Source organism: Rattus norvegicus, chromosome 5 (assembly GCF_021556685.1).
Source record: "Rattus norvegicus strain SHRSP/BbbUtx chromosome 5, alternate assembly SHRSP_T2T, whole genome shotgun sequence".
Classification (NCBI taxonomy): domain Eukaryota; kingdom Metazoa; phylum Chordata; class Mammalia; order Rodentia; family Muridae; genus Rattus; species Rattus norvegicus.
Genome location: NC_141538.1, coordinates 7559224 through 7631312, shown reverse-complemented (window position 1 = coordinate 7631312; position 72089 = coordinate 7559224). Strand labels below are relative to the sequence as shown.

Below are 72089 nucleotides of genomic sequence, written 5' to 3'. Positions count from 1 at the left end.
TTGGACAGTGAAAAATTAAGGTAGATACAGAGTTTCTGAGAGAGGAGAGAGATAGGAGGAGATAGAGATGAACCAAGATGGAGAAAGAGAAGGACAACCCAGATCTGTGTGGCCTTAAATGGCCACAGGTAGCTATGGACATTTTATAAAAGATGGATTATTATAGGACAATTTGTTTTATCTAGATGGGCTGTTTATATCAATATCAATTGGCTCTGAGTTTACTGTGTGGACATTTTGTGGAGTGAGAATTTACTGATATAAATCTAATTGATAAATTACAAGCATCAAGAGTTTCAATTTTGTTGCGTTACTGGGAACTGTGACTGTAACTACAGGGAACAGATGCTGGGAATGTGAGCAGAGAGCCAGGAGATAGGGCGGACTGCATGGGGCTATCCGTGGAGGTAGAGAGACCTCCTAGAACAGAGAATAACAGGAGGTAGTGTGGCATGTGCCTGGTGCCCCACACCATATTTTTATTAATTACTACTACATAAAGACATGTTTTCTATTATGGAACAGGGCCATTTTGACTTAGCTGCCTCTGATGACCAACTAAACTCTTGGAGAACTGTCATATCTGAAAATTGGTGTTGGCTTTTACTACTGGCTGATTGGTCACTCAATAGGTAGGCAGCTCAGTAAGTTTTGGGAGATCCATGTGTGACCTTCATGGCAGGACTTATCTGGGCCCATTAAACATACAGTGGGTGAAGGACAATGTATCCTTTTGATTGCTGAGCGTCTCCTCAGAACTAATCCTCCTGTGGATGTCTGCATGCTTCATATTCATTCTGGAAGTATAACTTCTCTCCATTCAACCTTGTCACCGAGTTTCTGATTTTATTCTTGACTTTCCCTTACGAGCCTCCATGCTGTTAGCTCCTGCCCATGATCACCATAGATCTACAGTCCATTTTCCCTTTCTTAGGAAGTGAGTGATCAGATGTATGTCTCAAAGTTCTGCCTTGAGATTTACATTAATATAACATTAATTCCCTGGGAAGCCTAAGACACACACACACACACACACACACACACACACACTACAGACCCATTTGTTGCCAGCCCCAGGCATTTTTCTTCTGTCTTACCTGATAACAGGGAATTCATAAGAAATCATCGATGAATTGAGGAAGACATGACAATACATGAGTGGGTGTGTCAGGGTGCACCTAGAGATTGTATTATTTACTGGAAAAAACATTTTTAGTTGTGGAGTGGCTCAGCTGTAACATGTACTTTTAATTCAAGAGTTTTCTGCTTGTATATTGTAAACAGGATTAAACAAAGTCAACAATAGGTCAAGAGGCTGAGCAAGCAACCAGTTGATAGCAAGTGAACATGGGTTTATTCCGAACAAAACAGACAGAGTAAGAGGGAGTCAAGTGGACAGATAAAGAGATGTGTAGGAAGTGTAGAAGAGAGGAACATTCAGTTAGAAGGAGATTTTTTGAGGTGGTGTGTGTGAGAAGATTCTTTCTGGGACATCAGCTGAGAAGAAAGGTCAGGTGGGTACTTTCTCTGCCTCTCTGAGCTAACAGACTTTCACCCTAGCATCTGGCTCACCAGTCTTCATTGATAAAATTGAATGATTGAGATTTTGTTAAAAAAAAAACAAGTCCTAAGGACCTTCAAGCCTCCCCTCTGTGCCTTCTGAACATGCTTGGTTCACCCGCGTTGGGCCATTTTTCACATAGAGTGCACAATCAATTTTATGATTTTTGATGTATCCTGTGGAAATAATAGCAAGTTAATATTATTCATTAAAACCTCTATGGAATGACCATTACTTATTCCCAAGACCCAACTGATGACAGACATTTAAGGACAAGTCATCTAATGGCTCACATTTAGTTTACCAGGGTTATGGAACAAGTCAAGAGCTACATTTCAACTGGTAGAAGATATGATTTGTTGGAGGCTTCTTTGTAGCATGGACTGGATGATCTCATCTGTGAATTCCTTTCTAGAACAGAAGGGAACTGGTACAGACTTTGGAAGATTAACAGTCAGACGGACAAGTTATGGACCAGCAAAATCAAAGAGATGCAATATAGAATCATGTGACTGGGAGTTTTTAGTGTTAGTGGATTGTGAGGTGGCTACTGATGGCCTTGAACTCAGGAAGGTTCTAATTTCTTCTTGGGAGAGAAGTTGTCTTATATCTCTAAGAAAATATATTTGTGTGTCTTCTGGTTTCTGCATAGTTCTTTGCCTTAAAATTCTAATTTCAAAGTGTATATGAAATTCTAAGTGAAAACATAATTAGTTACATATTGTATCATTTCTAATAGTAGGGTCATGATTTTTTTCCTATTACTCCACCAATTTACCATCTCTGAGAAAAATGTCTTTTTTCAGACCAATTACCTTCTCTGTACATTTAATTTATTCATTCTCTCATTCTCTGCTCTTTTGTGAGTGTGTGGAGACACTAAAGTGAGACTTGGTTTCTCTTTGGCTATTTGATTTTCATCTATGAATTTTGAACCTATTTGGATTCTTTGCCAAATAAGTTTCTAAGAAACATTTACCTCCTCAGTTCTTTGAGTAAAATATTAATACAGAAATCTTCCATCTGTTCACCTTTTATTTTCCTTCATACATATGAAAGTATTTTGCCTAAGTTACAAAATGTATAATAGATGTACAAAATAGATAATGAGCCTGGTGTTTCTCTAAGTACATGGTGTCTTTAAAATGTGTGAGATTCAGTTGCTAAAATATTTACAGTCTAGTCAACATACACAAACTTGAAGAATGGTTGGATGATATCAACAAAGGGAAAGTAAGATTGTCTTATACATTGAAGTACCATCCATTGTGAGCCCTTGCTTCCATGTTTAGAAATGAGAAGTTTTGTTGTTTGACAACAGCAGGGCATGCTACCAACCCAAAGTGCCATCTGGGCCTGCATCCCAGAGAGAAGGAAAGGCAGAACAAATGGCAGATCAAAAGTTTGGATGAGGATGTGTGCCTTTGATTTCAAAGACTGCTCCATGCCTGGATCTCTTTGTAGACAGTGGAACATGATGGTAATAGGCCTTAGTGACACTCAGAGGAAGACTGGGTTACCAGAGGAGAAGGCAAAAGAGATTAAATTTGAGAGGAAACTGACCACTTTACAGCGGAACTGGAATTCCTGTAGAAGCCCTGAGAAAATGCAGGTGATATTCAACCATGAAGTGGGAGCGAGTTAGAGCCCCTCAGGAGCTGAGGCTTGTTATATTGTCCTCATTAGAAAACAGAAGGGGTGAGTTACTGTGCTGTTCATCTTATTCTCTCAGTCTAGAGAACTGCATGTCTGCCAACTACAAAGGTAGCTAGCTTCCCTAAGGCTGTCCAAACTTCATTTTTATCCCCAATAATACAGTGAAGAGAGTATTCTACATTAGAAACATGATGTTAGTCTAAGAATAAGAGAAATTTCTGTTAGGAACAGGAGTCAGAGGTTCTGTTTTCAAAACCAAATGGAGTGATGATGGGTAGCATGCATCATGTTCTTCAGGCAGCATCTTGAAATATTGAGTAAGCTTGAATTACCAATTTTAAAATAGATGCTGGATAAGGAGTTAGCAAGCTCTATTAGCATCTGATGAAGAATACAGCCTTGTAACCAACAGTTCACTTAAAGGCTAGGGAAGAAAACAAAAGAAAACTAACCCGTCCTAATATCCTTGTCAAGGGAAAACCAGGATTCATCATTGTCTTCTACTGACTACAGTGATTATTTTTGTTTCACTGAAGAGAAAAGCATTTTTTTTTTGTCGCCACATTCATACCCTGTGTGCATGGGTATGGGACTCTGCAACCAAATCAAACAGTTTTAATTTTAGGTGCTTACAAGTCTGCTCATAAGGTTTAGAGATATAAAAAAATTAAATAACAATGTAAGTCATTAGAACTTTAGATGAGATGTCCATATTCTGAATACATTTTACATTCTTTTTGCTTTTGTGTGTGTGTGTGTGTGTGTGTATGTGTGTGTGTGTGTGTGTGTGTGTGTGTGTGTGTGAAGAATGGGTCTTGTTTTGAAGCCCATGGTAGCTTGAATACTTGGACCTTTGACCTCTGTTTCCAGAGAATTGGCCTCTTAGAGTGTACTACTATTTCCAGCTCAGAATCTTCTAAGAAAAGTCTTTTTGGAAAACTTTAGGTATCTTGAAGTATTTTAGGAGTAAGATGATAGAAATTCTTCCTTTTAAAAATTACTATTATTGTTTTGTTTTAAGTGTGTGGGGTGTGCATGTGCATGAGGGTGTGTGTGTGTGTGTGTGTGTGTGTGTGTGTGTGTGTCTGTTTTGTTGTATTGTTACAACTGCATGCTTGTCCTTCCTATAGCTCCCCATCACATTGTACTCATTGGTAAGGGGCTATCTGGCACTTAGTTTCCAGCTTGTCTTTGTAGAGATCCACAGGAAAGATCTTTGGAGTGAAGGCAAAACCCCTTTGAATCAAGATTCTGAGTTATTACAAAATGTTAGCTCAACTTATTTTTGTCCTGTAGAAACTCATAAAGGGTACAGGTGACTTTATTTTCTTATCTGTGTGCATGAAGATTCCTCTGCCTACTGTGTTTTGCCGGATGTAAGGGGTTCATGTCTAGTCTTTTCCATGGCTGGCGGTCTTGACCTTCATTATGTGATCGTTTGGCTTGTGTTTTCAGCTTCCTGATAATTCAAGGAATTTCCATCTTTGCAAACTTCCTGTGCTTTTCTCATTGTTAGACATGTGGTGTTCTCTGAGCCCTTCTCTTGTGAGGAGAACAGAAACTGCTTTATTTCACTACTAATGAGAAGACTGGGTTTTCTGGGTCCTTTTCCCATGGCCATTGGTGTTTGGACCCATGGCTGTAAGTCAACATCTGACACTGATTTACTTCTATATGTTTCACTGAAGTTTATTGTAGTTAAGTCAGTTGTAATTCTTTCCCTCTGTTCCAGCATTTCTTGTGATCCCAGCCTCCTCTGTTTCCCTAGCTGTTGTCATGGATTTCAACACACTGTGGAATTGACATCATGTTTTATTGTTGGCTTTGAGTCAGGACTTAGTGAGAGTTAATAGTAAGAACTTCCATTTCTTCTCCACTGTTTTGGTTATATAATTTTTCTTTAATTATATTTTTTTGTTTTCATTTAGTTTGGCCAAGCATGGTTTTATTAAAAAGTCAGAATAGAAAACTCCTTAAACTTTTGTGTATCTAAAATATCTTTATTTCTTGAGTATATTAAAATACTTGTGGGATTTTAAAATCATGGCCATGACTGCTTTATTGTATTTTAGAATCTATAACTGCCCATAAGAGTACTAATGAGACTGGATTTTTATTTGTTTTCACCCCCAGCTACTGAACTTCATCTTGGTGTTTCAACGATTTTCTCTGTTTTCATCATATTGGACATTTGTTGAGCCCATTGCTTTTTGTTTTTCTTCTGGATATTTCTTCTTCTTCCTCCTCCTTCTCTTCTTCCTCTTCCTTTCTGTGAATATGTCTCTCTTTTTGTAACCCTTATTAGGCAGACATTGAATCTTTAAAATATTTTCTGTGTTTTCCACTGTTGAGCAGTATCTCAGGACAATCGTTCAGGGTATTATCCAAATCAGTAAGTATCCCTCAGTCATCTTTCCTGCTAATCAGCACACTCAGTGCAATTTGATTTCAAAGACTGAAGTTCTGTTTCCAAGAGTACCAGTTGTTCTTATTAATTTGGATTAATTAAAATTATCCATTATATTTTGTTACTACTTAGAGTGTAGCTATATCCATCAAGCATGCTTTAAAATATCACTAGTTCTGTTATATTTGATTCCTCAAATGACTGCTATGGCACGAATGGGAACTGTCCTCCCCAGCATATGTGTTTGAACACTCGGTTCCCAAACAGTGTATTCTTCGGGAAGTGTGTGGTGCCTTTCGGGCTTGTGCATAGAGTAGGGAGCAGGGAAAGGGCCTTGTGCTTTTATAGCCTGGCCTTACGTTCTGTCTTCTCTCTTCTTCCTGATTCATACTGTGAGAATACCACCTTCTTAGCAGTTCATTTCTCTTCACATTTTTGCTGCAGTTGGCTATGCACTCATCTGAAACCTGAGCTTCTGTACTAGTCTCTGTTCCATCTTATTACCTGTTCTGTTTCTAGTCTTCCAGGCCCTGTTGTGGCCTGTTGCCCCTCTGGAGATAGAGGCTTCCTTTTCAACTGGATGCCAGTAAATATTGTCTCAAGTTCTGAATTCAAGACACACAATGGATGTGCATTTTTCTAACTTGGGGCACAAAATTCTACTGGACCTGTTGTCATACCAGAAGGAGGGAGGGACAAAGTTCTTCCATGCCTGTCTCTACCTTGATCTTTTGGCTAATCTAGGTCCTCTCTTCTTCTTTATCTTTTTTTCCTCTCATCCTGGAGCTGAAGACTTATTCTCTGTATCAGTCCTCTCTTACATCTGAATTGAGTATTATTTCTTTTTTCAAAATAATATCACTTTCCTTTAAGTTTTCCACATGTGTGCAATATCTGGTTATAGAATGCATCCATTTCTAATGCTATTTCAAAAAAATTCTTATTTTTGGGGACTGGAGATGAAGGATTTTAGTTCGAAGACTTGATCTCATCTCTGAATGAGTCACTATGAAGCATATTCATGTAGCTTAAAGGAAAGACCTCAATTCACCTGGCACGTTACATTTGTTCTAATCATTGATGCAAGTGAAAACTTGTACTATGAGCAGATGCTACTCTATAGCAACACTTAGTCTACTGCTGCTGGGTCATGCTTTATTGTGACCTTTAAGGCCTGTAGTACACAACTTATAAAACTGGGGGGTGGGGGATGGAAACCCAAAGAGGTGACTTAGTTTAGTCTAAGAGATAACAAGAGACAGCCAGGGTTCACCTCACTTTCTGTCTTACCATGATAGCAGCTGCCTTTCATTAAAGACACAAGGCAATGTCCTCACTGAGGTATATCAGCAAAAATATATTCAGCACTCCCAGCAAATCATAAAATCAGTAACTACAGATTAAGAATGATAAGTTAACAACAAATCAATGAGCTGACTACATTTTTCAATTTCATTTTGTTGCCTTGTCAATAAGATTTATTCTAGGAGCAATTTGTGAAGTGTTAGTGTATTTCTTTCAGTTGGTTGTATGCATAAATTACATGTACACATTGGTAAACATTCTACAGTGTTGGCAAGTTGCAGATTTTATTTTGAATTGATTTTTCTTGTAGCTTTCAGCTGAGGTTTATTTTTATATAAGCAGTAATTATCAAAACTGAGTTCCACTGAAGGTGAATGTTGCTGCCGGGTAGAGAGATCACATACATTATGTGGCATGCTTTGATTGTTAGTGTTATTTATGAAAATATTCCCAAGTAACTATGATAATGTGGGATTCAAGGTCAATAAATACCTAGAGTGGAAATGGTCTAAACTGTTGCAAAATTCATATTTTTTTAAAAAAATTATACCATAATGAGCAGTTGGGAAACTGAAAGAAAAATGTAGAAATAAAAGTATTTGGAATTTTACCCTTGATCTTAGCCAAAAGGCCAAGAAGTGACATATTTGGAATTTTAGTTGAGATATTTTATTTATTTTTTATTGGATATTTTTATTTACATTTTAAATGTTATTCTCTTTCCCAGTTTCCTGTACATAGGCTCCCAACTCATCCCCCTCCCCCTTCTTCTATAAAGGTCTTCTCGATCCCGAAACACCCCCCTTAACCAATGTCCCCACCCTGACATTCCCCTACACTACTGGGTCCAGCCTTGGCAGGACCAAGGGCTTCACCTCCCATTGGTGCTTAACAAGGCCATCCTCTGCTACATATGCAGCTGAAGCCATGGGTCTATCCATGTGTATTCGTTGGATGGTGGTTTAGTTCCTGGGAGTTCTGGTTGGTTGGTATTGTTGTTCTTGTGGGGCTGCAAACCCCTTCAGCTCCTTCAATCCTTTCTCTGACGCCTCCAACAGGGGCCCTATTCTCAATTCAATGCTTTGCTGATAGCATTCACCTCTGTATTTGTCATGCTCTGGCTGAGCCTCTTAGGAGACAGCTATATCAGGTTTCTGTCAGGCTGCACTTCTTGGCTTCATCAATATTGTCTAGTTTTGGTAGCTGTATATACATAGGCTGGATCCCCATGTAGGCAAGGCTCTGAATGGCTGTTCCTTTAGTCTCTGCACTTTGATCATCCTTCTTCTTGAGCTTCATATGGTCTGTGGATTGTATCTTGGGTAATCTAAGCTTTTGGGCTCATATACACTTATCAGTGAGTGCATACCATGTGTGTTTTTCTGTGATTGGATTACCTCACTCAAGATGATATTTTCCAGCTCGATCCATTTGCTTATGAATTTCATAAAGTCATTGTTTTTGATAGCCGAGTAATATTCCATTGTGTAGATGTACCACATTTTCTGTAACCATTCCTCTATTGAAGGGAATTTGGGTTCTTTCTAGCTTCTGGCTATTATAAATAAGGCTGCTATGAACATAGAGGAGCATGTGTCTTTGCTGTAAGTTGGAGCATCATTTGGGTATATGCCCATGAGTAGTATATCTGGATCCTCAGGTACTGCAATGTCCAATTTTCTGAGGAACCGCCAGACTGTAATTTCTGGAGTGGTTGTACTAGTTTGCAATCTCAACAACAATGGAGAAGTGTTCCTCTTTCTCTGTATCCTCACCAGCATTTGTTATCACCTGAGTTTTTGATCTTAGCAATTTTGACTGGTGCAAGGGAGAATCTCAGGGTTGTTTTGATTTGTATTTCCCTGATGACTAAGGATGTTGAACATTTCCTTAGGTACTTCACAGCCATTCAATATTCCTCAGCTGAGAATTCTTTGTTTAGCTCCTTACTCCATTTTTTAAATAGGACTATTTGGCTCTCTGGAGTTTAACTTCTTGAGTTCCTTGTATATATTAGATGTTAGCCCTCTATGAGATGTAGGATTGGTAAAGATCTTTTCCCAATCTGTTGGTGGCTATTTTGTCTTAATTACAGTGTCCTTTGCCTTACAGAAGCTTTACAGTTCTATGAGGTCCTTTTCGAATCTTGATCTTAGAGTATAAGCCATTAGTGTTTTGTTCGGGAAATTTTCCCCAGTGCCCATGTGTTCGAGATTCTTCCCCACTGTTTATTCCATTAGTTTGAGTGTCTCTGGTTTTATGTGGAGGTCCTTGATCCACTTGGACTTAAACTTTGTACAGGATGATAAGAATGGGTCAATTTGCATTCTTCTACATGCTGACCTCCAGTTGAACCAGCACCATTTGCTGAAAATGCCATCTTTTTTCCACTCAATGGTTTTAGCTCCTTTGTCAAAGGTCAAGTTGGTTCATTTCTGGGTCTTCAATTCTATTCCAATGATCTGTCTGTCTTGGTACCAATACCATACAGTTTTGTCACTATTGCTTTTTAATACTGCTTGAGGTCAGGGATGGTGATTCCCCGAGAAGTTCTTTTATGGTTAAGTATAGTTTTCACTATCCTGGGTTTTTTCTTATTGCAAATGAATTTGCAAAATGACTTTTGTAACTCTATGAAGAATTGAGTTGGAATTTTGAAGGGGATTGCATTGAATTTGTAGATTGCTTTCGGCAAAATGGCCATTTTTACTATATTAATCCTGGCAATCCATGAGCATGAGAGGTCTTTCTATCTTCTGAGATCTTCAATTTCTTTCTTCGGAGAATCGAAGTTCCTGTCATACAGATCTTTCATTTGCTTGTTAGAGTCACAGAGAGGTATTTCATGTTATTTGTGATTATTGGGAAAGGTGTCATTTCCCTAATTTCTTTCTCATCCTATTTATGCTTTGAGTAGAGGAAGGCTACTGATTTCTTTGAGTTAAGTTTATATCCAGTCACTTTGCTGAAGTTGTTTATCAGGCTTTAGTAAAGTTCTGGTAGAACTTTTGGGGTCATTTAAGTATACTATCATATCATCTGCAAATAGTGATATTTTGACTTCTTCCTTTCCAATTTGTATCTTTTTTTATCTTTATTAACTTGAGTATTTGATTATTTCTTATTTACATTTCAATTGTTATTCCCCTTCCCAGTTTCCAGGCCAACATCCTCCTAGCCCCTACCCCTCCCCTTGTATATGGGTGTTCCCCTCCCCATCCTCCCCCCACTACTGCCCTCCCCCCAACAATCACATTTCCTGGGGTTCAGTCTTGGCAGGACCAAGGACTTTCCCTTTCAGTGGTGTTCTTACTAGGCTATTCATTGCTATGTATGCAGTTGGAGTCCAGGGTCAGTCCATGTATAGCCTTTGGGTAGTGGCTTAGTCCCTGGAAGCTCTGGGTGGTTGGCATTGTTGTTCATATGGGGTCTCAAGCCCCTTTCAGTCCTTTCTAAGATTTCTTAAACGGGGGTCCCGTTCTCAGTTCAGTGGTTTAATTATGGCATTCACCTATGTATTTGCTGTATTCTGGCTGTGTCTCTCAGGAGAGATCTACATCTGGTTCCTGTCAGCCTGCACTTCTTTGCTTCATCCATCTTATCTAGTTTGGTGGCTGTATATGTATGGGCCACATGTGGGACAGGCTCTCAATGTGTGTTCCTTCTGCCTCTGTTCTAAACTTTGCCTCCCTAGTCCCTGTCAAGGGTATTCTTGTTCTCCTTTTAAAGAAGGAGTGGGGCATTCGCATTTTGGAGCCTGTTATGTCAGAGTGGTGCCTGTTCTGTCCAAGTGGTGCCTGTTTTGTCTGAGTGGTGCCTGTGACGTCTGCTGTTGAGCACTCGTCTTTCACTAACTAACTAACTAGCTACTGTATAGCTACTGTAAATAAGAGCTTTAGCACTTTCTCAGGCCACACTTCTCAGACTCTCTTCGTTTTGCTTTATTTTTGGATAGAATCCTATGATATAGCTGAACTTGAATTTTCCCTCTCTTTCTTGGTTCATTTTCTTATTGTCCCTACCCCGTTTTATTAAAAATACATTCTTTCCTTATTCAGTATATCTTGATTAAAAGTTTCTCCTTCATTTACTCCTCCAACTTACTCTTTTGCTCCCATCTGGACCCACTCCATTTCTGTCTCTCATTAGAAAAGAACAGATAACAAAACATAACAATATAAAGTTAAAACAAAAACCATCCCATTGAAGTTTGACAAGGCAAACCAACAGAAGGAAAAGAAGCTCAAGAGAAGTTACAAGAGTCAGAGATCTACTTGTTCATATATTCAGGAGTCCCATAAAAACGCTAAACTGAAAGCTATAATATATACTCAGAGGCTGTGTGCTTGCTGTTTTAGTCTCTGTGAGTTCATATAAGCTTTGTTCAGTTGATTTAGAGGGCCTTGATCTCCTGGCGTTCTACATCACTCCAGCTCTTCTACTTTCTATCTCTTCTCCCATGGAGTTTCCTGAGCTCCGGGGGTAGAGCTTTGAGGGAGACCTCCCATTGAGAGGTGTGTGTTCCAAGGTCTCACTCTTTGTATAATGTTTTGGTGTGAGTCTCTGTATTTGTTCCTGCCTGCTGCAGGAGGAAGCTTCTCTGATGATGCTGAATAAGGCAGTGGTCAATGAGTATAGCAGACTATCATTAGGAGTCATTTTATTGTTACTTTTGGGGGAGTAGTATTTGATTTTTACCCTAGTCTCTGGTTTTTGATCACCTAAGGTATTGTGAATGGGTTCTATTTTATGGAGTGGACTTCAAGTCAAGTCAGACAGTGGTTGGTTACTTCCAAAAGCTTTGTGCCACATTAGTCCTAGTATATTTTTTCAGTAGGAAGATTCTAGATCAAAGGTTTTGTGGTTATATTGGTATTTATGTTTCTCTTTTGGTAGCCTGCAAAGTATCTTCTTTTACCAAAGACTCTAGAGCATGGGGGTGAAGGTTTCATGTAGATACCAGCTTACCAGCTCCATGTTCAATGGATTGTGTAGGTATTGTCATTAGCAATGAGGCCTTACTGTCATTTTTTTGGAGAGCAAAATATTGTTTTGGATATAGCATGAGTTCTTTGAGGAATTGCAATGGGACCTCTTTGGTCAACTCAATTGGATGCAACCTAATCTCTGTACTGGGAACTTTGGTGACAAGAGATAGTTAAACGAGACTCTGTCTCCTTTATTTTTGGAGACTTCATTAGGATTGCCTTCATACATTTTAGAAAGTTTCTGCTGCATTAGGTTTACATACCACCTTCAATTCTAGCTGTCTTCCCTTGCATTTCCTCCATCAACTCCATCTCTTCTCCTCCTCCCTGCCTGATCCATTCCTGTCACCCCTATCCCAGGCCACCCATAATCTCTATTTTATTATTCCCTCCCAGTGGGATCCATGTGTCCCCCCTAGTCACTTATTCTATATGTAACCTCTCTGGGTCTATGGATTGTAGCTTGATTTTCATTTATTTAATGGCTAATATCCACATGTAAACGAATATATATCATATTTATCTTTCTGGGTCTGGGTTATCTCACTTAGGATTTTTTTTGTTCCATTCATTACCCTGAAAGTTTCATGATGTCACTTTTTTAAAAGTTGAGTAATACTCCATTGTGTAACTATACATTTTTTATCCATTCTTCTGTTGAGGGGCATCTATGTTGTGTCCAGTTTCTAGCTATTATAGAGTGGTATAGCTGAATCTTGAGGTAGATCAAGTCCCAACTTTCTGAGGAACTAGAATATTGATTTTCATAGTGGCTGTACAAGTTTTCACTCTGCTTTAGTCAATGTTCTATTGATGTGAAGAGACAACATGATCACAAACACATAAACTCTTATAAATAAAAGCATTTAATTGGGGATGGCTTATAGTTTCAGAGGTCCAGTCCATTATCAACACGGTAGAAATCATGGTGGCATGCAGGCAAATATGGTGCTGGAGAGGTAGCTAAGAGTTATGCCTCTGGATTGGCAGGGTCGAGAAAGAAGAGAAAGCCACTGAGTCTAACTGCAGCTTCCAAAAGCTTCAAAGTCCATCTTTGGTAACATACTTTTTTCAACAAGGATATACTTACTCCAAAAAGGCCACACTCCTAACTTACCTCAAATAGTTCCACTTCCTGATGACCAAGCATTCAAATATATGAGGCTATGGAGGCTATTCCTATTTATACCACCACACTCCACTCCTTGGCACCCACAGGCTTGTATCCATATCATAATGCAAAAATACATTCAGTCCAACTTCAAAGGTTTCTTTAGTCTATTACAGTCTGAATACTATTTAAAATTCCAATTATCAAAGTTTCTTCTGAGACTGAAGATAATCTCTTAACTGTAACTCCTTGTCTTAGAGTTTTGTTTTGTGAAGAGACACTATGACCAAGGCAACTCTTATAAAGAAAAACATTAAATTGAGGCTAGCTTACAGTTTCAGAAGTTTAGTCCATTAACTTCATGGCAGGAAACATGGTGATATGCAGGCAGACATGGTGCTAGAAAAGGAGGTTAGAGTTCTACACCTTGATCCACAGGCAGCAGAAGGAAGCTGTATACCACCGTGGGCATAGCTTGAGCATAGGAGACCTCAAAGCCTATTCACACAGTGACACACTTTCCCTAAAAAGGCCACACCTACTTCAACAAGGCCATACCTCCTAATAGTGTCACTTACTATCAGCCGAGCATTTAAACACATGAGTCTGTGGGGGCCATATTTATTCAAACCACCACATCCCGATAAAATCAAAATAAAAAATAAATCAGATCACATACTTCTAGCATACAGTGGCACAGAATATACATGACCAGTCCAAATGGAAAAATGGTTGCATAGTGAGGAACATTTGATCATTGCAAGACTTAAAATCAGCTGGGCAAATTCCAATCTCTGTATCTCCATGACTTAAATTCAAAGCATTCTTCAGATCTTCAATTCCTTTCAACTTCATTGACTACAACACAATTCTCTCTCTTAGCCTGGCTCCACTCCCAGTTAGCAACTTTTCTTGGTAGGTATCCCATGTCTCTGATATCCTTAATATTTTGGGGTCTTCAAGGCATTCCACACTTTACCTTCACAACTTCACACATTGTCCTCTCTGGGCTCCATACAGGGATACCCCTGGTTACAGTTGGTCCCAGCAGCTTTCTTTAGTTCCTGAGGGAGATTCCATAAAGCCTTTCTTGTATTCTTGATGCTAAAGGCAGAAACATGTGTCTGAAACTACCAAAGTTCCTCTGCTTGCTAGAGCTTGAACTTGACTCCCCTTTTAAATTATATCTGCATCAGATATTTGTTTTTGATGATTTCCTTCATTGCTTAGGCTTCTTTTCACTTCCTTTCATGAGCTAGAAGCTTAGCTGCATAGAATCTTGCCCTGAGATCACCACTGTCTTTATTTTATTTAGGATCGAGCTTTTATTTAATCTCTATCTACTTGAACACAGGGTTTAGCTTTATTAAATACACTTCCTAGTGTTCCCTTCCTTCTCAGACAGTGCATTTTGTGTTTTTCCTTGCTTAATTTGCTCCTTTTTATTTTTATTTTTTTTTTACATTTTATTTCTTTTTTTATTAACTTGAGTATTTCTTATATACATTTCGAGTGTTATTCCCTTTCCCGGTATCCGGGCAAACATCCCCCTCCCCCCTCCCCTTCCTTATGGGTGTTCCTCTCCCAACCCTCCCCCCATTGCCGCCCTCCCCCCACCAGTCTAGTTCACTGGGGGTTCACTCTTAGCAGGACCCAGGGCTTCCCCTTCCACTGGTGCTCTTACTAGGATATTCATTGCTACCTATGAGGTCAGAGTCCAGGGTCAGTCCATGTATAGTCTTTATGTAGTGGCTTAGTCCCTGGAAGCTCTGGTTGCTTGGCATTGTTGTACATATGGGGTCTCGAGCCCCTTCAAGCTCTTCCAGTTCTTTCTCTGATTCCTTCAACGGGGGTCCTATTCTCAGTTCAGTGGTTTGCTGCTGGCATTCGCCTCTGTATTTGCTGTATTCTGGCTGTGTCTCTCAGGAGCGATCTACATCCGGCTCCTGTCAGTCTGCACTTCTTTGCTTCATCCATCTTGTCTAATTGGGTGGCTGTATATGTATGGGCCACATGTGGGGCAGGCTCTGAATGGGTGTTCCTTCAGTCTCTGTTTTAATCTTTGCCTCTCTCTTCCCTGCCAAGGGTATTCTTGTTCCCCTTTTAAAGAAAGAGTGAAGCATTCACATTTTGATCATCCGTCTTGAGTTTCATTTGTTCTAGGCATCTAGGGTAATTCAAGCATTTGGACTAATAGCCACTTATCAATGAGTGCATACCATGTATGTCTTTCTGTGATTGGGTTAGCTCACTCAGGATGATATTTTCCAGTTCCAACCATTTGCCTACGAATTTCATAAAGTCGTTGTTTTTGATAGCTGAGTAATATTCCATTGTGTAGATGTACCACATTTTCTGTATCCATTCCTCTGTTGAAGGGCACCTGGGTTCTTTCCAGCTTCTGGCTATTATAAATAAGGCTGCAATGAACATAGTTTGCTCCTTTTTATTACAGATCTTCATAAGTCTGGTCACTAATGACTGCATGGCACAGTCAATACTAGGCTGTTTTGAAATCTCCACCAATGCTATTAATTTAAAACTCATCAGTTTGCCTCAGGCAGACATTAAAGACAAGGGTGATCTGTACCAACATATCAGAATAATGATCTCTTACCACTTATCTATATTCTTTTCTAAAACCTCTTGATTGGGCCATCAGTATCTTCATTGCTCTCAGCACTGCTGTCTTCCTTGCTTCTACTAATAAGTTGTGATGATTTGGATATACTTGGCCCAAGGAGTGACATTTATTCGGAGATGTGGCCTTGTTGGAGTAGGTGTGTCACTGTGGGTGTGGGCTTTAAGACTCTCAGCCTAGCTGCCTGGAAGCCAGGTCTTCTCTTAGTCACCTTCAGATGAAGATGTAAAACTTCCAGTTTCTAAAAACCTCAGAATCCACCCCAGTAACATACCTTTTTCAACAAGACCATGCCTATTTCTACAAGGCCACATATCCTAAAGCCTCTCAAGCCATTTCCTAATGACCAGTCATTTAATGGGGACCATTCCCATGAGCATGGGAGGTCTTCCCATCTTCTGATATCTTCTTCCATTTCTTTCTTCAGAGACTTCCAATTTTCACGTTACAAGTTTTCACTTGCTTAGAGTTACTCCAAGATAATTTATATTATTTGAGGCTATGGTGAAAGCCATTCCTTGATTTTTTTTCTTAGACAAATTGTTATTTGTATATAAGAGGGCTACTAATTTTTCTAAGTTAATTCGCTATCCAGCTATGCCAGAAGCCTCCCAGCCTGAAGAAGGTAGTGGGGGGAGTGCACAGAGCAGGACTCTGGGGATGGCTTTAAAGTCTGAGGGTCTCAGGACTTTCTAGCTCTTTAACGGTACTGAATTGCAGATGATAACTTCTAAAAAGTCCTAAAAAGTTTCTTGCTCTTGTGAGGGCTGCTAGCTTGGGCAATTGACACCTGTAGCCTAACTGCAGGGAACTAAATAATGTGGCCTTTGTTTTATCTCAGCAGGAACTGCTGCTAGGTTCTAACTTTCAGCCTGCTAGTTGGACATTGCAGGAAGAAAAAGAGACACTTAGAAAAGTGATTATAATGTATGTTACTAAGTTGTAATAAGTTTTCTATGAAAGCTATCTAAGGGGGAAAGTGGAAAGATCCTAAGGGGGGCAGGGAGGAGATGGTTCTTCTAAGGGAAGAAAAGGTTCTTTCTCTTTGTCCTCTGTACATCTTTCAGAATACATGGTCACATGTTACAAAGCTCATCATAAATTCACATGAAAAATCAAATCATAAATTGAAATAGAAGTTTACAACAGAGAATGTTTACATGCATATCCATTAGGAGTAATTATCTGGCTCAATAAACATTCATCACCTGTCTCAGCTCCACAAGTTCACTGAAGGTTTAAAACCATAACTAAATTTAGTGAGGTTTTGTATAGATAAACCCAGTCAACATTTTATCCTCTGTCCTAGCACCTATAATAAATCATTAGTCCCATTTTTTATGACCTTTGGTTAATTGTTTTACAAGCTCTTGGAATGTGCTCTGAGTAGGAGAAAGTCTGGTTACTATCTCAGAGCAATTAACTGGTAACACTTGGGAGACTGGCAAAGTTCTCATTGCAGTTTTGACTATCAGGAAGATTTAATAGCAGTCCCACTATAAAAGAGCTTAATAATCACTGATGTAATTTTAGGAATTCTTATAGGATCACTATTAAGACTTAAGAAGTCATCGACTTGTCTATATAGCATCACTTCGAGACAGTACATCTTCATAGATCTGCAGAGATCTGCTCCAAAGGGGTGTGCTATTACTTTATGATTGTTACATATGTTTAATAATAACAGGAAAGGTATTTTAATAGCAGGAATCTTTCCTAAAATGAATCCCTTACAGTTTTGCTTAATAGGGCCGAACCAGTTTCATATTATATAATAATCCAAGGCAGGCCATCTTAGGATGGTCACCTGCTAGTTATTAGGTTGTCCCATTGTGGCTCCTGACACAGCTACTTTGCTGAAATCGTTTATCAGCTGTAGGAGGTCGCTGGTGAAAATTTTAGAGTTGCCTAAATATGCTATTAGATCATCTGCAAATAATACTTTGACTTCTTCTTTTCCTATTTATATCCACTTGATCTCCTTCATTGATCTAGGTAGGTCTTCATGTTCTACATTGAATTGGTATGGAGAAAGTGGATAACCTTGTCTTGTTCCTTATTTCAGTGAAATTGCTTTGAGTTTCTCTCTATTAAAGTTGATGTTGCTATGGGCTTGCTGTAAATTGCCTTTATTATGCTTTGGTATGTTCCATATATTTCATGAAGGAGTGTTGGATTTTCTCAAAGTCCTTTTCTGCATGAAATAATCATGTGTTTTTCCCCCCTCTCAGTTTGTTTATATGTTGTATTATATCTCATATATTGAACCATCTCTGCATCTCTAGGATGAAGCCTACTTGTTAGATATTACAATGGCTATATTAGCTTGCTTCTTAGGTCCATTCATTTCATATATTTTTTCTAACCCTATACCCTGAGGGTAATGTCTTTAATGTTGAGGTTTGTTTCTTGCAGAAGGGTGAATCTTGCTTTCATATCCATTCTGTGAGTCTGTGGTTAGTCTGTGTCTTTTTTGTGGGGAGAGGGATTGTGGCCATTGCTATTGAAAGATGTGAATGATCAATGATTGTTGATTCCTGTTATTTCATTATTGTCGTTATTGCTGTTGGCAGTGGTAGTGGTGGTGGTGGTGTGTGTGTGTTTCCTTGCATCTTGATTTCCAGCTCCTTCTATAGATTAGGAACAGTTTCTTTAATCATTTTGTTCAAGACATTTTCTGTGTTTTTGACCTTGATTTCTTTTCATTTCTCTATTCCTGTTATTTTTTGATTTTAACTTTTCATAGTGTACCAGATATTTTGGATATTTTGTCTCAAAAGTTTTTTATATTTAACATTTTCTTTGACTGATGTGTCTATTTCTGTTACCCTATCTTCAACACCTGAGATTCTCTTCCATTTCTTGTATTCCGTTGGTGAAGCTTGCCTCTGAAGTTGCCGTTCAAATTTCTGAATTTTTCTTTTTTGAATTCCCTCAGTTAGGGTTTTCTTTATCAATTCTATTTTCTTTTTCAGGTCTTAAACAGTTTTATTCATTTCCTTCCACTGTCTGTGTTTTTCATAATTTGATTAAGAGATTTATTCATTTCTTCTTCAGTGGCCTCTATCATCTTCACAAGGCTGTTTTAAGGACTTTTTCTTATGCTTCAGCTATTTTGGAATATTTGGGACCTGCTGTGATAGTGTCATTGGATTCTTGTGAAGACATATTGCACTGGCTGTTACTGATTGTGTATTTACATTTGGGTCTAGGTATCTGGGATTGGGATGATTATAGCTCTAGGTGCTTATTTTAGGTTTTGTCTTTGTAGGGTAGGTGTTTTGTTCCTAGCTTCCATTTCCTGTATTTCCCTGGCCTGCTCAGCTGGTGTGTTCTCAGGGAATACCTGCTGGTGCTGGAGGCTGGGATAGTGGGAAGGTTAGCAGAGAAAGTCTTTGTTATCCTTTTTCTCTACAGAGCTGGGGATGAGATGGGAACATGTAGGAGTGTGGGAGTGTGGGAGTGGGTGGTTGGAACTGGAAGAGCAGAAACTCTACAGTTAGCCCATCTGTTTCCCTGGCATGAATGGCCTTTGCGTTAGCAGAGGGTGCCTCCTGAAATTGGGGATGAGGTTGGAGGTTAGGAGGGGAAGATTGTGGAGTCCACAGGAAATGGACATGGGTGGCGGTGAAGGTTGCAGCAGGTGTACTGTTGCGGAGCTTGGGGCGAGGCTGAGGGATTGGGTGTAGGGGAACAGGAAGATATAAAGAACTACAGTCAAACTACCTAGTTTCCTGGCAGGAATCTTGGTTCATTTTCTTATTTATTTATTTATTTATTTATTTATTTATTTATTTATTTCACAATTGGTGATATATTTTTTAAACAATATATTCTTTTTTTTGTGTAGTGCAAAGAATATTTATGTATATAAACCAAGCTACTGGACAAAAAAGAAATGTAATCATCACAAACAGATTTTTTTTTGTCAATTCTACTTCATTTCCAATCCCTCTCTTAGGTCATTCAGGCCCAGCAGTCTTCTTGAGTAAAAGGCCATTTCTTCAACTTAGTTTTCTTCTCCTTCTTTGATAATACGAATGCACCAACCACTGAGCAGTAAAAGGCCACATAATAGCAAAAGCTAATGCACCAAAGGACATCTCAAAGGGCCATCAAGATGGTCTCTGTGGACCTCACCGCCTGGTCAGGTGGGCACTCCTGAGGCTGCAGAGCGGAAGAGACCACCAACACTGCCCACCCCTGCCCACATCCCTGGCCCAAGAGGTACCTGTATAAGGCCTCTGGGCTCCTGTGGGGGAGGGCCCAGGAGCGGCAGGACCCCTGCCTGAGACACCGCAGGAACCTGAAGGAAACAGACTGGATAAACAGTTCTCTGCACCCAAATCCCGTGGGAGGGAGAGCTAAACCTTCAGAGAGGCAGACAAGTCTGGGAAACCAGAAGAGACTGCTCTCTGCACACACATCTCAGATGCCAGAAGAAAACACCAAAGACCATCTGGAACCCTGGTGCACTGAAGCTCCTGGAAGGGGTGGCACAGGTCTTCCTGGTTGCTGCCACCACAGAGAGCCCGTGGGCAGCACCCCACGAGCAAACTTGAGCCTCGGGACCACAGGTAGGACCAACTTGTATGCTGCAAGTGACCTGCCTGGTGAACTCAAGACACAGGCCCACAGGAACAGCTGAAGACCTGTACAGAGGAAAAACTACATGCACGAAAGCAGAATACTCTGTCCCCATAACTGGCTGAAAGAAAACAGTAAAACAGGTCTACAGCACTCCTGACATACAGGCTTATAGGGACAGTCTAGCCACTGTCAGAAATAGCAGAACAAAGTAACACTAGAGATAATCTGATGGCGAGAGGCAAGCACAGGAACCCAAGCAACAGAAACCAAGACTACATGGCATCATCGGAGCACAATTCTCCCACCAAAACAAACATGGAATGTCCAAACACACCAGAAAAGCAAGATCTAGTTTCAAAATCATATTTCATCATGATGCTGGAGGACTTCAAGAAAGACGTGAAGAACTCCCTTAGAGAAACACAGGAAAATATTAATAAACAAGTAGAAGCCTACAGAGAGGAATCGCAAAAATGCCTGAAAGAATTCCAGGAAAACATAAATAAACAAGTAGAAGCCCACAGAGAGGAGACACAAAAATCCCTGAAGGAATATCAGGAAATCATAAATAAACAAGTAGAAGCCCATAGAGAGGTGTCACAAAAATCCCTGAAAGAATTCCAGGAAAACACAATCAAACAGTTGAAGGAATTAAAAATGGAAATAGAAGCAATCAAGAAAGAACACATGGAAACAACCCTGGATATAGAAAACCAAAAGAAGAGACAAGGAGCTGTAGATACAAGCTTCACCAACAGAATACAAGAGATGGAAGAGAGAATATCAGGAGCAGAAGATTCCATAGAAATCATTGACTCAACTGTCAAAGATAATGTAAAGCGGAAAAAGCTACTGGTCCAAAACATACAGGAAATCCAGGACTCAATGAGAAGATCAAACCTAAGGATAATAGGTATAGAAGAGAGTGAAGACTTCCAGCTCAAAGGACCAGTAAATATCTTCAACAAAATCATAGAAGAAAACTTCCCTAACCTAAAAAAAGAGATACCCATAGGCATACAAGAAGCCTACAGAACTCCAAATAGATTGGGCCAGAAAAGAAACACCTCCTGTCACATAATAGTCAAAACACCAAACGCACAAAATAAAGAAAGAATATTAAAAGCAGTAAGGGAAAAAGGTCAAGTAACATATAAAGGCAGACCTAACAGAATCACACCAGACTTTTCGCAGAAACTATGAAGGCCAGAAGATCCTGGACTGATGTCATACAGACCCTAAGAGAACACAAATGCCAGCCCAGGTTACTGTATCCTGCAAAACTCTCAATTAACATAGATGGAGAAACCAAGATATTCCATGACAAAACCAAATTTACACAATATCTTTCTACAAATCCAGCACTACAAAGGATAATAAATGGTAAAGCCTGACATAAGGAGGCAAGCTATACCCTAGAAGAAGCAAGAAACTAATCGTCTTGGCAACAAAAGAAAGAGAATGAAAGCACACAAACATAACCTCACATCCAAATATGAATATAACGGGAAGCAATAATCACTATTCCTTAATATCTCTCAACATCAATGGCCTCAACTCCCCAATAAAAAGACATAGATTAACAAACTGGATACGCAACGAGGACCCTGCATTCTGCTGCCTACAGGAAACACACCTCAGAGACAAAGACAGACACTACCTCAGAGTGAAAGGCTGGAAAACAACTTTCCAAGCAAATGGTCGGAAGAAGCAAGCTGGAGTAGCCATTGTAATATCAAATAAAATCGATTTTCAACTAAAAGTCATCCAAAAAAAATAAGGAAGGACACTTCATATTCATCGAAGGAAAAGTCCACCAAGATGAACTCTCAATCCTAAATATCTATGCCCCAAATACAAAGGCACCTACATACGTAAAAGAAACCTTACTAAAGCTCAAAACACACACTGCACCTCACACAATAATAGTAGGAGATTTCAACACCCCACTCTCATCAATGGACAGATCATGGAAACAGAAATTGAACAGAGATGTAGACAGACTAAGAGAAGTCATGAGCCAAATGGACTTAACGGATTTTATAGAACATTCTATCCTAAAGCAAAAGGATATACCTTCTTCTCAGCTCCTCATGGTACTTTCTCCAAAATTGACCATATAATTGGTCAAAAAACTGGCCTCAACAGGTACCGAAAGATAGAAATAATCCCATGCGTGCTATCGGACCACCACGGCCTAAAACTGGTCTTCAATAACAATCAAGGAAGAATGCCCACATATACTTGGAAATTGAACAATGCTCTACTCAATGATAACCTGGTCAAGGAAGAAGTAAAGAAAGCAATTAAAAACTTTTTAGAATTTAATGAAAATGAAGGTACAACATACCCAAACTTATGGGACACAATGAAAGCTGTGCTAAGAGGAAAACTGATAGCGCTGAGTGCCTGCAGAAAGAAACAGGAAAGAGCATATGTGAGCAGCTTGACAGCACACCTAAAAGCTCTAGAACAAAAAGAAGCACATACATCCAGGAGGAGTAGAAGGCAGGAAATAATCAAACTCAGAGCGGAAATCAACCAAGTAGAAACAAAAAGGACCATAGAAAGTGGCAGCAGCTCTCTGCTCCCAGACCCTGTGAGAGAGAGACCCAACCGCCTGGTCAGGTGGGCACTCCTGAGGCTGCAGAGCGGAAGAGACCACCAACACTGCTCACCCCTGCCCACATCCCTGGCCCAAGAGGCAACTGTATAAGGCCTCTGGGCTCCCGTGAGGGAGGGCCCAGGAGCGGCAGGACCCCTGCCAGAGACACCGCCGGACCCTGAAGGAAACAGACCGGATAAACAGTTCTCTGCACCCAAATCCCGTCAGAGGGAGAGCTAAACCTTCAGAGAGGCAGACAAGCCTGGGAAACCAGAAGAGACTGATCTCTGTACATACATCTCGACGCCAGAGGAAAACACCAAAGGCCATCTGGAACCCTGGTGCACTGAAGCTCCCGGAAGAGGCGGCACAGGTATTCCTGGTTGCTGCCGCCACAGAGAGCCCGTGGGCAGCACCCCACGAGCGAACTTGAGCCTCGGGACCACAGGTAAGACCAACTTTTCTGCTGCAAGAAAGCTGCCTGGTGAACTCAAGACACAGGCCCACAGGAACAGCTGAAGACCTGTAGAGAGGAAAAACTACACGCCTGAAAGCAGAACACTCTGTTCACATAACTGGCTGAAAGAAAACAGGAAAACAGGTCTACAGCACTCCTGACACACAGGCTTATAGGACAGTCTAGCCACTGTCAGAAATAGCAGAACAAAGTAACACTAGAGATAATATGATGGCGAGAGGCAAGCGCAGGAACCCAAGCAACAGAAACCAAGACTACTTGGCATCATCGGAGCCCAATTCTCCCACCAAAACAAACATGGAATATCCAAACACACCAGAAAAGCAAGATCTAGTTTCAAAATCATATTTCATCATGATGCTGGAGGACTTCAAGAAAGATGTGAAGAACTCCCTTAGGGAAACACAGGAAAACATTAATAAACAAGTAGAAGCCTACAGAGAGGAATCGCAAAAATCCCTGAAAGAATTCCAGGAAAACACAATCAAACAGTTGAAGGAATTAAAAATGGAAATAGAAGCAATCAAGAAAGAACACATGGAAACAACCCTGGATATAGAAAACCAAAAGAAGAGACAAGGAGCTGTAGATACAAGCTTCACCAACAGAATACAAGAGATGGAAGAGAGAATATCAGGAGCAGAAGATTCCATAGAAATCATTGACTCAACTGTCAAAGATAATGTAAAGCGGAAAAAGCTACTGGTCCAAAACATACAGGAAATCCAGCACTCAATGAGAAGATCAAACCTAAGGATAATAGGTATAGAAGAGAGTGAAGACTCCCAGCTCAAAGGACCAGTAAATATCTTCAACAAAATCATAGAAGAAAACTTCCCTAACCTAAAAAAAGAGATACCCATAGGCATACAAGAAGCCTACAGAACTCCAAATAGATTGGACCAGAAAAGAAACACCTCCTGTCACATAATAGTCAAAACACCAAATGCACAAAATAAAGAAAGAATATTAAAAGCAGTAAGGGAAAAAGGTCAAGTAACATATAAAGGCAGACCTATCAGAATCACACCAGACTTCTCGCCAGAAACTATGAAGGCCAGAAGATCCTGGACTGATGTCATACAGACCCTAAGAGAACACAAATGCCAGCCCAGGTTACTGTATCCAGCCAAACTCTCAATTAACATTGATGGAGAAACCAAGATATTCCATGACAAAACCAAATTTACACAATATCTTTCTACAAATCCAGCACTACAAAGGATAATAAATGGTAAAGCCTGACATAAGGAGGCAAGCTATACCCTAGAAGAAGCAAGAAACTAATCGTCTTGGCAACAAAACAAAGAGAATGAAAGCACACAAACATAACCTCACATCCAAATATGAATATAACGGGAAGCAATAATCACTATTCCTTAATATCTCTCAATATCAATGGCCTCAACTCCCCAATAAAAAGACCTAGATTAACAAACTGGATACGCAACGAGGACCCTGCATTCTGCTGCCTACAGGAAACACACCTCAGAGACAAAGACAGACATTACCTCAGAGTGAAAGGCTGGAAAACAATTTTCCAAGCAAATGGTCAGAAGAAGCAAGCTGGAGTAGCCATTCTAATATCAAATAAAATCAATTTTCAATTAAAAGTCATCAAAAAAGATAAGGAAGGACACTTCATATTCATCAAAGGAAAAATCCACCAAGATGAACTCTCTATCCTAAATATCTATGCCCCAAATACAAGGGCACCTACATACATAAAAGAAACCTTACCAAAGCTCAAAACACACATTGCGCCTCACACAATAATAGTGGGAGATTTCAAACCCCACTCTCATCAAAGGACACATCATGGAAACAGAAATTAAACAGAGATGTAGACAGACTAAGAGAAGTCATGAGCCAAATGGACTTAACGGATATTTATGGAACATTCTATCCTAAAGCAAAAGGATATACCTTCTTCTCAGCTCCTCATGGTACTTTCTCCAAAATTGACCATATAATTGGTCAAAAAACGGGCCTCAACAGGTACAGAAAGACAGAAATAATCCCATGCGTGCTATCGGACCACCACGGCCTAAAACTGGTCTTCAATAACAATCAAGGAAGAATGCCCACATATACTTGGAAATTGAACAATGCTCTACTCAATGATAACCTGGTCAAGGAAGAAATAAAGAAAGAAATTAAAAACTTTATAGAATTTAATGAAAATGAAGGTACAACATACCCAAACTTATGGGACACAATGAAAGCTGTGCTAAGAGGAAAACTCATAGCGCTGAGTGCCTGCAGAAAGAAACAGGAAAGAGCATATATCAGCAGCTTGACAGCACACCTAAAAGCTCTAGAACAAAAAGAAGCACATACACCCAGGAGGAGTAGAAGGCAGGAAATAATCAAACTCAGAGCGGAAATCAACCAAGTAGAAACAAAAAGGACCATAGAAAGTATCAACAGAACCAAAAGTTGGTTCTTTGAGAAAATCAACAAGATAGATAAACCCTTAGCCAGACTAACGAGAGGACACAGAGAGTGCGTCCAAATTAACAAAATCAGAAATGAAAAGGGAGACATAACAACAGATTCAGAGGAAAATCAAAAAATCATCAGATCTTACTATAAAAACCTATATTCAACAAAACTTGAAAATCTTCAGGAAATGGATAATTTCCTAGACAGATACCAGGTACCGAAGTTAAATCAGGAACAGATACACCAGTTAAACAACCCCATAACTCCTAAGGAAATAGAAGCAGTCATTAAAGGTCTCCCAACCAAAAAGAGCCCAGGTCCAGACGGGTTTAGTGCAGAATTCTACCAAACCTTCATAGAGGACCTCATACCAATATTATCCAAACTATTCCACAAAATTGAAACAGATGGATCACTAGCGAATTCCTTCTACGAAGCCACAATTACTCTTATACCTAAACCACACAAAGACCCAACAAAGAAAGAGAACTTCAGACCAATTTCCCTTATGAATATCGATGCAAAAATACTCAATAAAATTCTGGCAAACCGAATCCAAGAGCACATCCAAACAATCATCTACCATGATCAAGTAGGCTTCATCCTAGGCATGCAGGGATGGTTTAATATACGGAAAACCATCAACGTGATCCATTATATAAACAAACTGAAAGAACAAAACCACATGATCATTTCATTAGATGCTGAGAAAGCATTTGACAAAATTCAACACCCCTTCATGATAAAAGTCCTGGAAATAATAGGAATTCAAGGCCCATACCTAAACATAGTAAAAGCCATATACAGCAAACCAGTTGCTAACATTAAACTAAATGGAGAGAAACTTGAAGCAATTCCACTAAAATCAGGGACTAGACAAGGCTGCCCACTCTCTCCCTACTTGTTCAATATAGTTCTTGAAGTTCTAGCCAGAGCAATCAGACAACAAAAGGGGGTCAAGGGGATACACATCGGAAAAGAAGTCAAAATATCACTATTTGCAGATGATATGATAGTTTATTTAAGTGATCCCAAAAGTTCCACCAGAGAACTACTAAAGTTGATAAACAACTTCAGCAAAGTGGCTGGGTATAAAATTAACTCAAATAAATCAGTAGCCTTCCTCTACACAAAAGAGAAACAAGCCGAGAAAGAAATTAGGGAAACGACAGCCTTCATAATAGACCCAAATAATATAAAGTACCTCGGTGTGACTTTAACCAAGCAAGTAAAAGATTTGTACAATAAGAACTTCAAGACACTGAAGAAAGAAATTAAAGAAGACCTCAGAAGATGGAAAGATCTCCCATGCTCATGGATTGGCAGGATTAATATAGTAAAAATGGCCATTTTACCAAAAGCGATCTACAGATTCAATGCAATCCCCATCAAAATACCAATCCAATTCTTCAAAGAGTTAGACAGAACAATTTGCAAATTCATCTGGAATAACAAAAATCCCAGGATAGCTAAAACTATCCTCAACAATAAAAGGACTTCAGGGGAATCACTATCCCTGAACTCAAGCAGTATTACAGAGCAATAGTGATAAAAACTGCATGGTATTGGTACAGAGACAAACAGATAGACCAATGAAATAGAATTGAAGACCCAGAAATGAACCCGCACACCTATGGTCACTTGATTTTTATGAAAGGAGCCAAAACCATCCAATGGAAAAAAGATAGCATTTTCAGCAAATGGTGCTGGTTCAACTGGAGGGCAACATGTAGAAGAATGCAGATCGATCCATGTTTATCACCCTGTACAAAGCTTAAGTCTAAGTTGATCAAGGACCTTCACATCAAACCAGATACACTCAAACTAATAGAAGAAAAACTAGGGAAGCATCTGGAACACATGGGCACTGGAAAAAATTTCCTGAACAAAACACCAATGGCTTATGCTCTAGGATCAAGAATCGACAAATGGGATCTCATAAAACTGCAAAGCTTCTGTAAGGCAAAGGACACTGTGGTTAGGACAAAACGGCAACCAACAGATTGGGAAAAGATCTTTACCAATCCTACAACAGATAGAGGCCTTATATCCAAAATATACAAAGAACTCAAGAAATTAGACCGCAGGGAGACAAATTACCCTATTAAAAAATGGGGTTCATTGCTAAACAAAGAATTCACAGCTGAGGAATGCTGAATGGCTGAGAAACACCTAAAGAAATGTTCAACATCTTTAGTCATAAGGGAAATGCAAATCAAAACAACCCTGAGATTTCACCTCACACCAGTGAGAATGGCTAAGATCAAAAACTGTCCCGTGCGCGACTTCCCGCCGGCAGGAAGCACGCGGGTACATAGAAATCCTTATTGTGACCAACTTTATTAATGTTAGAAGAGGGAGCACCTGCAGCGCCAACATGGCGCGCTTATAAACACCCTAGTGCGGCGCACCCACACCTGATTGGTTGTTTATCCGTGATCTCATAAGGCACGCCCCAGAGTGGGCAAAGACCTGGCACGAAGGCACTCTTGCACATACACACAGTTAACTTCCTGAAAGGGAGCCGGCTGGCTCGGTGAAGGCTGGCGCCAATCTTGTAATGGCGGAAGCTATCCTGGTCTTCTTCGTGGGGCGCAGTGGAAGCCAGCGCCATCTAGTGGTGGCGAATGTTATTGCGGCCCTCTACAAAAAACTCAGGTGAATGCTGGCGAGGATGCGGAGAAAGAGCAATATTCCTCCATTGTTGGTGGGGTTGCAGACTGGTACAACCATTCTGGAAATCAGTCTGGAGGTTCCTCAGAAAACTGGACATTGAACTGCCTGAGGATCCAGCTATACCTCTCTTGGGCATATACCCACAAGATGCCCCAACATATAAAAAAGACACGTGCTCCACTATGTTCATCGCAGCCTTATTTATAATAGCCAGAAGCTGAAAAGAACCCAGATGCCCTTCAACAGAGGAATGGATACAGAAAATGTGGTACATCTACACAATGGAATATTACTCAGCTATCAAAAACAATGACTTTATGAAATTCGTAGGCAAATGGTTGGAACTGGAAAATATCATCCAGAGTGAGCTAACCCAATCACAGAAAGACATACATGGTATGCACTCATTGATAAGTGGCTATTAGTCCAAATGCTTGAATTACCCTAGATGCCTAGAACAAATGAAACTCAAGACAGATGATCAAAATGTGAATGGTTCACTCCTTCTTTAAAAGGGGAACAAAAATACCCTTGGCAGGGAAGAGAGAGGCAAAGATTACAACAAACACAGAAGGAACACCCATTCAGAGCCTGCCCCACATGTGGCCCATAAATATACAGCCACCCAAATAGACAAGATGGATGAAGAAAAGAAGTGCAGACCGACAGGAGCCGGATGTAGATCTCTCCTGAGAGACACAACCAGAATACAGCAATTACAGAGGCAAATGCCAGCAGCAAACCACTGAACTGAGAATGGGACCCCCGTTGAAGGAATCAGAGAAAGAACTGGAGGAGTTTGAAGGGGCTCGAGACCCCATATGTACAACAATGCCAACCAGAGCTTCCAGGGACTAAGCCACTACATAAAGACTATACATGGACTGACCCTGGACTCTGACCTCATAGGTAGCAATGAATATCCTAGTAAGAGCACCAGTGGAAGGGGAAGCCCTGGGTCCTACTAAGACTGAGCCCCCAGTGAACTAGACTGTTGGGGTGAGGGCGACAATGGGGGGAGGGTTGGGAGGGGAACACCCATAAGGAAGGGGAGGAGGGAGGGGGATGTTTGCCCGGAAACCGGGAAGGGGAATAACACTCGAAATGTATATAAGAAATACTCAAGTTAATAAAAAAAAAAAAAAGAGAGATAGAAAATCAACTAGATAGATAAACCCTTATCCAGACTAAGGAGAGGACACAGAGAGTGTGTCCATATTAACAAAATCAGAAATGAAAAGGGAGACATAAATACAGATTCAGAGGAAATTCAAAAACTCATCAGATCCTACTATAAAAGCGTATATTCAACAAAACTTGAAAATCTACAGGAAATGGAAAATTTCCTAGACACATACCAGGTACCGAAGTTAAATCAGGAACAGATAAACCAGTTAAACAACCCCATAACTCCTAAGGAAATAGAAGCAGTCATTAAAGGTCTCCCAACCAAAAAGAGCCCAGGTCCAGACGGGTTTAGTGCAGAATTCTATCAGACCTTCATAGAAGACCTCGTACCAATATTATCCAAACTATTCCACAAAATTGAAACAGATGGAGCACTACCGAATTCCTCCTATGAAGCCACAATTACTCTTATACCTAAACCACACAAAGACCCAACAAAGAAAGAGAACTTCAGACAAATTTCCCTTATGAATATCGACACAAAAATACTCAATAAAATTCTGGCAAACCGAATCCAAGAGCACATCAAAACATTCATCCACCATGATCAAGTAGGCTTCATCCCAGGCATGCAGGGATGGTTTAATATACGGAAAACCATCAACGTGATCCATTATATAAACAAACTGAAAGAACAAAACCACATGATCATTTCATTAGATGCTGAGAAAGCATTTGACAAAATTCAACACCCCTTCATGATAAAAGTCCTGGAAATAATAGGAATTCAAGGCCCATATCTAAACATAGTAAAAGCCAAATACAGCAAACCAGAAGCTAACATTAAATTAAATGGAGACAAACTTGAAGCAATCCCACTAAAATCAGGGACTAGACAAGGCTGCCCACTCTCTCCCTACTTGTTCAATATAGTTCTTGAAGTTCTAGCCAGAGCAATCAGACAACAAAAGGAGGTCAAGGGGATACACATCGGAAAAGAAGAAGTCAAAATATAACTATTTGCAGATGATATGATAGTATATTTAAGTGATCCCAAAAGTTCCACCAGAGAACTACTAAAGCTGATAAACAACTTCAGCAAAGTGGCTGGGTATAAAATTAACTCAAATAAATCAGTAGCCTTCCTCTATACAAAAGAGAAACAAGCGGAGAAAGAAATTAGGGAAACAACAGCCTTCATAATAGACCCAAATAATATAAAGTACCTCGGTGTGCCTTTAATCAAGCAAGTAAAAGATCTGTACAATAAGAACTTCAAGACACTGAAGAAGGAAATTGAAGAAGACCTCAGAAGATGGAAAGATCTCCCATGCTCATGGATTGGCAGTATTAATATAGTAAAAATGGCCATTTTACCAAAAGCAATCTACAGATTCAATGCAATCCCCATCAAAATACCAATCCAATTCTTCAAAGAGTTAGACGGAAAAATTTGCAAATTCATCTGGAATAACAAAAAACCCAGGATAGCTAAAGCGATCCTGAACAATAAAAGGACTTCAGGGGAATCACTATCCCTGAACTCAAGCAGTATTACAGAGCAATAGTGATAAAAACTGCATGGTATTGGTACAGAGACAGACAGATAGACCAATGGCATAGAATTGAAGACCCAGAAATGAACCCACACACCTATGGTCACTTGATTTTTGACAAAGGAACCAAAACCATCCAATGGAAAAAAGGTAGCATTTTCAGTAAATGGTGCTGGTTCAACTGGAGGTCAACATGTAGAAGAATGCAGATCGATCCATGCTTATCACCCTGTACAAAGCTTAAGTCCAAGTGGATCAAGGACCTCCACATCAAACCAGACACACTCAAACTAATAGTAGAAAAACTAGGGAAGCATCTGGAACACATGGGCACTGGAAAAAATTTCCTGAACAAAACACCAATGGCTTATGCTCTAAGATCAAGAATCGACAAATGGGATCTCATAAAACTGCAAAGCTTCTGTAAGGCAAAGGACACTGTGGTTCGGACAAAACGGCAACCAACAGATTGGGAAAAGATCTTTACCAATCCTACAACTGATAGAGGCCTTATATCCAAAATATACAAAGAACTCAAGAAGTTAGACCGCAGGGAAACAAATAACCCTATTAAAAAATGGGGTTCAGAGCTAAACAAAGAATTCACAGCTGAGGAATGCCAAATGTCTGAGAAACACCTAAAGAAATGTTCAACATCTTTAGTCATAAGGGAAATGCAAATCAAAACAATCCTGAGATTTCACCTCACACCAGTGAGAATGGCTAAGATCAAAAACTCAGGGGACAACAAATGCTGGCGAGGATGTGGAGAAAGAGGAACACTCTTCCATTGTTGGTGGGATTGCAGACTGGTACAACCATTCTGGAAATCAGTCTGGAGGATCCTCAGAAAATTAGACATTGAACTGCCTGAGGATCCAGCTATACCTCTCTTGGGCATATACCCAAAAGATGCCCCAACATATAAAAAAGACACATGCTCCACTATGTTCATTGCAGCCTTATTTATAATAGCCAGAAGCTGGAGAGAACCCAGATGCCCTTCAACAGAGGAATGGATACAGAAAATGTGGTACATCTACACAATGGAATATTACTCAGCTATCAAAAACAACGAGTTTATGAAATTCGTAGGCAAATGGTTGGAACTGGAAAACATCATCCTGTGTGAGCTAACCCAATCACAGAAAGACATACATGGTATGCACTCATTGATAAGTGGCTATTAGCCCAAATGCTTGAATTACCCTAGATGCCTAGAACAAATGAAACTCAAGACGGATGATCAAAATGTGAATGCTTCACTCCTTCTTTAAAAGGGGAACAAGAATACCCTTGGCAGGGAAGAGAGAGGCAAAGATTAAAACAGAGACTGAAGGAACACCCATTCAGAGCCTGCCCCACATGTGGCCCATACATATACAGCCACCCAATTAGACAAGTTGGATGAAGCAAAGAAGTGCAGACCGACAGGAGCCGGATGTAGATCGCTCCTGAGAGACACAGCCAGAATACAGCAAATACAGAGGCGAATGCCAGCAGCAAATCACTGAACTGAGAATAGGACCCCCGTTGAAAGAATCAGAGAAAGAACTGGAAGAGCTTGAAGGGGCTCGAGACCCCATATGTACAACAATGCCAAGCAACCAGAGCTTCCAGGGACTAAGCCACTACCTAAAGTCTATGCATGACTGACCCTGGACTCTGACCTCATATGTAGCAATGAATATCCTAGTAAGAGCACCAGTGGAAGGGGAAGCCCTGGGTCCTGCTAAGAGTGAACCCCCAGTGAACTAGACTGGTGGGGGGAGGGCGGCAATGGGGGGAGGGTTGGGAGGGGAACTCCCATAAGGAAGGGGAAGGGGGAGGGGGATGTTTGCCCGGATACCGGGAAAGGGAATAACACTCGAAATGTATATAAGAAATACTCCAGTTAATAAAAAAAAATAAAATGTAAAAAAAAAAAAAAAAAGATGGTCTCTGTGACGAGGGCTGATTACTTGTCTGCCATGATAATTTTGCCTGTGAAGCAGTTAGTGTTTCCAATTTATGAAATATCTGAAGGACATTCTGCATGTCCTCCTGCAATCTAATGAGCACTAGAGTGATAGGCTCATTAAGGCTGTCTCTGGACCCTCTGTCTGAACCCCAGTGTTCTCCATCACTTCCACTTCCTACTTGCCGACCCTCTTCTGACACTGGAAACGTCTTTGCTCTCTCTGCCTCTCTTCTCACGGTGCAGCACTCCACTGCTACTTCTGTCATTTTTTCCTCCGTGGTTCATTTTACCTTTTCGCTTGACTGCTACCATCTGCATTTTCCCAATGCTACTATTTCCAGGAGCTAGTAGAACAGAACTTTCCAAGTGTTGAGTAGGATTACCACCTAAGTAATACTTTTCTTGTCTAAATTGTTCCATAAAATCACAGTATACTTCACTATATGAATCACTTGTCAGATGATGTATTTCTTAAGCATCTTCACTGGGATCTTCATCTCAACACAAACAACAGTGCTTCCTGTCCACTGAGAGCAAAGATCTCCAGGATTTTTGTCTTCACTGCTTCTGGCACTCTGGAAAGAATCAGTATGAATGTCACAGTGTATATCCTGAGCAAAGCTATCTTTATAGCTCTTGGTAACAGTGATTTCCAAATTCTTATCTGTTGATTTCTTCATCATTTTCTTATCATCACAGCCACTCTGTTTTATAACTTTTTTTTTTTAACTTGGCTGCTGGTTTGCCGTAAACTGCTTTTATTTATTTTTTCTCCATCTTTATTAACTTGGGTATTTCTAATTTACATTTCGATTGTTATTCCATTTCCCGGTTTCCAGGCCAACATCCCCCTAACCCCTCCACCTACCCTTCTATATGAGTGTTCCCCTACCCATTCTTCCCCCATTACCACCCTCCCCCCAACAATCATGTTCACTGGGGGTTCAGTCTTGGCAGGACAAAGGGCTTCTCCTTCCACTGGTGCTCTTACTAGGCTATTCATTGCTACCTATGAGGTTAGAGCCCAGGGTCAGTCCATGTATAGTCTTTGGGTAGTGGCTTAGTCCCTGGAAGCCCTGGTTGGTTGGCATTGTTGTTCATAAGGGGTCTCGAGCCCCTTCAAGCTTTCTCAGTCCTTTCTCTGATTCCTTCAATGGGGGTCCTCTTCTCAGTTTACTGGTTTGCTGCTGGCATTCGCCTATGTATTTGCTGTATTCTGGCTGTGTCTCTCAGGAGAGATCTACATCCAGTTCCTGTCAGCCTGCACTTCTTTGCTTCATCCATCTTGTCTAATTGGGTGGCTGTATGTGTATGGGCCACAAGTGGGGCAGGTTCTGTTCTACACTTTGCCTCCCTATTCCCTGCCAAGGGTATTTTTGTTCACCTTTTAAAGAAGGAGTGAAGCATACACATTTTGGTCATCCTTCTTGAGTTTCATGTGTTCTGTGCATCTAGGGTAATTCAAGCATTTGGGCTAATATCCACTTATCAATGAGAGCATACCATGTGTGTTTTTCTGTGATTGGGTTACCTCACTCAGGATGATATTTTCCAGTTCCATCCATTTGTCTGTTCAGGCCAACAAGGCCATCCTCTGCTACCTATGCAGTTGGAGCCCTGGGTCAGTTCATGTATAGTCTTTGGGTAGTGGTTTATTTTCTGGGAGCTCTGGTGGGTTGGCATTGTTGTTCTTATGGGGTTGCAAGCCCCTTCTGCTCTTTCAATGCTTTCTCTAATTCCTCCAACAGGGATCCCATTCTTAGTTCAGTGATTTGCTGCTAGCATTCACCTCTGTTTTTGACATGCTCTGACTGTGACTCTGGAGACATCTATATCCGGTTCCTGTCCGTATGCACTTCTTAGCTTCATCAATATTATCTAGTTTTGGTGGTTATATATCTGGTCTACATATGGGGCAGGCTCTGAATGACTGTTGCTTCAGTCTTTGCTCCAAACTTTGCCTGTATATCCCCCCCAATGAATATTTTTTCCCCCTTTTAAGAAAGGCTGAAGCATCCACATTTTGGTCATCCTTCTTCTTGAGCTTCATGTGGTCTGTGGATTGTATCTTGGTTAATTTGAGCTTTTGGGCTAATATTCACTTATCAGTGAGTGCATACAATGTGTGTTTTTCTGTGATTGGGTTACCTTACTCATGATGATATTTTCTAGATTGCTTTTGGCAAAATGGGATTTTTTTATTATATTAATCCTGCCAATCCATGAGCATGGGAGGTCTTTCAATCTTCTGAGATCTCTTCAGTTTCTTTCTTCAGAGACTTGAAGTTCTTGTCATACAGATCTTCCACATGCTTGGTTAAAGTCACACTGAAGTATTTTATATTATTTGTGACTATTGTGAAGGGTGTCATTTTCCTAATTTCTTTCTCAGCTTGTTAATCCTTTAGATAGAGGAAGGCTACTGATTTGTGTGAGTTAATTTTATACCTAGCCAGTTTAATGAAGTTGTTCATCAGGTTAAGTAGTTCTCTGGTGGAACTTTTGGGGTCACATAAGTATACTGTCATATCATGTGCAAATAGTGATATTTTGATTTCTTCCTTTCCAATTTGTATCCCTTTGACCTCCTTTTGTTTGATTTTCTGGCTACAATTTTGAGAAGTATATTGAGTAAATAGGGAGAGAGTGGACAGCCTTGTCTACTCCCTGATTTTAGTGGGATTGTTTCAAGTTTCTCTCCATTTAATTTAATATTAGCTACTGGTGTGCTGTATATGGTTTTTACTATGATTAGGTATGGGCCTTGAATTCCTGATCTTTCCAAGACTTTTAATACTAAGGGGTGTTGAATTTTGTCAAATGCTTTCTCAGCATGTATTCTTTTTTCTTTGAGTTTGTTTACATAGTGGATTATGTTGATGGATTTCCATATATTGAGCCTTCCCTGCAACTCTGGGATCAAGCCTACTTGATCATGATGGATGATCATTTTGATGTGTTCTTGGATTTGGTTTGTGAGAATTTTATTGAGTATTTTTGTGTCAATATTCATAAGGAAAATTGGTCTGAAGTTCTCTTTCTTTGTTGGGTCTTTGTGTGGTCTAGGTATAAGAGTAAGTGTGGCTCTTTAGAAGGAATTTGGTAGTGCTCTGTCTGTTTCTATTTTATGGAATAGTTTGGACAGTACTGGTATGAGGTTTTCTATGAAGGTCTGATAGAATTCTGCACTAAACCCATCTGTTCCTGGGCTCTTTTTGTTGGGAGACTTTTAATAACTGCTTCTATTTCTTTAGAAGTTATGGGGGTATTTAGATGGTTTATTTGTTCCTGATTTAACTTTGGTATCTGGGATTTATCTAGAAAATTGTCCATTGAATTTCCTCTGATTCTGTTGTCATATCTCCATTTTCATTTCTGATTTTGTTAATTTGGATATTCTCTCTTTGCCCTGTGGTTAGTCTGGCTAAGGGTTTATCTATCTTGTTGATTTTATCAAAGAACAAGCTCCTGGTTTTGTTAATTGTTTGTATTGTCCTTTTTGTTTCTACTTGATTGATTTCAGCCCTGAGTTTGATTATTTCCTGCCTTCTACTAATCTTGGGTGTATTTGCTTCTTTTTCTTCTAGAGCTTTTAGATGTCCTGTCAAGCTGCTGATGTATGCTCTCTCCTGTTTCTTTTTGCAGGTACTCAGAGTTATGTGTTTTCCTCTTAGCACTGGTTTCACTGTGTCCTATAAGTTTGGGTATGTTGTACCTTCATTCTCATTAAATTCTAAGAAATCTTTAATTTCTTTCTTTATTTCTTCCTTGAACAAGCTGTCATTGTGTAGAGCATTGTTCAACTTCCATGTACATGTGGGCTTTCTGTCATTATTGTTGTTATTGAAGACCAGCCTTAATCCATGGTCATCTGATAGGATGCATGAGATCATTTCTATCTTCCTGTATCTGTTGATGCCTGTTGAATCCAGGATTTTAATCCAAAACTAAATACTCTCAAGTATGATAAAAGTGAAATTAGAGAATAGGTTTAAAGTCCTTGGCATAGGAAATGACTGTGAACAGGTCTCCTACAGCACAAGCATGAAGACAAACATGATGGTAATAAGTCCTTCGTACAGAAAAAAAATTAATTGAGCATCTAGGCAGCCTAAAGGATGCAAAAAATACTCATCAATTTAATATCTGGCAGAATGTTAGGATCTAAAATACACAAAGAACTGAAAACTAGACATCAAGAAAACAAGTAACCCCATTAATAAGTGACATATAAAACCAAACAGTTCTGAAACAATGAAAATGACTGGCCAAGAAATACTTGCAGAAAATCATTCCCCTGAAGGAAATACAAATTATAGCTACTTTGAGATTTCATTGTATCCTACTAAGAATGGTTAAGATCAATAAAACAAGTGACAGTTTATGCTGGTAAGGATGTGGGAAAAGGAAGTACTACTTCATTGCTGGTAGGAGTACAAACTGGTATAACCACTATGTGATCAGTATGAAGGTTCCTATGAAAGCTAAAAATATATCTACCACATGATATAACTATAAAACTATGGGGAGAAGGCGAGTCTTTTTCTATTCCCAGCATAGCCATGGCTTGTGGTTCCAAGAAACATCTGAAGTTCATAGCTGCTCCAAAACTTTGAATGCTGGATAAGGTGATTGATGGGTTTGTTCCTCTTCCATCCACCGGTTCTCACATGCTGAGAGAATGCCTGCTTCTGATCCTAAGGAACAGACTGGAGATGAAGTAAAAAAGATTTGCATGCAGCAATTCATTAAGATTGATGGGAAAGTCAGAACCTATATAACCTATCCTACTGGGTTTATGGATGTCATCAGCATTGACAAGACAGGAGAGAACTTCTGTCTGATCTATGACAACAAGGGTCTCCTTGCTGTTCATTGTATTACACCTGAGGAGGCCAAGTACAAGTTGTGCAAAGTGAGAAAGATCTTTTTGGGCACAAAAGGGATCCTTCATCTGGTGACCCATGATACTTGTACTATTTGATACCCTGATCCCCTCATCCAGGTGAATGACACCATTCAGATTGATTTGGAGACAGGCAAAATAACTGACTTCATCAAGTTCGATGCCGGGAATTGTGTATGGTGACTGGAGGTGCTAACTTGGGAAGAATTGGTGTAATCACCAATAGAGACAACTTGGCTCTTTTGATGTGGTTCATGTGAAAGATGCTAATGGCACCAGCTGTGCAACTCAGCTTTCCAACATATTTGTTATTGGCAAGAACAAGAAACCATGGATTCTCTTTCCCAAGGAAAAGTAATCCACCTCACTGTTACTGAAGAGAGATACAAAAGGTTAGCAGTCAAACAGAGCAGTGGGTAAAATGGTCTCTAGGAGACATGCTGGAGAAGTATTTGTCCTCTCATTACTTCAAGCCTTTCTAGGCAACATGCTAGATTAAACAGCATGATGAAACTTAAAAAAAGAAAAGGAAAAAGTAAAAGAAAAAGAAAAAGGAAAAAAAACCCTATGGGTATGTACCCAAAAGATTAGAGATTAACGGATAGATATTTTGTTATCCATTTCACTGCTGCTCTATAGCCAGACATTGGAAAGAAGCTAGGTGTCCATCAGTAGATGAATGGATGGTGATCAAAATGTGATACATTTATACAAGAGAATATTTTCTTCTATTAAGAAGAATAAATTTATGAAAATTTTAAGTAAGTGGTTTAAGCAGGAAGCAATCATCCTGAGTGAAGCAACTTGGACCCTTAAAAATAAACATGGCGGGCTGGAGAGATGGCTCAGCGGTTAAGAGCACTGACTGCTCCCCCAGAGGTCCTGAGTTCAAATCCCAGCAACCACATGGTGGCTCATAACCATCTGTAATAGTGTCTGATGCCCTCCTTCTGGTGTGTCTGAAAACAGCTACAATGTACTCATATAAATATAATAAATAAATGTTATATTTAAAAAAAAATAAACATGGCAGGTTTCCCCTAATTTGTCTATGCTAGCATTATATCATTAGATATGTGTGTTTTATCTAGAATATCCACAGAGATTAGATAAGTAGCAAAGGAACAGAAAGAGGAGGGCTTCCACCATAAAAGGGGAAAGAGAATACAGTGTTGTAAAGGGATAAAGAAAATACTAAAATAGGAGAATTAAATGGGAAGAGCTATGTTGAGCAGGATAATCAGAAGCTTACACATATACTTTAGAAGCTCTCTCTCTCTCTCTCTCTCTCTCTCTCTCCCCCCCCCTCTCTCTCTCACACACACACACACACACACAAACAAACACACATACACTCACTAGGAGGAGAAGTGGGCAAAATGTCCCACCCTTAACATGTGTATGTGTGTTTGTGTGCATGTAAATTTAAATAGACGTACCGTAGAAGACAGTGTTCCAACTAGACATCATATCCTACCAACTAAAACGCCTAGTGCCAGAAATGAGTTACATATTTTTGAGTCATTAGCCAAAGGGTTAAGTTGTTGGCCATAGGCTCCTCCAAATATTTTGGGCTCTTTCTAGTGTTATTGAATGCCTTCCATAATGTGACAGGAGACTATATTGCTGAAGACACTATATACTTAGATCATTAAACATGGGGAAATTGAGCTGATGCCCAAGAAGCTTCATTACTAATGACTAATATTCATGGTGCTGGAAAACACTATACTCACTACTGGAGAAGAAGAATAATGATCTTTATCACCCAGGTAAAAACTCTGTGACTTACAATAGAGACTTATGTGTAAGATATATTGGTCCAATAGTGGCACAATGTTATGGGACTAACCAACTACTTTATAAATTGAACTGAAAACCCGTGAGACCAAGAACTTGAGGTTAGTTAGGTCATAGTTAGTAGATAGAAAAATATACTGCTATTATACGCTAAACACACATAGAATTAAAATTACTCCTAATGAGATACTGCTATAATACAGATCAGCACAACACTCAACCTTCAGTAGAGAAACTTCTATAGATGGTAACACAAAGAACTACACCTACACAATGTGAAGAGAATGGGATACTTTGGAGCACTCTGTCCTAAATGGGAGGTCTTTATCACACCCTTTCTTTCAAGACTCAGGTATGTATATGGAAGAGGAGGCAGAGATATTATAAGTGGTATATGGTAGTATGTAGGGAGTAGGTGGTACAGAGGTGGTAGATGAAACCAAAGAAACTACACACATTTTCTAAATGCAGAACAATTCTAAACAATCCTTTGATACACATATCAACTCACAGAGACTGTGAAAGTATGTACAAGACCAGCAAAGATTCAAGCTAGATAAAATCCTAACACAGAGGAGGAGAAGTAGGCAAAAGATCTTACTCCTATTTGTGATAGATGCTGGTAGAAGGAAAATCAGTTTTTGTCAATGGAGTGGCTCTGATATATCAACCACACTGCACAGCAGGCCTCATGTTCTGGAGTAATTGGTCAATAAAAAACAGTTTCCATATTTTCAATTATTTTATTATTGTTTTGAAAGAGAGAAAGTGCCTCGATTTGGTAGGTGAAGATGGAAGTAATATTTGGGAAGCATTGGTGGAGGGGAAAGATTATAAACAAAATAGATGAAAAAATTTTAAAAAGAAAAAAGAAATGTATTGGTAGTGTGTGTGTGTGTGTATGTGTGTGTGTGTGTGTGTGTGTGTGTGTGTGTGTCTTGCACACCACAGGCTACACTTAAAGGTCAGAGGATGACTTTGCAAGTTGGTTCTTTCTTTTATCAGGCTGCACAGCTGGTCCTTTTGCCTGTTGAACCATCTCACTGGTCTCCACACAACTAGTCTTTGACTAGTTAATGTTAGCTGCTAGTTGGGTGTGCACCTGTGTTCCCTTGGTTCAGCAGGCATGCATTTTGTATCTGGAATTATTGGGTCCTGTGCTGTGATGGTTAATATTTATAGTTAACTTAAAGGGATTTGGAATTGACTAGAGGACTCACCTCTGGCTGTCCCTGTGAAGGCATTTCTGGGAAGATTTAACTGAAGTAGAAAGACCAACCCTGAATTTAGGTAGCAACATCCCTAGGATCTTTAATAGAAAGGAGAAAGCAACTTATGCACCAGTATTCATCTCTCTGTGTTTTGTGATTGTGGACACAATGCAACCTTATGTTCCTAACACCATGCTTTCCTGATGTGATGAGCTGTGTCACCAAACCATGAGTCAAAAGGCCTCTCCTTCCTTAAATTGCTTTTGTCAAGTATTTTGTCAGCAAAAAATATACTGTATATACTAAATATCTCATATTATGCTAATTATATGTTTGTGTATTTACTACATTAATCTGGGGGAGAATTTGTATCTTAATGTCAGCTGTAGACTAGGAGCTTAATAAATGGGGAATGATGAGGCAATGATGTTTAAATTCTGTATGCAACAGACTTTATCATAACCATTTAACAGCAAACACAATATAGGCATTTAATATACTTGCTGTTTCAGTATTGTAGTTGAGTCTACTCACTTTAAAAAAATAGCCTTAGGTTCCACTTATGCCTTTATCCTTATTAAATATTGTCCTGACTAGGATTTTAGAGCTAGTGCCTGGATTGTAATATTCTCTGGTCCAGGGTATATCTTGGAATATGTTGAGATAGTTGTTTACTGGTGTAACTGGATGGAACACTCTGAAGTTCCTTTGGATTTATCTTATAATAGGTTATAGAAATAATAGAGCCTTTAAAGGAACAAGAAAAACACATCATTTGTAGATATAAATATACTGTGAACTCTCCTGTGGATCATCTATTAATATGATTTAAACTTCACACTATGGGCAGAGACTGAATATAAACATGGACACAGGAAGATTTTCCTTAAAGGGAAAGGCTTCTGGATGACTAAGCCTTCTCTCTTTAAACTCCAACTATTTCAGATAGAGTTGGATAGCAATTTTAGTAAAAGAAAATAATCATTTGCTTGAATGGCTCAGGCATTAGTTGCCTTTCTAATTTGTAATATAGTGTTTTGGGTTTAAGATCATTCTCACCCCTTCTCCAAATTCTTCATGGTCCCCACAGGCTCATACATTTGAATGCTTGATCATCAGGAAGTGGAACTCCTTGAGAGGGATTAGGAAGTATGGCCTTGTTGGAAGAAGTATGTTACCGGAGGTGAGATTTGGTTTTAAAAAATCCAGACTGATTCCACTGACTCTGACTTCCAGCTGGCTGTGGATCTGGAAGCAGAACTCTCAGATGCCTCTCTAGCACTGTTTCTGCTTGTGTGTCACCATAATTTTTACCATGATGGTAAGAACTAAATCTTTGAAACTATAAACAAGCCCCAATTACATTCTTTCTTTTATAAGAGTTGCTATTGTCATTCTTCATAGCAACAGGAAACTGACTAGGACAGAAGTTGGTACTGGTAGTGGTATATTCTTGTGACAGGCCTGGCCATGCTGCTTGTTAGCAGAATGTGGACTTTTGGGACTTTGGAGTAGGAAAGCAGTTGAAAACTGTACACTGGGCTTAATGGGCCATATTAATAAGAACTGCAAAGACAGTGGTACTGAGAGCTATGTAGATTATGAGGGCCCAGTTCAAAAGGTTTTAAAGGAAAAGAATATTAGTTAAGTGGCCTAGAGGCTATTGTTCTGATATTTTGGCAAAGAATGTGCTTGCTTTTTTGCCCTTGTCCAAAAAGCCTATTGAGGATAAATTGAAGAATTTTGGATTAATGATCTTGGCAGAGGAGATTGTAAGACAGCCTAATATTGACTGTGTTGGGTGGCTATTATTATTGAGTGTGTCATGTGGTTATTAGTGGCCACTCTTATGTATACGTATAATGAAAAGGAGCAAGCTAGGCAAGGCAAAACACAAAATGTGTTGGGCCCTACCTTGGGGTGTTCCAGAGGGTTATGGCAAGAAGTTGTTTACATGTTTGGCAGCTGCTCTCAGCCCCTGATTTGGGGCCTGGGACTTTCCATGACACGCTTTCCCCTCACCAAGTCTTTCAGCTTGTTGTTCTTAAGAAGTTGTTTACACTCCTGTTTTGGGGTCCGGACTTTCCACGATGCAGATTTTTCCTGTTTTCCTGGTTGGGGATTCTCACCTGCTCTATTATTTTTCCACAGTTTTTGCCTCTTGTATATAAGGAGATCTCAGTAAAACCCGGATGGCATTCTTTTAACATGAATGACCCGAGTGTGTGTTTCTTCTTAAATCTCGCAGGCCTATACCTGGTTCTCAGTGTTGTGATGATGCAGGCATCCTCAAAAAATGTACAGTATGAGGAGAAAAGGAGTGCCAGGAAATTTAATGGATTAAAGCTCAAAGAGATTAAAAAGCTTAAAGGAAAGCCTGGTCCTAAATGGAATAAAGGGAGTAGTGATTTCAGGGCAAGACCCCATCCAGCCAAGCTTCCAGTTTATAAAAAGAAATTAAAGAACAGCTTAAGCAGTGGGTGAATCATCAAAAAATAGGATGCTGATACAAATGTACTTAAATAAAGGAACCAAGTTCTAGTCCCAGCAAGCAACAGAACTTGGCAGATTTGGCCATATGGTTCTGCCTTTAGAGTCAAGGATATATGACAGAGGATATGGAATCTCCTTTTGCAACTAAGGAAAACCCTGGAGGCTGGGCATGTATCTGAGCTGTCTCTGCATGGAAGCCCAAAAGAGGCCATTGTGTGAAGCTACGAAGGTAAAGCCTGAATTAGTTTGGAGACCCTAAGATGTTGGAGTTGCCAGATGATATCTACCAAGAAAAGCTGCAGACCAGGTGTGGAAGTAGCCTAAAAGGGAGTTTGTTGTATAGTCAACAGAGTTGAAAGTAGTTGGAGATCTGAAGAACACTTTGAGATTAGACATGGAGATCCAGAACTTGGAGTGTGCCCTGTTGGCGTTTGGTCTTGCTTAGGTCCAGTATTCTGTCAGTATTTTCTTTTTTCTCTAGTTTGGATTGGTAATGTATATTCTGTGCCATTGTATTTTAGAAGTTTGTGACCTGCTTTTTAATTTTTGTTTTACAGGGACTACAGTTAAGAGATTTCTTTGAGGGGTTGGGGATTTAGCTCAGTGGGAAAGCGCTTTCCTAGCAAGTGCAAGGCCCTGGGTTGGGTCCCCAGCTGGTGGGGAGGGGGGAGTTTCTTTGAGTCTCAGAACAGACTTTGAACTTTGGGCTTTTAAACAGTGTTGAAAGTGTGGTAGACTAAGAGCACTTTGAAGTTGGACTGAATGCATGTTTACATTATGATCTGGCTACAAGTCTTTGGACTGGAATGTGGTGATTTGAATAAGAATAGCCCTGTAGGTTCATAAATTTGAATGCTTATTCATTAGGGAGTGGTACTTGTTGAGAGTGACTAGGAGGTGTGGTCTTGGAGTAGGTGTGGTCTTGATAGAGGAAGCAGAAGAAGCATGTCACTGGGGGTGGGCACAACCCAGTCCAGTGTCACTGTTTTCCTGCTACCTGTAGATCTGAGTGTAGAACTCTCAGATCTCTCTTCTGCATCATATCTTCATGCCACCATGTTTCCTGCCATGGTAATAATGGACTAAACTTCTAGAATTATAAGCCAGCTTCAACTAAATATTTTCTTTCATAAGAATTGCTATAGTCGTGGTGTCGTTTCACAGAAATACATGTACTTACATGAGTACCTATTTGTTCTTTTTTTAAAAATTATTTTAAAATTTATCTTATGTATATGAGTGCCCTGTGACTGTCTTCAGACACACCAAAAGAGGGCATCAGATTCCATTACAGATAGCTGTGAGCTACCATGTGGTTGCTGGGAGTTAAACTCAGGCCCTCTAGAAGAGCAGTCAATACTCTTAACTGTTGAGCCATCTCTCCAGCTCCAATTCTGTTTTTTCTTAAGCTTTCCTGCTGTTTTAATTATGTGTGTATGTGTATGGGGGGGCAGTGTTCTTATGCTCACTGTAATCTGTCTCTCTCTCTTTTTTTTTTTGTATAACATTTAAATTTTATGATTATGGTCAGACCTTTTTACATTTAACACAATGGAAATATTCATTGTTTTCCCCAACGGAAAAATTTCTGAATCATACTATGTTGCACGTAGAATAGAAATTAAAAAAATTCAGGTGCTTATTCAAGTTTCTAAAGATTGCAAATTACAAACCACTATTTTACTTCCAAAATCTGAAGTCATCAACATGATTCTGTAGTACTATGTTTCAGGCTTTACCTAAAAAGTCATTATTCAGATAAAGTAGTCAGTCCTCTTTTCCCCCTTTTTTTTTTTTTTTTTTTTTTTGGAGCTGAGGACCGAACCCAGGGCCTTGCGCTTGCTAGGCAAGCGCTCTACCACTGAGCTAAATCCCCAACCCCTTTTTTTAAAAGTCTCTGTTCCACCACAACTTCCTGAGAGCTGTGAAGAAACTGCAGTCTTAGGTCAGCCACTAGACAGCACTGACAGTCTTGTAATAAGAGAAACCGGTGACTCGTTTTACTCCAATCACTTGGAGTCTGCTGATCTGATTAGAAGCCTTGACAAATGCTTGGTGGCGATTGCAGATAACTGCCAACCAAGCATATGGGAATAATACAGTAGCCCACCGTTTTGGGATCCGCTCTCCTACAAGAATAAAGGAACAAAAACATCTGTAAGTACGGTATCAAGAAAATAACTGTCCACAACCAGAAGGACAGGGAAAGTAACCGAGCCTTCAAGGAGTGTGTCCATGTGGTTCCTTCCCTTGACTCCTCAGAGTGCTGCTGAATGTGTTCCAAAGCCAACCTGTTGTAAATCTCATTGATTTAAAAAACATAATAAAACGCTGCTGCACTTGCTAGCAAATACAATCCCACTCCAATCCATCCCATCTGCTGACGGAAGTTCATCATTCTCCATGCTCTGTGCAGTGGTCCCGAAAATCTTGCTGTTCCCCCTGCAAGATTGCAAAAGTCATTCAGTTCTGAACAGTCAGGTGCCTTTGGCATTTCAGAACAAGCCTACTTAAGAGAAACCCTCTCGGTCGTGCAGATGAAGAAGGTGAGCACGGCCGGCGGGAGCAGGAGCTAGTAGTGATTAAACTCTGCGTGACTCCCGCTAGTCACGCAGCAAGGGTCACCCTCTGGAGCTCCAGGCATGGGAAACCACCTGGAGATGCCTGGCCACGGAACCTTCGGGCCCGCCCCCCACAGCTCCCACCACCTTGCCTGGGCTGGGCAATGGCATCAGGCCTGGCCTGCAGAGCCCAGAGCTCAGCTCCTGGCTAAACGCCAGGCCATCCTGACAGCCAAGCTGAGCCCTCACTGTCATCTCTTACTGCTGATTATTCTGTTTTTGTTGCTTTTGATTGTTAATACTGCATCCTCTATTTGCTACCCCTGTAAATTTCTCTTCCTTTTCCTTTATGAACTCCCTTGTTTGTGATTGTTGACACTACAGCTTAGTTATCCTTCTGCTATTTACTCTTCTTTATCATGAAGTTCTTTTTTTAAAAATAGATATTGTTTTGTTTACATTTCAAATGTTATTCCCTTTTCCAGTTTCCCGACATAAGCCTTGTATCCCCTCTCCCTTCCCTTCTTCTATAAGGCTGTTCCTCCTAACCACCCTCTATTCCAGACCCCGAGCCCCACAATATTACCCTACACTGGAGGGGCCAGCCTTGGCAAGACCAAGGGCTTCTCCTTCCGTTGATGCCCAACAAGGCCATCCTCTGCTACATATGCAGCTGGAGCCATGGGTTTATCCATGCGGACTCTTTGGGTAGTGGTTTATTTCCTGGAAGTTCTGGTTGGTTGGTATTGTTGTTCTTATGGGGTTGAAAGCCCCTTCAGTTCCTTAAATCCTTTCTCTAATTCCTAGAATGGGGACCCTGTTCTCAGGTCAATGGTTTGCTGCTAGCCTTCACCTCCATTGTTTTGATTTGCATTTCCCTGATGAGTATGGATGTTGAACATTCTTTTAGGTACTTCTCAGCCATTCGATAATCTTCAGCTGAGAATTCTTTGTTTAGATCTATTCCCCATTTTTTAATAGGGTTGTTTGGCTCTCTAGAGTCTAACTTCTTGAGTTCTTTGTATATTTTAGATATTAGCCCTCTATCAGATGTAGGATTGGTAAAGATCTTTTCCCAATCTGTATCTGTCGATTGCTGTTTTGTCCTGATGATAGCGTCCCTTGCCTTAAGAAGCTTTGCAGATTTATGAGGTTCCATTTGTCCATTCCTTTTTTTTTCTTTTAAATAATATGTTTTGTTCCCCTCCATCTTTATTAAATTGGGTATTTCTTATTTACATTTCAATTGTTATTCCCTTTCCTGTTTTCCAGACATCCCCCTAACTACTCCCCCTTCCTTTCTATATGGGTATTCCCCTCCCCATTCTCCCCCCCATTACGACCTTCCCCCAACAATCCTGTTCACTGGTGGTCCAGCTTTGGCAGGACCAAGGGCTTCCCCTTCCATTGGTGCCCTTACTAGGCTATTCATTGCTACAAATGAGTTGGAGTCCAGGGTCAGTCCATGTATAGTCTTTGGGTAGTGGCTTAGTGCCTGGAAGCTCTGGTTGGTTGGCATTGTTGTTTGTAGAGGGCCGCAATAACATTCGCCACCACTAGATGGCGCTGGCTTCCACTGCGCCCCACGTGGAAGGCCAGAATAGCCTCCGCCATTACAAGATGGCGCTAGCCTTCGCCGCGCCAGCCAACTCCCTTTCAGGAAGTTAACTGTGAGCATGTGCTAGAGTGCCTTCGTGCCAGGTCTTTGCCCACTCCGGGGCGTGCCTTATGAGATCATGGGTAAACAACCAATGAGGTGTGGATGCACTGCGCTAGGGTGTATATAAGCGCACCATGTTGGCGCGCCGAGGCTTCTCTTTAAGATTAAAATAAAAGCTTGGTCACAGCAAGGATTTCTATGTCCCCGCGTGTTTCTTGCCGGCGAGAGGTCGCGCGTGGGACAGTTGTTCATATGGGGCCCCGAGCCTCTTCAAGCTCTTTCAGTCCTATCTCTGATTCCTTCAACAGAGGTTCAGTTCTCAGTTCAGTGGTTTGCTGCTGGCATTTGCCTATGTATTTGCTGTATTCTGGCTGTGTCTCTCAGGAGAGATGTACATCCAGCTCCTGTCTGCCTGCACTTCTTAGCTTCATCCATCTTGTCTAATTGGGTGGCTGTATATGTATGGGCCACATGTGGGGCAGGCTCTGAATGGGTGTTCCTTCTGTGTCTGTTTTAATCTTTGCCGCTCTATTCCCTGCCAAGGGTATTCTTGTTCCCCTTTTAAAGAAGGAGTGAACCATTCACATTTTGATAATACGTCTTGAGTTTCATGTGTTCTGTGCATCTAGGGTAATTCAAGCATTTGGACTAATAGCCACTTATCAATGAGTGGATACCATGTGTGTTTTTCTGTGATTGGGTTAGCTCACTCAGGATGATATTTTCCAGTTCCATCCATTTGCCTATGAATTTTGTAAAGTCATTGTTTTTGATAGCTGAGTAATATTCCATTGTGTAGATGTACCACATTTTCTGTATCCATTCCTCTGTTGAAGGTCATCTCGGTTCTTTTCAGCTTCTGGCTATTATAAATAAGGCTGTGATGAACATAGTGGAGCACGTGACTTTTTTATATGTTGGGGCATCTTGTGGGTATATGCCCAAGAGAGGTATACCTTGATCCTCAGGCAGTTCAATGTCCAATTTTCTGAGGAACCTCCAGACTGATTTCCAGAATGGTTGTACCAGTCTGCAATCCCACCAACAATGAAGGAGTGTTCCTCTTTCTCCGCATCCTCGCCAGCATTCACCTGAGTTTTTTGTAGAGGGCCGCAATAACATTCGCCACCACTAGATGGCGCAGGCTTCCACTGCGCCCCACGAAGAAGACCAGGATAGCTTCTGCCATTACAAGATTGGCGCCAGCCTTCACCGAGCCAGCCGGCTCCCTTTCAGGAAGTTAACTCTGTGCATGTGCAAGAGTGCCTTCGTGCCAGGTCTTTGCCCACTCTGGGGCGTGCCTTATGAGATCATGGGTAAACAACCAATCTGGTGTGGGTGCGCCGCACTAGGGTGTTTATAAGCGCGCCATGTTGGCGCTGCAGGTGCTCCCTCTTCTAACATTAATAAAGTTGGTCACAATAAGGATTTCTATGTACCCGCGTGCTTCCTGCCGGCGGGAAGTCGCGCACGGGACAGTTTTTGATCTTAGCCATTCTCACTGGTGTGAGGTGAAATCTCAGGGTTGTTTTGATTTGCATTTCCCTTATGACTAAAGATGTTGAACATTTCTTTAGGTGTTTCTCAGCCATTCGGCATTCCTCAGCTGTGAATTCTTTGTTTAGCAATGAACCCCATTTTTTAATAGGGTTATTTGTCTCCCTGCGGTCTAACTTCTTGAGTTCTTTGTATATGTTGGATATAAGGCCTCTATCTGTTGTAGGATTGGTAAAGATCTTTTCCCAATCTGTTGGTTGCCGTTTTGTCCTAACCACAGTGTCCTTTGCCTTACAGAAGCTTTGCAGTTTTATGAGATCCCATTTGTCGATTCTTGATCCTAGAGCATAAGCAATTGGTGTTTTGTTCAGGAAATTTTTTCCAGTGCCCATGTGTTCCAGATGCTTCCCTAGTTTTTCTTCTATTAATTTGAGTGTGTCTGGTTTGATGTGGAGGTCCTTGATCAACTTAGACTTAAGCTTTGTACAGGGTGATAAACATGGATCGATCTGCATTCTTCTACATGTTGACCTCCAGTTGAACCAGCACCATTTGCTGAAAATGCTATCTTTTTTCCATTTGATGGTTTTGGCTCCTTTCATAAAAATCAAGTGACCATAGGTGTGCGGGTTCATTTCTGGGTCTTCAATTCTATTTCATTGGTCTATCTGTATGTCTCTGTACCAATACCATGCAGTTTTTATCACTATTGCTCTGTAATACTGCTTGAGATCAGGGATAGTGATTCCCCTGAAGTCCTTTTATTGTTGAGGATAGTTTTAGCTATCCTGGGATTTTTGTTATTCCAGATGAATTTGCAAATTGTTCTGTCTAACTCTTTGAAGAATTGGATTGGTATTTTGATGGGGATTGCATTGAATCTGTAGATCGCTTTTGGTAAAATGGCCATTTTTACTATATTAATCCTGCCAATCCATGAGCATGGGAGATCTTTCCATCTTCTGAGGTCTTCTTCAATTTCTTTCTTCAGAGTCTTGAAGTTCTTATTGTACAAATCTTTTACTTGCTTGGTTAAAGTCACACCGAGGTACTTTATATTATTTGGGTCTATTACGAAGGGTGTCGTTTCCCTAATTTCTTTCTCGGCTTGTTTCTCTTTTGTGTAGAGGAAGGCTACTGATTTATTTGAGTTAATTTTATATCCAACCACTTTGCTGAAGTTGTTTATCAGCTTTAGTAGTTCTCTGGTGGAACTTTTGGGATCACTTAAATAAACTATCATATCATCTGCAAATAGTGATATTTTGACTTCTTTTCCGATGTGTATCCCCTTGACCTCCTTTTGTTGTCTGATTGCTCTGGCTAGAACTTCAAGAACTATATTGAATAAGTAGGGAGAGAGTGGGCAGCCTTGTCTAGTCCCTGATTTTAGTGGAATTGCTTCAAGTTTCTCTCCATTTAGTTTAATGTTAGCAACTGGTTTGCTGTATATGGCTTTTACTATGTTTAGGTATGGGCCTTGAATTCCTATTCTTTCCAGGACTTTTATCATGAAGGGGTGTTGAATTTCGTCAAATGCTTTCTCAGCATCTAATGAAATGATCATGTGGTTTTGTTCTTTCAGTTTGTTTATATAATGGATCACGTTGATGGTTTTCCGTATATTAAACCATCCCTGCATGCCTGGGATGAAGCCTACTTGATCATGGTAGATGATTGTTTGGATGTGCTCTTGGATTCGGTTTGCCAGAATTTTATTGAGTATTTTTGCGTCGATATTCATAAGGGAAATTTGTCTGAAGTTCTCTTTCCTTGTTGGGTCTTTGTGTGGTTTAGGTATAAGAGTAATTCTGGCTTCATAGAAGGAATTCGGTAGTGCTCCATCTGTTTCAATTTTGTGGAATAGTTTGGATAATATTGGTATGAGGTCTTCTATGAAGGTCTGATAGAATTCTGCACTAAACCCGTCTGGACCTGGGCTCTTTTTGGTTGGGAGACCTTTAATGACTGCTTCTATTTCCTTAGGAGTTATGGGGTTGTTTAACTGGTTTATCTGTTCCTGATTTAACTTCAGTACCTGGTATCTGTCTAGGAAATTGTCCATTTCCTGTAGATTTTCAAGTTTTGTTGAATATAGGCTTTTATAGTAAGATCTGATGATTTTTTGAATTTCCTCTGAATCTGTAGTTGTGTCTCCCTTTTCATTTCTGAATTTGTTATTTTGGACACACTCTCTGTGTCCTCTCCTTAGTCTGGCTAAGGGTTTATCTATCTTGTTGATTTTCTCAAAGAAGCAACTTTTGGTTCTGTTGATTCTTTCTATGGTCCTTTTTGTTTCTACTTGGTTGATTTCAGCTCTGAGTTTGATTATTTCCTGCCTTCTACTCCTCCTGGGTGTATTTGCTTCTTTTTGTTCTAGAGCTTTTACGTGCGCTGTGAAGCTGGTGACATATGCTCTTTCCTGTTTCTTTCTGCAGGCACTCAGCGCTATGAGTTTTCCTCTTAGCACAGCTTTCATTGTGTCCCATAAGTTTGGGTATGTTGTACCTTCATTTTCATTAATTTCTAAAAAGTCTTTAATTTCTTTCTTTATTTTTTCCTTGACCAGGTTATCATTGAGTAGAGCATTGTTCAATTTCCACGTATATGTGGGCATTCTTCCCTTATTGTTATTGAAGACCAGTTTTAGGCTGTGGTGGTCTGATAGCACACATGGGATCATTTCTATCTTTCTGTACCTGTTGAGGCCTGTCTTTTGACAAATTATATGGTCAATTTTGGAGAAAGTACCATGAGGAGCTGAGAAGAAGGTATATCCTTTTGCTTTAGGTAGAATGTTCTATAAATATCTGTTAAGTTCATTTGGCTCATGACTTCTCTTAGTCTGTCTATGTCTGTGTTTAATTTCTATTTCCATGATCTGTCCATTGATGAGAGTGGGGTATTGAAATCTCCTACTATTATTGTGTGAGGTGCAGTGTGTGTTTTGAGCTTTAGTAAGGTTTCTTTTACGTATGTAGGTGCCTTTGTATTTGGGGCATAGATATTTAGGATTGAGAGTTCATCTTGGTGGACTTTTCCTTCGATGAATATGAAGTGTCCTTCCCTATTTTTTTGATGACTTTTAGTTGAAAATCGATTTTATTTGATATTAGAATGGCTACTCCAGCTTGCTTCTTCAGACCATTTGCTTGGAAAGTTGTTGTCCAGCCTTTCACTCTGAGGTAGTGTCTGTCTTTGTCTCTGAGGTGTGTTTCCTGTAGACAGCAGAATGTAGGGTCCTCGTTGCATATCCAGGTTGTTAATCTATGTCTTTTTATTGGGGAGTTGAGGCCATTGATGTTGAGAGATATTAAGGAATAGTGATTATTGCTTCCCGTTATATTCATATTTGGATGTGAGGTTATGTTTGTGTGCTTTCTTTCTCTTTGCTTTGTTGCCAAGACGATTAGTTTCTTGCTTCTTCTAGGGTATAGCTTGCCTCCTTATGTTGGGCTTTACCATTTATTATCCTTTGTAGTGCTGGATTTGTAGAAAGATATTGTGTAAATTTGGTTTTGTCATGGAATATCTTGGTTTCTCCATCTATGTTAATTGAGAGTTTTGCAGGATACAGTAACCTGGGCTGGCATTTGTGTTCTCTTAGGGTCTGTATGACATCTGTCCAGGATCTTCTGGCTTTCATAGTTTCTGGCAAACAGTCTGGTGTGATTCTGATAGGTCTGCCTTCATATGTTACTTGAACTTTTTCCCTTACTGCTTTTAATATTCTTTCTTTATTTTGTGCGTTTGGTGTTTTAACTATTATGTGACGGGAGGTGTTTCTTTTCTGGTCCAATCTATTTGGAGTTCTGTATGCTTCTTGTATGCTTATGGATATCTCTTTCTTTAGGTTAGGGAAGTTTTCTTCTATGATTTTGTTGAAGATATTTACTGGTCCTTTGAGCTGGGAGTCTTCACTCTCTTCTATACCTATTATCCTTAGGTTTGATCTTCTCATTGAGTCCTAGATTTCCTGTATGTTTTGGACCAGTAGCTTTTTCCGCTTTACATTATCTTTGACTGTTGAGTCAATGATTTCTTTTTTTTTTTTTTTTTTTTTTTGGTTCTTTTTTTCGGAGCTGGGGACCGAACCCAGGGCCTTGCGCTTTCTAGGTAAGCGCTCTACCACTGAGCTAAATCCCCAGCCCCGAGTCAATGATTTCTATGGAATCTTCTGCTCCTGAGATTCTCTCTTCTATCTCTTATATTCTGTTGGTGAAGCTTTTATCTACGGCTTCTTGTCTCTTCTTTTGGTTTTCTATATCCAGGGTTGTTTCCATGTAGTTTTTTTTGATTGCTTCTATTTCCATTTTTAATTCCTTCAACTGTTTGATTGTTTTTACCTGGAATTCTTTCAGGGATTTTTGTGATTCCTCTCTAATGGCTTGTACTTGTTTATTTATGTTTTCCTGCGATTCTCTAAGGGAGTTTTTCATGTCTGTCTTGAAGTCCTCCAGCATCATGATCAAATATGATTTCAAACTAGATCTTGCTTTTCTGGTGTGTTTGGATATTCTGTGTTTGTTTTGGTGGGAGAATTAGGCTCCGATGAAGCCATGTAGTCTTGGTTTCTATTGCTTGGATTCCTGCGTTTGCCTCTCGCCATCAGATTATCTCTAGTGTTACTTTGTTCTTCTATTTCTGACAGTGGCTAGACTCTCCTATAAGCCTGTGTGTCAGGGGTGCTGTTTTCCTGTTTTCTTTCAGCCAGTTATGGGAACAGAGTGTTCTGTTTTCAGGTGTGTAGTTTTTCCTATCTACAGGTCTTCAGCTGTTCCTGTGGGCCTGTGTCCTGAGTTCACTAAGCAGGCTGCTTGGAGTAGGAAGGTTTGCCTTACATGTGGTCCCGAGGCTCAAGTTTGCTTGTGGGGTGTTGCTTATGAGCTCTCTGCAGGGGCAGCAATCAGGAAGATCTGTGCCGCCCTTTCCGGGAGCTTCCGTGCACCAGGGTTCCAGATGGCATCTGGTGTTTTCCTCTGGAATCAGTAATGTGGGCAGAGTGCAGTCTCTTCTGGTTTCCCAGGCATGTCTGCCTCTCTGAAGGTTTAGCTCTCCCTCCCACGGGATTTGGGTGCAGAGAACTGTCTATCTGGTCCGTCCCTTCAGGTTCTGGCAGTGTCTCAGACGCAGGGGACCTGCTGCTGCTGTGCACTTATCCAAGGGAACCCAGAGGCCGAATACAGTTTCCTCTTGGAGAAGGGATGTGGGCAGGGGTGAGCAGTGTTGGTGGTCTCTTCCGCTCTGCAGTCTCAGGAGTGCCCACCTGTCCAGGTGGTGAGGTCTCTCTCCCACGGGATTTGGGAGCAGCCTGAACCCCATTTTTTAATAGTTTTTTTTTGTCTCCCTGTGGTCTAACTTCATGAATTCTTTGTATATTTTGGATATAAGCCCTCTATCGGTTGTAGGATTGGTAAAGACCTTTTCCCAATCTGTTGGTTGACCTTCTGTCCTAACAACAGCGCCCTTTGCCTTACAGAAGCTTTGCAGTTTTATGAGATCCCATTTGTCGATTCTTGATCTTAGAGCATAGGCCATTGGTGTTTTCTTCAGGAAATTTCCTCCAGTGCCCATGTGTTCGAGATGCTTCCCTTCTTTTTCTTCTATTCATTTGAGTGCATCTGGTTTGATGTTGAGGTCCCTGATCCACTTGGTCTTAAGCTTTGTACAAAGTGATAAGAATGGATGGATCTGCATTCTTCTACATGCTGACCTCCAGTTGAACCAGCACCATTTGCTGAAAATGCTATCTTTTTTTCGTTGGTTGGTTTTGGCTCCTTTGTCAAAAGTTAAGTGACCATAGGTGTGTGGGTTCATTTGTGCATCTTTAATTCTATTCTACTGGTCTATCTTTCTTTCTCTGTGCCAATACCATACAGTTCGTATCACTGTTGCTTTGTAATACTGCTTGAATTGAGGGATAGTGATTCCCCCAGAAGTCTTTTTAATGTTGAGGATAGTTTTTGCTATTCTGTGTTTTTTGTTATTCCAGATGAATTTGCAAATTGTTCTTTCTAACTCTATGAAGAATTGGACTGGAATATTGAAGGGGAATGCATTGAATTTGCAGATCGCTTTCGGCAAAATGGTAATTTTTGCTGTATTAATCCTACCAATCTATAAGCATGAGAGATTTTTCCATCTTCTGTGATCTTCTTCAATTTCATTCCTCATAGACTTGAAATTCTTTTTTTTTAATTATTATATTTTTTAATTTTTATTAACTTGAATATTTCTTATTTACATTTCAATTGTTATTCCCCTACCCGGGGAATAACATCCCCCTAACCTCTCCCTCCTTCTATATGGACTTTCCCTTCCCATTCTCCCCCCACTACTACCCTCCCCCCAACAATCACGTTCACTGGGTGTTCAGTCTTGGCAGGACCAAGGGCTTCCCCTTCCACTGGTGCTCTTACTAGGCTATTCATTGCTACCTATGCTGTTGGAGCCCAGGGTCAGTTCAAGTATATTCTTTGGGTAGTGGCTTAGTCCCTGGAAGATCTGGTTGCTTGGCATTGTTGTTCATATGGGGAGATTTGAAATTCTTATCATACACATCTTTCACTTTCTTGGTTAAAGTCACACCGAGGTATTTCATATTACTTGGGACTATTATGAAGGGTTTTGTTTCCCTAATTTCTTTCTCAGCTTGTTTATCTTTTGTTTAGAGGAAGGATACTGACTTATTTGAATTAATTTTATACCCAGCCACTTTGCTGAAGGTTTTTTTTATCAGGTTTCAGTATTTCTCTGGTAGAAATTTTGGGGTCACTTAAATATACCCTCATATCATCTGCAAATAGTGATATTTTGAGTTCTTCCTTTCCAATCTACACACCTTTGAGCTCCTTTTGTTGTCTGAGTGATGTGGCTAGGACATCAAGAACTATATTGAATAAGTAGGGAGAGAGTGGGCAGCCTTGTCTAGTCCCTGATTTTAGTGGGATTGCTTCAAGTTTCACTCCGTTTAACTTAATGTAGCTACTGGTTTGCTGTATATGGCTTTTAGTATGTTTTGGTATAGGCCTTGAATTCCTGTTCTTTCCAGAAGTTTTATCATGAGGAGGTGTTTAATTTTGTCCAATGATTTCTCAGCATGCAATGAAATGATCATGTGGTTTTTTTTATCTTTCAGTTTGTTTATGTAGTGGATAAACATGTTGATGGTTTTCCATATATTAAGCCTTCCTTGCATCCCTGGAATGAAGCCTACTTTTCATGATTGATTATTGTTTTGATGTGTTGTTGGATTCGGTTGGCAAGAATTTTATTGAGTATTTTTGCATCAGTATTTATAAGGGAAATTGGTCTGAAGTTCTCTTTCTTTTTTGGGTTATTGTGTGGTTTAGTTATAAGAGTAATTGTGGCTTCATAGAAGGAATTTGGTAGTGTTCAATCTGTTTCAATTTTGTGGAATAGTTTGAACAGTATTGATATGAGGTCTTTTGTGAAGGTCTGATAGAATTTGCAGTAAACCCATCTGGACCTGGGCTCTTTTTGGTTGGGAGATTTTTAATGTCTGCTTCTATTTCTTTGGGAATTATGGGGTTGTTCAAATGATTTACCTGTTCCCGATTTAACTTTGGTACCTGGTATTTGTCTAGAAAATTGTCCATTTGTCCAAATTTTCAAGTTTTGTTGAATTTAGTGTTTTGTAGTAGGATCTGATGATTTTTTTAGTTTCTTCTGATTCTGTTGTTACGTCTCCCTTTTCATTTCTGATTTTTCTAATTTGGACACACTCTCTGTGCCCTCTGGTTAGTCTGGCTATCTTGTCCATTTTCTCAAAGAACCAGCTTTGGTTCTGTTGATTCTTCGTATCATCCTTTTTTCTTCTACTTGGTTGATTTCAGCGATGCATTTGATTGTTTCCTTCCTTCTACTCCACCTGGGTGTATTTCCTTTTTTTTTCTAGAGCTTTTAGGTGTGCTGATGTATGCTCTTTCCTGTTTCTTTCTGCAGGCACTCAGAGCTATGAGTTTTCCTCTTAGAACTGCCTTCATTGTGTCCTATAATTTGGGTATATTGTTCCTTCATTTTCATTAAATTCTAAGAAGTCTTTAATTTCTTTCTTTATTTCTTCCTTGACCAAGTTATCACTGAGTAGAGCATTGTTCAACTTCCATGTATATGAGGGTGTTCTTTCCTTATTGTTATTGAAGAGACCAGCCTTAGCCTTGCTTTTGATATTATTATTTTTTTTTGTCCATTTTGTGTTTTGACTATTATGTGATGGGAGGAGTTTCTTTTCTGGTCCAATCTATTTGGAGTTCTCTAGGCTTCTTGTATGTTTATGGGCATCTTTTTCTTTAGGTTAGGGAAGTTTTCTTCTATATTTTGTTGAAGATATTTACTGGCCTTTTAAGTTCAGAGTCTTTGCTCTCTTCTATACCTATTATCCTTAGGTTTAATCTTCTCAATGAGTCCTGGATTTCCTGTATGTTTTGAACCAGTAGCTTTTTCCGTTTTACATTATTTTTGACAGTTGTGTCTATGTTTTCTATGGAATCTTCTGCTCCTAAGATTCTCTCTTCTATCTCTTGTATTCTGGTGGTGATGCTCACATCTGTGACTCCTGATCTCTTTCCTAGGTTTTCTATCTCCAGGGTTGTCTCCCTTTGTGCTTTCTTTATTGTCTCTATTTCAATTTTTACCTCTTGGATGGTTTTGTTCATTTCCTTCTCCTGTTTTGTTCTTTTTCCTGTAGTTCTTTAAGGGATTTTTGTGTTTCTTCTTTAAGGGCTTCTAGTTATTTCCTCATGTTGTCCTGTATTTCCTTAAAGGAAGTATTTATGACCTTCTTAAAGTCTTCCATCATCATGATCAAATGAAATTTTAAATCTAGATCTTGCTTTTCTGGTGTGTTTGGATATTCAGTGTTTGCTTTGGTGGGAGAATTGGGCTCTGATGATGGCGTGTAGTCTTGGTTTCTGTTGCTTGGGATCCTATGCTTGCCTCTCACCATCAGGTTGTCTCTGGTCTTACCTTGTCTTGCTGTTTCTGACAGTGGCTTGACCATCCTGTAGGCCAGGAGTGCTGTAGACCTGTTTTCCTGTTTTCTTTCAGCCAGTTATGGGAACAGAGTTTTCTGCTCTCAGGCATGTAGACCTTCCTGTCTGCTGGCTTTCAGCTGTCCCTGTGGGCAGGAACCAGAAGGGCCTGCCCCTTCTCCTAGGTCCCTGTGTCCAGGAGGCACAGATGGCACAATGCATTTTCCTCTTGAGTCAGGAATGTGGGCAGAGAATAGTCTGCTCTGGTTTCTCAGGAGTGTTTGCCTCTCTGAACGTCTAGCTCTCCCCTCCCCCCCTCCCTCTCAACTGGATTTGTGTGTAGGGAGCTGTTCAACTGGTTCAGTTCAGGTTTGGGCGCAGTCTGGACCATGGGACTCCTGAAGCTTGACTGCTCCTATCTTCCTGTGTCCAGAGGCACTATACAGTTTCCTCTTGGACCAGGGATGTGGGCAGAGGTGTCAGAAGTGGCAGTCTCTCCTGCCCTGCAGTCTCAGGATTGCCCACACTTCTGGGCGCTCAAATCTCTCTCCCGCATCAATTGGGAGTAGGGAACTGTGGGCCTGAATCAGCGAGGTTTGGGCACCAGCTGGAAACTGGAAGTGTCCGTTTCCAGAGGAATTTTGCCTTTGTGTGTCCTGAGTCCACCAGGCAGGTCACTTGGAGCGGAAAAGTTGGTCTTACCTCTGGTCTAGGTCCTGAAGTTGCTCCTCGGGGCTATCTTTCAGCTCTCCATGAGGAAGCAACCAGAAGGATACTGCCCCTACTGTACTGCTCTTGGATCTCTGTGTGCAGGTGGCAAAGATGCCATTTGTCCATTTTTGATCTTAGAGCATAAGACATAGTTGTTTTGTTCAGGAAATTTTCCTTAGTGCTCATGTGTTTGAGAATCATACCCACTTTATCTTCTATTAGTTTGAGTGTATCTGGTTTTATGTAGAGGTCCTTGATCCACTTGAACTTAAGCTTTGTATAGGTCAATAAGAATGGGTAAGTTTGCATTCTTCTACATGCTGACCTCCAATTGAACCAGCACCATTTGTTGAAAATGCTATCTTTTTTTCCACTGGATGGTTTTAGCTCCTTTGTCAAACATCAAGTAGCCATAAGTATGTGGTTCATTTCTGGGTCTTCAGTTCTATTCCATTGTTCTACCTGCCTGTCTATATACCAATGCCATACAGTTTTATCACTATTGTTCTCTAATACTGCTTGAAATCAGGGATGGTGATTCCCCCAGAAGTTCTTTTATTGTTGAGGATAGTTTTTGCTATCCTAGGTCTTGTATTATTCCAAATAAATTTGTAAATTGCTCTTTCTAACTCTATAAAGAATTGAGTTGGAATTTTGATGGGGATTGCATTGAATTTATAGATTACTTTGGGCAAAATGGGCATTTTTACTATATTTATCCTGTTGATCCATGAGCATTGGAGGTCTTTCCATCTTCTGAGATCTTCAATTTCTTTTGACAGAGACTTGTTCATACAGTTCTTGTCATACAGATCTTTTACTTGCTTGGTTAGAGTCACACCAAGATATTTTATGTTATTTGGGACTATTGTGAAGGGTGTCATTTCCCTAATTTCTTTCTCAACCTGTTTATCCTTGAGTAGAGGAAGGCTACAGATTTGTTTGAGTTAATTTTATATCCAGCCACTTTGCTGAAGTTGTTTATCAGGCTTAGTAGTTCTGTGGTGGAACTTTTGGGGTCACTTAAGTATACTATCATATCATGTCCAAATAGTGATATTTTGACTTCTTCCTTTCCAATTTGTATCCTTTTGACCTCCTTTCATTGTCTGATTGCTCTGGCTAGGATTTTGAGTACTACATTAAATAGTTATGGAGAGAGTGGACAGCCTTGTCTATTCCTTGATTTTAGTGGGATTACTTCAAGTTTCTCTCCATTTAGTTTAATGTTATCTTCTGGTTTGTGTGTATTGTGTTTACTATGTTTAGGTATGGGCCTTGAATTCCTGATCTTTCCAAGGGTTTTATCATAAGGGGGTATTGAATTTTGTCAAATACTTTCTCAGCATCTAATGAAATGATTATGTGTTTTCTTTCTTTGAGTTTGTTCATATAGTGTACTTGGTTGATGGATTTCTGTATATTGAACCATCTTTGCTTCTCTGGGATGAAGCCTACTGTATCATTGATCACTGATGAATTATTGTTTTTATGTATTCATAGATTTGGATTACAAGAATTTTATTGAGTATTTTTGCATCGATATTCATAAGGGCAATTGGTCTGAAGTTCTCTTTCTTTGTTGGGTCTTTGTGTGGTTTAGTTATGAGAGTAATTGTGGCTTCCTAGAAGAAATTTCATAGTGCTCCATCTGTTTCTATTTTATGGAATAGTTTGGATAGTATTAGTATGACGTCTTCTATGAAGGTCTGATAGAATTCTGCACTAAACCCATCTGGTCCTTGGCTTTTTTCAGTTGGGAGACTTTTAATAACTTCTTCCATGTCTTAGGGGTTATAGCATTGTTTAGATGGTTTATCTGATCCTGATTTAACTTTGGTACCTGGGATTTGTCTAGAAAATTGTCTATTTCCTCTAAATTTTCCAGTTTTGTTGAATATAGGCTTTTGTACTAGGATCTCCTAATTGTTTTGAATTTCTTCTGATTCTGTTGTTATATCTCCATTTTCATTTCTGAATTTGTTAATTTGGATACACTCCCTGTGCTCTCTGGTTAGTCTGGCTAACAGTTTATCTATTTTGTTGATTTTCTCAAAAAAAAAAAAAAACCAGCTCCTGGTTTTGTTGATTCTTTGTGTAACCCTTTTTCGTTATACTTGATTTTTTTTTTCGCCTGGAGATTGATTATTTTCTGCGTCCTACTCCTCTGGGGTGCATTTCCTTCTTTTTGTTCTAGAGCGGTTAGGTGTGCTGTGAAGCTGCTCATGTATACTCTCTGCAGTTTCTTTTTGGAGGCACTCAGAGCTATGAGTTTTCCTCTTAGCACTGCTTTCATTTTGTCCCATGAATTTGGGTATGTTGTACCTTCTTTTTCATTAAACTTTCCAAAGTCTTTAATTTCTTTATTTCTTCCTTGACCAAGTTATCAGTGAGTAGAGCATTGTCAGCCTCTAAGTATATGTGGGCTTTTTGTCTTTTTTGTGTTATTGAAGACCAGCCTTAGTCCATGGTGATCTGATAGGATGCATGGGATTATTTCAATCTTCTTGTCTCTGCTGAGGCTTGCTTTGTGACCAATTATATGGTCAATTTGGGAGAAGGTACCTTGAGGTGCTCAGAAGAAGGTATATTCTTGTGTTTTAGGATGAAATGTTCTATAAATATCTGTTGAATTCAGTTGGTTCATAATTTCTCTTAGTTTCTTCATGTCTCTGTTTAATTTCTATTTCCATAATTTGTTCATTGATGAGAGTGGGGTGCTGAAATCTACTATTATTGTGGGAGGTGCAATATGTTCTTTGAGCTTTAGTAAGGTTTCTTTTATGAATGTAGCTTTCCTTGCATTTGGAGCATAGATATTTAGGATTGAGAGTTCATGTGGTGGATTTTTACTTTTATGAATATGAAGTGTCCTTCTTTATCTTTTTTGATAACTTTTGGTTGAAAGTTGATTTTACTCAATATTAGAATTGCTACTCCAGCTTGTTTCTTGGGACCATTTGCTTGGAAAGTTGTTTTCCAGGTCTTTACTCTGAGGTAGTGTTTGTCTGTTTCACTGAGGTATGTTTCCTATATGCAGCAAAATGCTGAGTCCTCTTTATGTATCCAGTCTGTTATTCTATGTTTTTTTTATATTGGGGAATTGAGTCCATTAATGTTAAGAGATATTAAGGAATAGTGATTGTTGTTTCATGTTCTTTTTGTTATTAGAGGTGGAGTTATGTCCCCCCCCCCTTGGTTTCATTGCAAGGAGATCACTTTCCTGCATTTTCTAGGTTGTAGTTTCCCTCCTTGTGTTGGAGTTTTCAATCATTACAATTTGTAGGGCTGAATTTGTGGAAACACATTGTGTAAATTTGGTTTTGTCATGGAATATCTTGGTTTCTCCATCTATGCTAATTGAGAGTTTTACTGGATATTGTAGCCTGGGTTGACATTTGTGTTCTTTTAGTGTCTGTATGACATCTGTCCAGGATCTTCTGGCTTTCATAGTCTCTGGTGTAATTTTGATAGGTCTGCCTTTATATGTTACTTGACCTTTTTCCCTTACTGCTTTTAGTATTCTTTCTTTGTTTTGTGCATTTTGTCTTTTGACTATTATGTGACAGGAGAAGTTTCTTTTCTGATTCAATCTATTTGGAGTTCTGTAGGCGGCTTCTTCTTCCTCTTCCTCTTCTTCTTCCTCTTCTTCTTTTTTGCATTTTCTGGAATTTTTTTTGATTTTTTTTTCATGAATATTTTTTTATTTTATTTTATTTTTTTTTATTATCTTGAGTATTTCTTATATACATTTCAAGTGTTATTCCCTTTCCCGGTTTCCGGACAGACATCACACTCCCCCCTCCCCTTCCTTGTGGGTGTTCCCCTCCCAAACCTCCCCCCATTGCCACCCTCCCTGCATAGTCTAGTTCACTGGGGGTTCAGTCTTAGCAGGACCCAGGGCTTCCCCTTCCACTGGTGCTCTTACTAGGATATTCATTGCTACCTATGGGGACAGAGTCCAGGGTCAGTCCATGTATAGTCTTTAGGTAGTGGCTTAGTCCCTGGAAGCTCTGGTTGCTTGACATTGTTGTACTTTTGGGGACTCGAGCACCTTCAAGCTCTTCCAGTTCTTTCTCTGATTCCTTCAACGGGGGACCTATTCTCAGTTCAGTGGTTTGCTTCTGGCATTCGCCTCGGTATTTGCTGTATTCTGGCTGTGTCTCTCAGGAGCGATCTACATCCGGCTACTGTCGGTCTGCACTTCTTTGCTTCATCCATCTTGTCTAATTGGGTGGTTGTATATGTATGGGCCACCTGTGGGGCAGGCTCTGAATGGGTGTTCCTTCAGTCTCTGTTTTAATCTTTGCCTCTCCCTTCCCTGCCAAGGGTATTCTTTTTCCTCATTTAAAGAAGGAGTGAAACATTCACATTTTGATCATCCGTCTTGAGTTTCCTTTGTTCTAGGGATCTAGGGTAATTCAAGCATTTGGGCTAATAGCCACTTATCAATGAGTGCATACCATGTATGTCTTTCTGTGAGTGGGTTAGCTCACTCAGGATGATATTTTCCAGTTCCAACCATTTGCCTACGAATTTCATAAACTCGTTGTTTTTGATAGCTGAGTAATATTCCATTGTGTAGATGTACCACATTTTCTGTATCCATTCCTCTGTTGAAGGGCATCTGGGTTCTTTCCATTTTCTGGCTATTATAAATAAGGCTGCGATGAACATAGTGGAGCACGTGTCTCTTTTATATGTTGAGGCATCTTTTGGGTATATGCCCAAGAGAGGTATGGCTGGATCCTCAGGCAGTTCAATGTCCAATTTTCTGAGGAACCTCCAGACTGATTTCCAGAATGGTTTTACCAGTCTGCAATCCCACCAACAATGGAGGAGTGTTCCTCTTTCTCCACATCCTCGCCAGCATCTGCTGTCACCTGAGTTTTTGATCTTAGCCATTCTCACTGGTGTGAGGTGAAATCTCAGGGTTGTTTTGATTTGCATTTCCCTTATGACTAAAGATGTTGAACATTTCTTTAGGTGTTTCTCAGCCATTCGGCATTCCTCAGCTGTGAATTCTTTGTTCAGCTCTGAACCCCATTTTTTAATAGGGTTATTTGTTTCCCTGCGGTCTAACTTCTTGAGTTCTTTGTATATTTTGGATATAAGTCCTCTATCTGTTATAGGATTGGTAAAGATCTTTTCCCAATCTGTTGGTTGTCGTTTTGTCCTAACAACAGTGTCCTTTGCCTTACAGAAGCTTTGCAGTTTTATGAGATCCCATTTGTCGATTCTTGATCTTAGAGCATAAGCCATTGGTGTTTTGTTCAGGAAATTTTTTCCAGTGCCCATGTGTTCCAGATGCTTCCCTAGTTTTTCTTCTATTAGTTTGAGTGTGTCTGGTTTGATGTGGAGGTCCTTGATCCACTTGGACTTAAGCTTTGTACAGGGTGATAAGCATGGATCGATCTGCATTCTTCTACATGTTGCCCTCCAGTTGAACCAGCACCATTTGCTGAAAATGCTATCTTTTTTCCATTGGATGGTTTTGGCTCCTTTGTCAAAAATCAAGTGACCATAGGTGTGTGGGTTCATTTCTGGGTCTTCAATTCTATTCCATTGGTCTATCTGTCTGTCTCTGTACCAATACCATGCAGTTTTTATCACTATTGCTCTGTAATACTGCTTGAGTTCAGGGATAGTGATTCCCCCTGAAGTCCTCTTATTGTTGAGGATAGCTTTAGCTATCCTGGGTTTTTTGTTATTCCAGATGAATTTGCAAATTGTTCTGTCTAACTCTTTGAAGAATTGGATTGGTATTTTGATGGGGATTGCATTGAATCTGTAGATTGCTTTTGGTAAAATGGCCATTTTTACCATATTAATCCTGCCAATCCATGAGCATGGGAGATCTTTCCATCTTCTGAGGTCTTCTTCAATTTCTTTCCTCAGTGTCTTGAAGTTCTTATTGTACAGATCTTTTACTTGCTTGGTTAAAGTCACACAGAGGTACTTTATATTATTTGGGTCTATTATGAAGGGTGTCGTTTCCCTAATTTCTTTCTCGGCTTGTTTCTCTTTTGTATAGAGGAAGGCAACTGATTTATTTGAGTTATTTTTATACCCAGCCACTTTGCTGAAGTTTTTTATCAGCTTTAGTAGTTCTCTGGTGGAACTTTTGGGATCACTTAAATATACTATCATGTCGTCTGCAAATAGTGATATTTTGACCTCTTCTTTTCCGATCTGTATCCCCTTGATCTCCTTTTGTTGTCTGATTGCTCTGGCTAGAACTTCAAGAACTATATTGAATAAGTAGGGAGAGAGTGGGCAGCCTTGTCTAGTCCCTGATTTTAGTGGGATTGCTTCAAGTTTCTCTCCATTTAGTTTAATGTTAGCAACTGGTTTGCTGTATATGGCTTTTACTATGTTTAGGTATGGGCCTTGAATACCTATTCTTTCCAGGACTTTTATCATGAAGGGGTGTTGAATTTTGTCAAATGCTTTCTCAGCATCTAATGAAATGATCATGTGGTTCTGTTCTTTCAGTTTGTTTATATGATGGATCACGTTGATGGTTTTCCTTATATTAAACCATCCCTGCATGCCTGGGATGAAGCCTACTTGATCATGGTGGATGATTGTTTTGATGTGCTCTTGAATTCGGTTTGCCAGAATTTTATTGAGTATTTTTGCGTCGATATTCATAAGGGAAATTGGTCTGAAGTTCTCTTTCTTTGTTGGGTCTTTGTGTGGTTTAGGTATAAGAGTAATTGTGGCTTCATAGAAGGAATTCGGTAGGGCTCCATCTGTTTCAATTTTGTGGAATAGTTTGGATAATATTGGTATAAGGTCTTCTATGAAGGTTTGATAGAATTCTGCACTAAACCCGTCTGGACCTGGGCTCTTTTTGGTTGGGAGACCTTTAATGACTGCTTCTATTTCCTTAGGAGTTATGGGGTTGTTTAACTGGTTTATCTGTTCCTGATTTAACTTCGATACCTGGTATCTGTCTAGGAAATTGTCCATTTCCTGAAGATTTTCAAGTTTTGTTGAATATAGGTTTTTATAGTAAGATCTGATGATTTTTTGAATTTCCTCTGAATCTGTAGTTATGTCTCCCTTTTCATTTCTGATTTTGTTAATTTGGATGCACTCTCTGTGTCCTCTCGTTAGTCTGGCTAAGGGTTTATCTATCTTGTTGATTTTCTCAAAGAACCAACTTTTGGTTCTGTTGATTCTTTCTATGGTCCTTTTTGTTTCTACTTGGTTGATTTCAGCTCTGAGTTTGATTATTTCCTGCCTTCTACTCCTCCTGGGTGTATTTGCTTCTTTTTGTTCTAGAGCTTTTAGGTGTGCTGTCAAGCTGCTGACATATGCTCTTTCCTGTTTCTTTCTGCAGGCACTCAGCGCTATGAGTTTTCCTCTTAGCACAGCTTTCATTGTGTCCCATAAGTTTGGGTATGTTGTACCTTCATTTTCATTAAATTCTAAAAAGTTTTTAATTTCTTTCTTTATTTCTTCCTTGACCAGGTTATCATTGAGTAGAGCATTGTTCAATTTCCACGTATATGTGGGCATTCTTCCCTTATTGTTATTGAAGACCAGTTTTAGGCCGTGGTGGTCCGATAGCACGCTTGGGATTATTTCTATCTTTCTGTACCTGTTGAGGCCCGTTTTTTGACCAATTATATGGTCAATTTTGGAGAAAGTACCATGAGGAGCTGAGAAGAAGGTATATCCATTTGCTTTAGGATAGAATGTTCTATAAATATCCGTTAAGTCCATTTGGCTCATGACTTCTCTTAGTCTGTCTACATCTCTGTTTAATTTCTGTTTCCATGATCTGTCCATTGATGAGAGTGGGGTGTTGAAATCTCCCACTATTATTGTGTGAGGTGCAATGTGTGTTTTGAGCTTTAGTGTGGTTTCTTTTACATATGTAGGTGCCCTTGTATTTGGGGCATAGATATTTAGGATTGAGAGTTCATCTTGGTGGATTTTTCCTTTGATGAATATGAAGTGTCCTTCCTTATCTTTTTTGATGACTTTTAGTTGAAAATTGATTTTATTTGATATTAGAATGGCTACTCCAGCTTGCTTCTTCTGACCATTTGCTTGGAAAATTGTTTTCCAGCCTTTCACTCTGAGGTAATGTCTGTCTTTGTCTCTGAGGTGTGTTTCCTGTAGGCAGCAGAATGCAGGGTCCTCGTTGCGTATCCAGTTTGTTAATCTATGTCTTTTTATTGGGGAGTTGAGGCCATTGATATTGAGAGATATTAAGGAATAGTGATTATTGCTTCCCGTTATATTCATATTTGGAAGTGAGGTTATGTTTGTGTGCTTTCATTCTCTTTGTTTTGTTGCCAAGATGATTAGTTTCTTGCTTCTAGGGTATAGCTTGCCTCCTTATGTTGGGCTTTACCCTTTATTATCCTTTGTAGTGCTGGACTTGTAGAAAGATATTGTGTAAATTTGGTTTTGTCATGGAATATCTTGGTTTCTCCATCTATGTTAATTGAGAATTTTGCAGGATACAGTAACCTGGGCTGGCATTTGTGTTCTCTTAGGGTCTGTATGACATCTGTCCAGGATCTTCTGGCCTTCATAGTTTCTGGCGAAAAGTCTGGTGTGATTCTGATAGGTCTGCCTTTATATGTTACTTGACCTTTTTCCCTTACTGCTTTTAATATTCTTTCTTTATTTTGTGCGTTTGGTGTTTTGACAATTATGTGACGGGAGGTGTTTCTTTTCTGGTCCAATCTATTTGGAGTTCTGTAGGCTTCTTGTATGCCTATGGGTATCTCTTTTTTTAGGTTAGGGAAGTTTTCTTCTATGATTTTGTTGAAGATATTTACTGGTCCTTTGAGCTGGGAGTCTTCACTCTCTTCTATACCTATTATCCTTAGGTTTGATCTTCTCATTGAGTCCTGGATTTCCTGTATGTTTTGGACCAGTAGCTTTTTCCACTTTACATTATCTTTGACAGTTGAGTCAATGATTTCTATGGAATCTTCTGCTCCCGAGATTCTCTCTTCCATCTCTTGAATTCTGTTGGTGAAGCTTGTATCTACAGCTCCTTGTCTTTTCTTTTGATTTTCTATGTCCAGGGTTGTTTCCATGTGTTCTTTCTTGATTGCTTCTATTTCCATTTTTAATTCCTTCAACTGTTTGATTGTGTTTTCCTGGAATTCTTTCAGGGATTTTTGCGATTCCTCTCTGTAGGCTTCTACTTGTTCTCTAAGGGAGTTCTTTATGTCTTTCTTGAATTCCTCCAGCATCATGATCAAATATGATTTTGAAACTAGGTCTTGCTTTTCTGGTGTGTTTGGATATTCCGTGTTTGCTTTGGTGGGAGAATTGGGCTCCGATGATGCCATGTAGTCTTGGTTTCTGTTGCTTGGGTTCCTGCGCTTGCCTCTCGCCATCAGATTATCTCTAGTGTTACTTTGTTCTGCTATTTCTGACAGTGGCTAGACTGTCCTATAACCCGTGTGTCAGGAGTGCCGTAGACCTGTTTTCCTGTTTTCTTTCAGCCAGTTATGGGGACAGAGTGTTCTGCTTTCGGGCGTGTAGTTTTTCCTCTCTACAGGTCTTCAGCTCTTCCTGTGGGCCTGTGTCTTGAGTTCACCAGGCAGGTTTCTTGCAGGGGAAAAGTTGGTCCTACCTGTGGTTCCAAGGCTCTAGTTTGCTCGTGGGGTACTGCCTAAGTCCTCTCCGCTGTGGCAGCAACCGGGAAAATCTGTGCCGCTCCTTCCGGGAGCCTCCGTGCACCAGGGTTTCAGATGATGTTTGGTGTTCTCCTACGGCGCTCGGATGCGCACAGAGTGCAGTCCCCTCTGGCCTCCCAGGCGCGTCCGCCTGTCCGAAGGTTCAGCTCTCCCTCCCACGGGACCCGGCTGCAGAGAACTGTCCATCCGGTCTGCTTCCCCCGGCTCCGGCAGTGTCTCAGGCGCAGGGGTCCTGCCGCTCCCGGGCCCTCCCCTATGGGAACCCAGAGGCCTTATACAGTTGCCTCTTGGGCCAGGGATGTGGGCAGGGGTGGGCAGTGTTGGTGGTCTCCTCCGCTCTGCAGCCTCCTGAGTGCCCACCTGATCAGGCGGTGAGGTCTCTCTCCCACAGGGTTTGGGAGCAGGGAGCTGCTGCGGTCCGGGATCCGCCGGTGTGGGACCTCCGGCAAACACAGGAAGTGCCCGGCCTTAGAGGAATTTTGCCTCTGTGTGTCCTGAGTTCACCAGGCAGGTTTCTTGCAGGGGAAAAGTTGGTCCTACCTGCAGTTCCAAGGCTCAAGTTTGCTCGTGGGGTACTGCCTAAGTCCTCTCCGCTGTGGCAGCAACCGGGAAGATCTGCGCCGCTCTTTCCAGGAGCCTCCGTGCACCAGGGTTCCAGATGGCGTTTGGTGTTTTCCTCCGGCGCCCGGATGTACACAGAGCGCAGTCTCTTCTGGCTTCCCAGGTGTGTCCGCCTCTCTGAAGGTTCAGCTCTCCCTCCCACGGGATTTGGGTGTAGAGAACTGTCCATCCGGTCTGCTTCCCCCAGGTTCCGGCAGCGTCCCAGGCGCAGGGGTCCCGCCGCTCCCGGGCCCTCCCCCACGGGAACCCAGAGGCCCCACACAGCTGCCTCCTGGGCCAGGGATGTGGGCAGGGGTGGGCAGCGTCGGTGGTCTCCTCCGCTCCGCAGCCCCAGGAGTGCCCACCCGATCAGGCGGTGAGGTCCCCCCCCCACGGGGCTTTCTGATTTTTTTATTAGATATATTTCTTTACTTACATTTCAAATGTTATTCCTCTTCCCAGTTTCCTGTCCATAAGTCCCCATTCCCTCCTCTCCCCCATATAGGTATTCCCCCTATACATCCCCCTTATTGTCCCCCCAATTCCCCTGCACTGGGGGTCCAACCTTGGCAGAACCAAGGGCTTCCCCTTTCCCTGGTGACCCAACATGGCTATTCTCTGCTACATATACAGTTGGAGCCCTGGGTCAGTCCATGTACAGTCTTTCGGTAGTGGTTTAGTCTCTGGAAGCTCTGGTTGGTTGGCATTGTTGCTTTGTTGGAGTTCTGTAGGCTTCTTTTATGTTTATGGCCATCTCTTTCTTTAGGTTAGGGAAGTTTTCTCCTATGATTTTGTTGAATATATTTACTGGTCCTTCAAGTTGGGATTCTTCACTCTCTTTTATACCTATAATCTTTAGGTTTGATCTTCTCATTGTGTCCTGGGTTAGGAGCCTTTTGTGTTTTACATTATCTTTGACAGTTGCATTGATGTTTTTTATGGTATCTTTGCCCCCGAGATTCTCTCTTCTATCTCTTGTATTCTATTGGTAATTCTTACATCTATGACTCCTGACATCTTTCCTAGGTTTTCTATCTCCAGGGTTGTCTCCCTTTGTGATTTCTTTATTGTTTCTATTTCCATTTTTAAATCCTGGATGGTTTTGTTCAATTCCTTCACCTGTTTGGTTGTGTTTTTCTATACTTTTTAAAGAAATTTTTGTTTGTCCTCTTTAAGGGCTTCTACTTGTTTACCTGTGGTGTCCTGTAGTTCTTTAAGGGAGTTATTTATGTCCTTCTTAAAGTCCTCTATCATCATCATGAGATGTGATTTTTAAATCCTAATCTTCCTTTTCTAGTGTGTTTGGATATCTAGTATTTCCTTTGGTGGGAGAACTGGGCTCTGATGATGCCAAGTAGTCTTGGTTTCTGTTGCTTAGGTTCCTGCCCTTGTCTCTCGCCATCAGGTTGTCTCTGATGTGAGCTTGTCTTGCTGTCTCTGACAGTGGCTCGAGGCTCCTGTAGGCCTATGTATCAGTACTCCTGTAGACCTGTTTTCTTTCCGCTGGATCTAGGAATAGAGAGCTGCTCCTCTGTTTGTGTGACCTGATGCCTCCAGGCACATTGCTTATTGCAGAAGAGTTGGTCTTACCTCTACTCTCAGGTTTGTAGGAGTTCCTGGCAACTGGCTTTCAACACTCAGAGCAGGCAGAAACCTCCAGCGTCCTGCCCCTGACTGCTCCTAAGTCCTTTTGCCGAGAGGGCTCAGAGGGTACTAGGCGGTTCCTTTTGGGTTAGGAATGTGGGCAGAAATAGTTGTCTCCTCTGAGCTCTCAGGATTTTCCATTTCTGAGGGTCCAGCTCTTTTCCCCATGGGATTTGGGTGTTGGGAGCTATGAGGCTGGATCTTTTCAGTTCCAGGAGCAGGTAGAAACCAGCAGTTCCTGCTGCTGACTGCTCCTATATTCCTGTATCCAAAGGCCACTTGGCAGGTTCCTCTTGGGCCAGGAATGTGAGCAGAAGTGGTGGTCTCTTCTGAGTTCTCAGGACTGTCCTCACTTCTGGGAGTTCAGCTCTCTCTTCCACTGGATTTGGGTGCAGGAAGCTCATGAAGTTCTTTTATACACTATATTTTGATTAATTTTCTTCTATATTTGGAAAGATTGTAAGAATCAGAAATGATAGATGACTTCAAGAAAACTGTCTTCCAGACACAGCAGGACTGATACATGTATGACCTCAAAGAGTCCATGGCAGAATGCACAAGACCTGCACAGGTTTAAGCCTGACTGGGTCTCATCACCGAGAGGGGGAAGTGGGAACAGGTTTCCTGCCCTAGTCAAGAAGCATCTTCAACTTCAGACTGCTGCCAAAGGGGAAATCGGTTTAGTTTTTTCAGCATACTTGTTCTGTTTTTATTGTTGCTGAAACATCAGTTGACTTTTCATTGAAAAGCAGCACAATTATTTGTAGCTCTCTGAAGCTTTGTAGAGTCAGTATATGAAGTACTGAAGCAGACTCCAAAGTGTGTGTGTGTGTGTGTGTGTGTGTGTGTGTGTGTGTGTGGTCTGTCTGTCTGTTTGTCTCTCTGCAGAGGGTAGAGGAGGGATATAAATCACTGGATCTGGAAGTATAGGTAGTCATGAAATGCCCAACATGGGTGCTTGGAATCTAACTTAGGTTCTTTGGAATAGCAGTATTTGCTCAACTGTTGAGCCTTCTCTGCAACCTGACAGATAAGGTTGAGGATGTAATAAACAAAGTCATAGAGGAATTGCACCTCATGCCACATGTTGACAAATGGTGGCTTCTGCTGAGAGCAGAGGATCAATCATGAATGAAGTCAGAGATGCTGAGAAGGAAGTTGCTGTTCTCAATTGAATCCCTGCAGATACTGGTTTGATAAGAGCTAGTGGGGATTCAGGAATTTGGTGA

At 40.4% G+C, this 72089-nt stretch overlaps 3 pseudogenes; 1 reads left to right on the top strand and 2 right to left on the bottom strand.

Moving 5' to 3' along the window:
* Positions 1–19673: 19673 nt before the first annotated feature.
* Acbd5-ps2 (acyl-CoA binding domain containing 5, pseudogene 2) lies at positions 19674–37671 on the bottom strand (annotated as a pseudogene).
* On the top strand, positions 37633–38526 carry Rps4x-ps8 (ribosomal protein S4, X-linked, pseudogene 8; annotated as a pseudogene).
* Positions 45373–46011, bottom strand: Tmem251-ps1 (Transmembrane protein 251, pseudogene 1; annotated as a pseudogene).
* Positions 46012–72089: the final 26078 nt, after the last annotated feature.